At 46.3% G+C, this 70,696-nt stretch overlaps 1 protein-coding gene and 1 long non-coding RNA gene across 2 annotated transcripts; both read left to right on the top strand.

The window, feature by feature from the left end:
• The first annotated feature begins 19,951 nt into the window (after nucleotides 1–19,951).
• On the top strand, nucleotides 19,952–29,668 carry TFAP2C (transcription factor AP-2 gamma). The gene is made up of 7 exons (XM_069034003.1): nucleotides 19,952–20,157; nucleotides 21,396–21,872; nucleotides 22,088–22,139; nucleotides 23,596–23,818; nucleotides 24,469–24,587; nucleotides 25,925–26,066; nucleotides 27,743–29,668. Exons 1-7 carry the CDS (start codon nucleotides 20,110–20,112, stop codon nucleotides 28,026–28,028), a joined length of 1,347 nt encoding a protein of 448 aa, XP_068890104.1. The 5' UTR covers nucleotides 19,952–20,109; the 3' UTR covers nucleotides 28,029–29,668.
• Nucleotides 29,669–34,107: 4,439 nt separating this feature from the next.
• LOC138121083 (uncharacterized) lies at nucleotides 34,108–45,920 on the top strand. The gene is made up of 2 exons (XR_011156076.1): nucleotides 34,108–34,452; nucleotides 42,285–45,920. It is a non-coding gene; the product is annotated as an uncharacterized lncRNA (long non-coding RNA).
• Nucleotides 45,921–70,696: the final 24,776 nt, after the last annotated feature.

The raw sequence follows: 70,696 nt of genomic DNA, 5'->3' as shown, positions 1-70,696 counted from the left end.
AAATTCTCTTTTGAAAATGTTTCCCTGCCAGCTCTTTGTGACACATCCAGCACAACCCAACCTTTGTGGGGTATCTGTGAGAGGTTTTCTCAAAAGCCAAGGGCTCGCTGGTGAAGAGCAACCCCTTCCCCTTGCAGAAGTGTTCAGCTCTGACTGCACTGCTACTTTTTCCACAAAGTCCTTCCCTTGTTTCGTCTCATTTGCCTCTTTCTTTCTGCTGCCTACAGAAATTTCCTCAATGATAGAGGAGGGCAGGGAATGGGGAATGATGAGGGTGATGATGCTCTGGTTTTTCAGCCCCTTTGCTCTTTTGGGGCTGATCTGCATTTGTGCTGCAGCCAAGACAGGGAATTTTCTCCTTCTTCCAGGCCTTAAGTGTGACATCAGTTGGAGTCAGGATAGACTTGGAGTTTGTCACTTCTTGATCAGGAGAAATTCCTTGCTGGAAAGAGTGGCCAGGCCTTGGCAGGAGCTGCCCAGGGAGGTTTGGAGTGCCCATCCCTGGAGGTGTCCAAGGAAGGCCTGGACATGGCACTCAGTGCTCTGGGCTGGGGACAAGGTGGGGATTGAGCACAGCTGGGACTCGATAACCCTGGAGGTGTTTTCCAACCATAATGATTCCATAATTCTATGCAAGGCTGACCTGACTCTAAATTCTATGTTGTTTGCTTAAAATAGAAACAATATGACAGTGTAAGTTTTCCTAACAGTCATGAATATCACATTTGTGCCATGAGTTTCCTCTTCTGTGTTTTTTTTTTTTTTAATTAAAAGCAAATTTTTTTTAATTAAAACTAATTCCAAGGAATGCCTTAGTCTCAGTGATAAGTGAGGTTTGCCCTGCCTTGGAAGGGCTGCTGTGCTGGCTGGGATGGGTGTAGCTTTCTGCAGCTTGCCTACAAAGCTAAAGAAATGCAAAGCAGCTTATTGCTCAATTCTGCTGACTTTAGCAACTAGGGAGGACAAATTAAAAAAAGAAAAAGGGAATATCTAGTCTCAACCTGGGCATTTAATGGGTCCCAAAATGTGCTGAACTCTTTAGTCTAAATGGGCTCTTTAGTGTGGTGTCAAATAAGTTAAAAAGCGAGGGAGCTTTACAAAGCTGCCTTCATTGTTTAAACTTGTTTCACTCATGTTAAGGCTAATGTACATTTATTCAGACTGACAAAGTGCTGAATTTACACAACAGGGATAGTAATAATTAGGTCAGATACTTTTCAAATGGCAGCGGGGGGTGGGAATACTTGGCTCTTTCATGCTTATGAATGGCAATGATTATTAGCGCTGGCCAGGCCAACCACAATACCTGCAAATGCTCCTCTCACCCCATGGATTCCCCTGCCCGGCCAGTGCCACCTCCCAGCTCCCTCCCTGTCTGCTTCAGCTGCCAGCCAGCCTCTGCAGAACGTGGAACTGGTGAGAACGTGGCATTCCTTATGGGAGTACATAGATTTTTAGTGAGCCAAGAGCTGTCCTTTGAAGCTAGGCTCCTCTTCCCTGCTGAGATCTGACTGGGACCAATAAATTATATTAACAAAATTGAAAACTCGGCCATTAAATTGCATTGTCTGCTCAACTGTATGACGTTGAGCTCTAATCTTTCACTTTAGACTACCCAGTTCTTATATATTTATCGTGGTGCCCTTAACCATTCACACCCCTGCGGTGCCGGGGGAGATGCGGTGTCCGTACCTCGCACCTTTCTCAGGTATTTGGTGCTGGTGACTCCCAGGACAGAACGCCGGATTAGTCACTCCCAGGAGCTCATCCAGCACAGCAGGATTTGTTTCTCCAAGAGCTTTTTTTCCTTGTCTTTCCTAATATATGAACAAGCGCTGTTGTTTAATTCAGTGCCACCCAATCTGCTCGCATTTGAATTGCGGTCAGCAGGGCTGTGCTGGGCTGCTCGGATCCACTAAGCTGGAGCCATTTACTCCCCCATTGAGATTTAAGCTACTCCAAGCTCATTTGGTTTGCACGTTCCCATTCCTTAAGGAATCATTAAACAGCTCCCAGCGCTCCGGTCCCACTTGGATGCAGCGAGGAGGCTCCATGGGCACCGCCAGCCCCGCGCTCCGGTGGGCAAAATCCGCAAAATAAGCTGGAATTTCACCGAATGGGCGAAGTTTCAGTGTCACACACACCTTTCCCCCCAACTCCCTGCGAACGAGCATCTGTAAATGAGTGAGGTGCGCTCCTGGGGATTCACCAGGATGCATCCCGGGGAATGCGGGATCCACAGCGGGGAGCGGGCGCGGGGGCGTCTGGAGCATCCCGAAAATGCTGTGAAATGCATCGATCCCGAAGGGAATGGCTGGGCTGGAGCCGCCGCAGGCCGGGGCCTGGGCGGGATTGAGTCTCTTTACGACTTGTTCTTTTTATTTTGCTTTATTTAAGGAATTTGGAGCCAAATGCTCGCGGCCTGAGGCCGGGCTGCGCTTCCGGCGGGCGGCCAGGAGGGGGCGGCAGCCGCCCGGACACGGCCAGCGGGGAGCGCCCCGCGCTGGGGACAGAGAGGGACAAAGGGGGACAGGGGGGACAGAGAGGGACAGAGAGAGACAGAGAGGGGACAGAGAGGGACAGAGAGGGACAGGAGGGGACAAAGGGGGACGGGGGGGACAGAGAGGGACAGGAGGGGACAGAGAGGGGACAGAGAGGGACAGGAGGGGACAGAGAGGGGACAGGATGGGACAGAGAGGGACAGGAGGGGACAGAGAGGGACGGGGGGACAGGAGGGGACAGAGAGGACAGGAGGGGACAGAGAGGGGACAGAGAGGGACGGGGGAGACAGAGAAGGGACAGAGAGGGGACAGAGAGGGACGGGGGAGACAGAGAGGGACAGAGAAGGGACAGAGAGGGGACAGAGAGGGACAGGAGGGGACGGGGGGGAAGGGGGGGACAAGGGGGAAACAGGGAGGGGACAGAGCGAGCACATCCCAGCGGGACCCCCCGGAAACCCAAAGCCCAACTCCGACCCTTCCAAAAGACTCTTTGCTGCCCGAAGTGCCCCAAACTCCCCGAGCGCGCTGTAAATCATCGCCGTTTTCCAGCGTAATGAAAGTGCCGGGCATCCAGAGCGGTGCCAAAGCTGCCCCTCCCGCCGCCTCCGGAGCGTGCCCCGTGCCCCGCGGGTCCCTGCGGTGATGAAGGTGGCGATGAAGCCGCAGCATCCGCGGGGTCCGCAGCGCTGCAGGAGCCGCTGTGTGTCCTCTGCCACAGAGCCTCGCTGGGGCGTCTGCCCTGCGGAATGCGGGATTTCAGGATAAATCTGTCGTCTCTGCCGTCCTTTCCTGCTGTCTCCGTTGTTCTCATGCATATGATGTTGGTATGCACTTAAAACCGAGGAATTCATCGTAATTGTGAGTGGGGGAGCATTAACAGTGGTAAAGAGAAGGGCTGCAAAGAGGGAGAGGCAGTGCCCGACTTTTCATGGATGACTCCCAAGTGAGAACAGCAGGATTTATCTGACGGTTCATACACTGATTTTTCAAAGTGAGTTGGTCAAAAAATAGAGGGTTTGTTACACAGAAAATTCCAGTGTTTTGGGGCTTGTTTCTATCCCAGATCCGAATGAAAAGCACAAACTACTCCCCCAAGAAATGTCCTGTTAGATGTTGATTTGGGAGAGTTGTTCCAGCAATGTACAAATATTTCCTTAATAAAAACAAGCTACTCAGAGAATTAACATTGCATATATCTTAAATTTGAAATGAAATCGAATATTTGGCTCTGTCACCCCATAAAAACAGTGCAAATAGCTGCATACTTGGGATTTAAATCCTATTTTCTGGCATCTGTATTAATATGGAACATTTTCTCCTTGCAGTGTTTAGTGCTCCACGTTTGATTTGGAGAGATCCCAGAGTCAAGTTGGAATTTCAAAAACAAAAGAGGGAAAGAAAAACTTGTCTTCTATTTTAGGGTCCTGCAGTACTGGAAATGCAAAGGCTGCAGAGTGAATATTTAACAAGCACATGAGAATCTAAAAAAGTGTAAAGCAAATGCCAGGCAGCAGTCGCCTTGCCTTGTTCAACTAGAGCAGCATTAAGACATTAAAAATAGATTTACAGATTTCATAATGCGATTGCAACATTCACACAGGTTGGGATTTTTAATTTAACTTTGAACTGGATCATGCAGATTGCAGGGAGACCAGAATGGACTATATTCTAATGGGGGAATTTGCCTTACGCAGGATTAACATATCAAAGGCAGGGCAGGATTTTTGGAGAAGATGGCACAATGATCTGGCTGCTTGTGGGGTTGGCACCTACCAGAGCTGTTGGCACTGGAGGAGGGTTTCAGACCATGAATCAGGGAGGCACTAGCTCTGCTCTTGTCATGTTCCTTGTGTTGCCCACCGGGCTTGGTACAAGCTGCTAAATTTTGCTTCAATCTTCCCTTGGCGTTTGAGGTCTGGTCAAACAGAGGTGGCAGCGTCCTGGTTTAAAAAAATAACTAAAGCACTAAGAAAAGGCACTGCTGGCTGGGTGAGTTAAGAGATGCAATCCCCTCCTGCTTCCTCCCTCCCAGGGGCCATCACACCCTCACTGAGGTGTAGTTGATCATGTCGGCTTCAACACCAGCCTAAATAATATTGCCAGGAAAGGACTTCAAGGCAGGCAGGGATTCCCAGAGTTTGTATCCCTAACAAGGGTGGACCGTTGCAGCATTTTGGAGGTGCAGTGGAAAAGGTGAAGAGCAGAAAGGACACAGGCAGGGCCTGACTCCAGGATGGTAGAGGGCATCCATGCTGCTCTGTTCTCCTTTGCTCTGGATCCTTCCCTTGGGAATACACCTGCAGCTGTGCTGGAGATAACTGCTCCCCTTCAGACAGCCAGAATAATGGAGTCCTTCGCTGTTCCACTCCAGAAGGATCCAACAAACTCTCCCCACCTGCACAGAGAAAGGCAGGACACCCCTCTGAGCCCCCTGCACGTGCCAAGGTGTCATTTTGTGTCTGTCACACTTTGTGTTTGTCACCACTTTGTACCCCAACACGAGAACATCAGATGCCATCACACCACCTGCCACCTCTGAAGGGAGGATATCCATTGGCCCAGTAGCAGCCTGGTGAAATTCCACCTCTTTGGCCAGAGGTTCTCCTCAACAGCTGAATTTCCAGTGGCACATTAGTGAGCTTTTTCCTGGCAGGGTGGAAGAAAACTCTGCTTCCGCTCAGCCCTCGCTGCTGTGGTGAATTCTGTGTGCTCTGCTGGGCTGGTGGCATGTCATGATCACAGGGATTATCCCTGTTTTCCAGTCAGAAAATGGTCCATATGAAAACAACCGAGTGATGGGATGAACAAAAGGAATTATGAAAACTATATAATTTTGTCTGAGAACTCTGGTGCCTTCTGGGAAGCATCACAGAATCTCCAGCACGAAACATCCCCTCAGACAGGGACAGCACAGACACAGAGCGGTGTTGAGCAAGAAGCTTGACCAGAGCAACGATTATTGATTTCAAAACATCCCAGAGCTGTGTGGCCACAACAATCTGGGGCAAAATTGGAGGAGTCAGAGTGAATCAAAGTGGAGCAAACTTGCTGCTCACACGACTGTTGGAGATCACTTCGTGCAGATATGCAACACCTGCAACAAGTTTCGTGCAGGGACTTGCCTTTATATTGAATTGAAGTGTAGGCATGGGTTCTCACAGGGGAAGGAATGCTGGCTGAGAGGAACAGGGAGCCTTCTGCATCTGGAACAAGAATTCCTGCTGGATTTGAGCTCCTGAAGGAGAGGTGCCCAGTTTTGGTGCAGCAGCTTGGGCTGGGGATTGGTTGTAAGCTGGGATATTTCCCTTCCATCATCAGAAATGGAAAATGAAGTTGGTTGTGAGCTTGTAGTGCTGCTGCCTGTGAGAGAGCTGTCCTGAGAATAAGGATGCTGTGTTTTGCCAGAGCACAAATTAAGCTCTTGCTTTAACATTTGTCCTTTTTTGAAATCTCCACTTCCCAGCCAGCTTGGGGCTTCACGGGCCTGTTCCAAACAACCTGTGCATGATAGCAGAGAAAAATAAACTTTTATTCACTGTGTGGTGATCCCTCACATGCACTGGGGAGAGCCTGGGGATCACTGAAGGGGAACATGCTGAGAACTGGCCTCGATTAGCAGTTAGTCAGAAACAGCAAAGCCAGCAGAGCCCTGTGTGTGCGCCTGAAGGGCACAGACACTGCCCCGGCGTGGTCATTTTTTACACCAAAATGTTGGATTTTGATGGTGCAGCAAAACTGCCAAGAAGGAGATCATGCCACACAAGACACCCAAAGTGTCCCTCTGAAAGTCACTGCGCTTTTCTGTGATCTTTTTACACGATCTCTTTGCTTTGTTTCCTCTCAAGCAGAAACCACCTGCCTGAGGAGTCTGGTCTGTCTCAGGGGCTGAGACCCATCCTCAGTGTTGGGTAAAATTCATGGTAGAATTTGCAACTGGATTTGCTGATTTTATAGGTTCTTCTTTTCAGGTTCCTCTGTATTTAATGAGAGGTGTTTTTTTGGTTTTTTTTAATGAAATTTCAGATTTGTCTGAAGCAAAGCAGCAAGTGCTTGTGAAATGGGTTCATTCCTCCCCAACAGAGCTGGGTTCCAGATTTAGAGATTATTGAAACTGTTTTCACTTATTCAGCTTGGAGCATCCCCATAGGATTTTTAACCTCTGAGCATGTTTCCTTTCATCAGCAGGGATTGCAGTAGTCTGCAATGACTTTTTCTCCTTTGGCTCAAAAGTTAAATATGAATTTATAGCGTGATTGCATTGAGATTTCAGAACTGTGTTGCAGATATCGATGTTGCTGTGATCTTACCTGCCTGGAGATTACAGACCAATAACCTTGATAAACATCCCGTACCTTGGATGATATATTGAGCTCCAGAGTGTTTTTATTAAGCTGCTCTGAAATTATTCTCAAAGGATGCAAACCTCGTCTTAGCTACAACTGTTACCCATAGTCTTTAAAGAACATTCTGCAACCTTTTTGCTAAACAATCTGCTCAGCTGTTACCAAGTTTTACCCAATATTCAAATGGCACTTATTCCTTTTCAACCCTTGCCAAACTGAGGTTATTAAGAAAGAGATACAAATTAAAAGGATTAAAAATGCAACTCTAATTAAACACATATGAGCAGTTAAAAGCCGGCTCTGCCCTGGTTATCTGTGCACACAGAAATATCACTCACAAAACAGCCAAAGTCTCCATTAAGAGCTTGCTGAAGGCACCACCAGTGTAATAACACACTGTGCCTTCTCTGGAGCTCCTTCTGCGTAGGTCTTGAAATACTTTTAAAAATGAGATGAGCCAGTGTTCTCCCCACTTGCAAAGAAGAAGCAGCTGAGGCTGAGAGGAAGGAGAGGAGATTCTGCACTTGCATCTTCCATGAACATGAACTACATGACCTCATCCATGGAGAAGAGCTCTGGTTGTCCCCAAAAGCTGTGGCAGTGGCATGGGATGGGGGTGACCTGCCTTTCCAAGCAGACCTGGGGTTTCTTTTCGGAAGAATGTGCAACAAAAACATATCAAGCCACGTTGGCTCTCTGTGACAAAAGTGAGTTGGTATCTCTTAAATAAGTATCCAAACAAGCCCTTGAGGACACATAATCACCCAACAGCATCTGTGATCACAGCTCTGCGTTTTAAAGGATTAGGGGGGGATTAGGACGTTTGTAAATTCCTCACCAACCTTTTGTAGAGGCAGGATGGAATATTTTTTAAAGAATTCACAGACTGTCTGTTAAAAGCCTTTATTCCCCTGATTTGTGCTGGGTGTGGGCTGCTTTGTGATTTTTTTAAAAGGTAGCCTAACATGGCTCATCAATCTAGGCTGCATATAAATCCTGCTTTGTATGATTCCTAATAAGTTTCCAGGGCTTTCTGCTCCTCATGAAGAATGGGAAAACATCCTTGCACTGGAGAATAACAGCTCCTTTCATTCTGCCACTGGTGCTGCTGGTTTAACACCCCCACCCAAGGGAATGATATCACCCGGGGAAAAAACTGAGTGGGGTTTGATCCCCAAGAAGTGTTCCAGAAAAGCCTCTCATGTTCTGGTACTTCTGGGGCCAAACATATCATGATTGGCTTGAACATTCACAGGAAATAATCAGGGTTCACCAGGCAGGATAACAGGTCTTTCCTGCTTTTTCTGGGAACGGGAGATGAAGCTGGACAGGGAAGGAGAGGAGCACCCTGCCTCGTGCCTGCATCCAGGTGAGATGAGCTGACATCATTTGGATACAGGGAGTATTAGACAGGGATGTTCAGAGCATCCCTTGGGCAAAAGGAATAGCAAATACTACTTTAAAAAAAACCAGTTTGATTGAATGGGTTAATTCTTCAATATTCTTTTTGGCTGCTGTCATCTTCTCCCCAAAGCTACTGAGGATGGAATTCCTGTGCTGCCCAGCTCTGCCTGTCAGTCCCAGCAAGGTGCAGCAATCCTGTTTGCAGATATGCCAAGGATAGGGTGACACAAACAGGCTGCAAACTTTGGGCTGAGCTTTTAGCTAATTTTACTTTCCAAAAAAAAGTCTGAATCTTTAAAGCTCTGCACCTGACATTTCCTCTGTAATTTCACCACTGTTTCTTTAGCCGAGGGCTAATCTTGACCATGAAATCTGCTTCTTGTGTATGATCCTTCACTCCTGCTTGTCTGGAGACATCTCAGAGCTGTGATCCTGGAGGTCTTTGGGAATTGGTGAATGTTTCTGGACACCTCCATAGGTGAGACAAAAGCTGCCTTTGACAATTCTACACCTTCTCATCGACTTTTCTGATTTCTCTTATTTTTACTGTTTTTACCAAGGTACAACCGTAAGGAATTGAATAGATAGATAGATAGATAGATAGATAGATAGATAGATAGATAATATATCTAATATATCCCTGGACATGTCCAAAGCCAGCTTGGATGGGCTTGGAGCAACCTGGTCTATGGAAGGCATCCCTGCCCATGGCAGGGGGTGGAATGAGATGAGCTTTAAGGTCCCTTCCAACCAAACCATTCTGTGATTCCATGATTTAGAGGAGTGAGGGAGGGTCCCCTCCGTGTCAGCCTTCTGGCCCTGTGCTGTTGTCTGAGCTGGGGACTCAGGTAAAAATCCAAGCACCTGCGTCCTCCCCGCCAGGAAAAGAGGGGGTCCCACCCCATGTCTGACAGGTTCTTTGCTCCCTTCTGGCTCTCTTTTGCTTGTATTTAGAGCAGTGTGCATTTGCCAGGCTCTGTGTGGGGAATTAGGGCATGGGGATGTTAATTTTTGTTGCTGCTTGTCCCTCAGACTTGGCCTGTGAGTTCTGGCCCAGGGCCAGCCTGAAGAGGTCCAGGAGCTCTGTGTCTCTCTAACCAGAGGTGCTCCTCTGCAGAAACACAACCACGGGGTTTCGTAGGGTCACCCCTGAGGACAGGCAGTAATTCACAGTTTAATTAACCTGCTGAAGCCACTGCAGCCGCCTGTCAGGGAGAGCAGAGCCGGCACTGGGGTGAAATGGGAGAAATGTCCCAATTTGAAACCAGAGGAGTAGGTGTAAATCTTCCCTTTAGAAGTGGGGAGGGATCAATACACACAGGCCCAGCTTAGTGCTAATTGCAGCTTCACCTTTTAGCTATATATTAAAAAAAAGAGCTAATCCTTGAATATTTAATGTCCTGTTTCTTCATGACCACAGAGATTAATTGGGAAATGGGAGTAACTGGAGAAGAGGGGCAGAAACCAGAGCAGCACTGGGCAGCCTGGGCCAGGGTTTGGTGCCTGCCCTCCCTCCCTGCTGGGCAGGGCAATGGAGGAGCGCTTGAAAAAGTGAGGGTTTTGCTCTTTTTGGTCTGCTTCTCTCCTCCTCCATGCTTTAGTAATTCCTGGGTGACTGATAGCAACCTTCCAGGTCAGGAGCTTCCAGTTAACAGCCGGGATATGCCCTTCCCATCGGTCATTATTGCCTAATTAGCAATTTGCAATATTTCACAATCGATGACAATGACACGAGGTGCCATTTGCAGGGGTGGGAGCTGCAGAGAGATTGGCAGCATTTTCCTGGGAAAGCCGGGCAGGAGAACGCAGAGCTGAGGACATGCCTGGGGTCAGGAGAGGTGCCTCCAGTCCCAGTTATGCCAGGAGAAAGGTTTTTCCCAAATCCAGTGCCTGGGAATGGCGCCTCTCTCTCTACCCGGCAAGGAAAGTGGTGGGAGAGGGAAGTGTATTTTAATGTCCTGGGGGGCTGACCTGGAAAAGCAAAGCAGAAGCTGCCAAGGAGGAAGGAGGCTTTGAAGGCTGGAGCTCCCTGCTGGGCATCTGGTCCCCATGGGAGTCCTCTGGAGGCCACTTTAACTCACTAAGGCGGCGGAAAACTCACACAGCAGAAGCAATGCATGGAGTGATCCAATATGTGCCAGGAGCTGGATCCTGCTGCTGAGAGAGCTCAAAAAAAGAAGGAAGAGAAAAAGTCCCCTGCTCCCTTTTTGGCACTGCTGAGCTGTTGGTGCTCCACAAAAGAGCAGCCTGAGGCCACATGCAGTGCCAGTGAATCCGGACACTGCTGCCCCATGCAGCACCCCAGGAGAGCAGGGACACATTTATTTATCCCTGCTGAGATGGGGACACGGTGTGACACCAGCACAATGCTCTGCCCTGCTCTAGCACCAGCCCAGCCAGCTCACCCCTTAAAAACCATCATAACATTGAACCAGTTCTCTTCAATGTGGCCACGGAGTGGCTCATCTGGCCCTGGATGCTTCCAGACTGGATTTGGCATCTCCTGGCAGCACAGTCTGACACAGGGTGTTACTCTGGAGCAGCCAACTCCCTCTGCAGGCCCTGAGTGTTTGGTGGGGCACAGAGGTGCCTATGGAATGAATGCAGAGTGCACAGCTGCTCCTGGGGAAGCTGTACTGGAGGGACCAGAGCAGAGGAGCCTGGCCTGAGAGCTCCTTTCCTGTCAGGATCCTTGCAGGGAAGGATCATGAGGTGTGGAAATGCTCTCCCATGTTAAATCACCAAATTAAATGTGTCAAGCCAAACACAAATACACCTGAAATCGTATTTACTACTATAAATGATGCAGAAAATTAATATGGATGGAATTCTGCTGAACCCTTTTTAAATGCACTTTGCTGGTTGCAGTCGTTCACTGGAGGTCCTTGGGCTGCAGCCAACGTCGCTGTTTACTTTGGAGAACCAGAGCCCTTTTATTTGTGCTAATCATCCACCTGTGATAAGAGAAAAAAATAATAGAGATAAAAATAGCCTGTCACTGCAGCACTGCTGAGGGTGGGAGGAACCCAGCAAAGCAACTGAAGGTTCTCTGTTGGGAATGAGCTTTTAAAGGGTCACAGACGACGATCAGTGAGGAGCACAACTCCTGCTGCATTCATCACAGGGATACCCAAACCCTGGATAAATCCTTGGGTATTCCTGGGGTTGGTTTGCTTTTTCTCAGACCAGTTTCCCAGCTAATGCTTTTCAGAGACAGGTCTGAAATTAAGATTTCCATATTTATGTGCCTATTAACATAGATGCATTAAAAAACTTAATGAGCTCATGTAACAAATTGCTGTATGACATTGTAAACGACTCGGGAGAGGATCTGTACTTAGGGAGATAAGGATGGCATTTGCAATGGCACCAGCTCAGGGAAAATTACAAGGAGCAGCAATTGCATGGTGCAGGTAGACTGCTCTGAGACCGGAGCCTCAAGGAGCTGTCCCGCCAGCGAGGTGTGTGCGTGGGGAGCCTGGCCAGAACCCTCTTGCTCAGCTCACATGGGGCCACACAGCCACAGCCTCCACCCAGGGGTTTTCCATATCCCAGGGACGAAATGAGGCTGAGCTTGGAGTCAGCATCGCCTCTCTGCCATCGCAGCCTTCCTGCGTTGAGCAAGACCCTTTGGGCACGTCTGCAGGGAGCAGAGCTCGCCCTGTGCCTGCTCAGAGCTGGCTGGATGTGTCAGTGGGTTTGGGAGGCCTCCAGCCACTGCTCTGTGCCTGCTCCAGAGGGAATTGGTGTCCCAGGCACAGCAAGGGCTCCCGGAGCTCCCAGGTCACATCTGGCCAGCTCGGGGCAGAGGCAGGGTGAGCTGGAGGTTTTGTAGCTTGTAGATATGCTTTACATGTCCCTGTTTCCTGCTTCCCCACTCTAAACAAGGAAATACTGCATCCCAAAACTTTTGGGGCAGGAAGACGGGGCGCTGCCTACGTGTGTGGGTAGTGCAGAGCTGCTGAAGACAAGCAGAGCTTGGCAGATTTTCAGTCTGGGTCTGCTGAAGATGTAAATTCTCCTCACCTGCTTGTGTGCACCCAGGATCCTCACCACAGACCATGGGCACGGCACAATATCCCGAGAACCTGAGGGAGGTTTTTAGGGAGGGAGGGCTCAGGATTGAAATAGGTGAGTGCTCAGATCCTTCCCTTCCCCAGTTAGAGCAGAGTTTTATACAGAGAAGTCAACAGCGTGGGGCTCTTCCACTCAGTGTCCCAGGGAACCACAACTGGGCAACCGCTGTGGCAGCAGAAGTGTGAACTCATCCCTCCCTCCCATGCACTGGGAAGCCTCCCTTTGACCATCCACACCCCTCTGTTATTAAGCAGAGCCAGGTTTGGACTCCAGAAGGCACTGTGGGCTCAGAGAGGTTTGGCTGGCGGGGCTGGAACGAGCCACAGGTGGCAGCTGGTGCCCCGGGTGTGGACAAGGAGCCCGGGCATTGCTGGAGGACCCTCACACATGGCCCTATTTCCCCAGCCCCTGTGGTGTCTCTGTGTGCTGTCTGCGACAGAGCAGAGATCCCTGTCCCCACCAGGGAGCACCGCAGTGACTCGGGAATTGGGAACAACCTGGATCTGGTGCACAGCTCGGTGCTGTCTGCGGTGATGCTGCTCCCAACCACACCACAACAGATTTACAGCCTGGCTGAAAGGAGCGAGGATTCCCCTGGCAGAGCCCTGCCGGGATAAGCTACGCTGACAGAAGAGCACTTTAGCTGGTCTATTCTGTGTTTACACAAGAGCAGCCCTTTATCGCTCTGGCTCTACTGGCAAAGCTCCCCTCGGGCTACTCCGGCTCGCAGCCTCCCTGCGGAGCCAATGGGCACGGGCTCCAAGGAAAATCGCATCCCACCGAGGGGCCTGGGAGCCTGCAGCCTCTCGGGGCGGTGTGCCAGGCTCCCCCCGGGCAGGCAGTGCCCGAGAGCCCGGCCCGGGCTGGGTTCAGGTCACTCTGCAGCCACCCACACACACCCTGCCCTGGCCACCTCGCCGTGCTCTGGGCTAACCCATCATTTGCATGGGTGCAGCCTGACCTGGTTTGAGCCCGTGTCTGCCACTGCATTTGCATCTGTTGAGCTGAGCTGGTTTTGTTTCGCTGTTGTGATTGTTTTCAATTCTAATGCAGCCCGGCACAAGGAAGTGGTGACCTCGTTCCTCTCCTCTCAGCATCAGGGCTGGCTCTCAAAGGAACCATCCATCTTGCACCAGTCCGGCTGTCACCTGTAAAAACTGCCTTCCTGCCCTCCAAATTCTCTCTCGTTCCTCGACAGACCCTTGTCCCACCGGTCTCCAAAGTAAAACTTCCCTGTGTCCCAGAGGGAGGAGCAGCTCTTCTCACATCCCTCCAAGGCTTCCCTCGGCTGCTGTCCAAGGCCAGGCTCCCAGCGTTGTTAATCCCAGCTCTCTGGACACCCAGCTCACCAAACAGTCCAAATTTGATCTGGATCCGGTGTGGACCGGGGCTGCCTTTCTGCTGAGTCAGTCAAACCACGGGGTTAGGGTCGGCTTTGGAATTGTGAATTTTGTGAATTGGTTTTGGGAACAGGATGATGGACCAGGTCAGGCTGCCATGGTGTGGGCAAAAGACATCTTATGCAGCATGAAACTGCTGCAAGTTAGTGTCAGCTTCATTTTCAATACATTTGCATTGGCAGAGTGAATTTACCCTTAGTGCTTTCCAGTGTTGGATTTTTGTAGGAGGAGGAAGAGATTTAGAGCTGCTTGCACTGTGTTGCCTGCTGGTGTCTGGACTGTGGCTCCTAAATTCCAGGCAGCCCAGAAATGAAGATGCCTGAAATGCTGCCTGAATTTACACTTGAACTGAAGCACCCCGAATTGTATTGCCTCTGTTTTGTTGCTGAAGAGCGAAGAATGTGGGTTTTTAATAGAAGAAAAATCACCTGGACGTCCCAAGTCTGTGTCCCTCTGCAATCCCACCTGCATGCAACTACCTGAACTGGATAAGAGGCTTCAAAGTAGTGTGAATTCTTTCACCTCAGAGTATTTCCTCTGTGCCTCTGCAGCAGTAGTGCTGCAGGAAATTTCACAAATGGATTTGCATGGGAAAAATAAATCTATTTTAAAAAATCACTCAGCCCCTACATGTGTGTGCAAGGGTAACCAAAACCAAATCCTTGAGAGAGCTTTTCCCCCATTTGTGATACAGGTCAGATTTTGTCCAGCTGAGATGGAGAACTCCAGGGGAAACTGGCTACTTAGAGGGATTAGGAGTTTTCAAGAAACTGGACTGTGGAAGTAAGAGAGTAACTGAATATGTTTTCTTTACTTATTTAAATTGCCTACAGGGAAAATCCTCAGCTTCAACTCACATGACCCATTGTCCTGACATCAAGGTCAGTTTACTCATTTCATCACCCCTGAAGAGTGAAAGGTAACTAGAAATAATGCAACTGACTGCTGCTTTGTAAATTCATTCCCTCCTGCTGTCTGCATCTCTGCTTTATATTGTGCCCAAAATAATTTTGGAAGGTGTTTAGATAATTTTCCTATCAGGATTTTAAACTTGGCATGTCTGTGTGTATCTATGGATGTACATGGAGCAGTGAGTGTTTTTAAAAATGCACTTTACACACTTAATTGGTACCCTGAAGGTGCACAGGCTGCAAGACCCCTCAAATTTAGGGATGGAAAAGACCCTTTGTACCTGTGCCCATCTTTGTCTGTGGAGGAACCTTCCCCAAACATCACCATCGTGCCCCAGCAGTTCTCTGCATAAAACATCATCGACAACCTTTATTTTTCATAATATGAATTTTGTCTACTGTGCCACGAGCCTGTTTATCGTTTTACTTTCAGAAAAAAAACCAATATATGAATCCTGACTTTTAGCATTGTGGTGTTTTTACTGTTTGGGGGTTTTTGCTCTTCTTTTATTTTGAGCCTGTTCCCTGCAAGAGGGAGCTGAGTTTGGTGACACACAGTCCAGCAGTGACAGACAGCCTTTGGAGCAGCACTCTGGCTAACAGCTCCTGACGGACATAGAGAGGAGGGAATTTAAAAAGTCAGAGCATCTCTCCAGAACAGAATGATCATTGCACTGCAGGCAAAATGTCAGAGCCCTGAGGAGGCTCCTCGGGGTCGTTGGACAGAGATGGGGACCCGGGACCACAGCTCCCACTCCTGCCTTGGTCCCATCGGATTAGAATCCAGCTCTGGCCACTGCTGGGATTGTTATCCTTGTTTTATGAATGAGCAGACCAAGGCAAATGCAACTGTTGTCGTATTTGTGGTCATCCCCTGCCTCAAGGTCAGGGGCAGGCTGGGAATATGGGTGTTCCTGTGCCCTGTCCCATTCTGTGGCTGCAGGCAGGCTCGTGTGAACTCTCTCTCTCCCAGGTATCCATCTCCTGCCGCAAACCATCCAGCCTGACAGATCTCGTGTACAAAAGCCAGAGAAACTCCTCTGCAGGAGCCCCAGGCAGCTGCACATCACTGCTGAACCTCTGCCACACGCCGTGGAGCATCTCCCAGGGCCCAAAAGCGCTTGGTGCCAAAGCCTGTCACTTCTGCCCAGGAATTGCTAAACATCCTCTGTGCTGCGGGCTCACGGCACACCATGGCCAGGGGACTCTGCTGCTCCATCCTGCTCCAGAGGGAAGGAGCAGGAAGAAAACATAGCTGGGATTGTATTTATTAAGCAAATTAATAGGTTGGGGGAAAAAGAAGAAAGTGTGGGCGCTTTCTTCTCACTTCCTGCAGACGTGAGGGCTGGAGCTGAGGCAGGGAGCTGGGAAGGGAATGCCTGTCACCTTCACTTTTGGGGGGGACCAGCGCACTCACAGCCCTGACGGGTGCTGACTGCACCCCCAATACCAGTGTAGGATCGTAGAATCACAGAATGGTTTGGGTTCGGAGGGACCTTAAAGATTATCCAGTTCCAGCCCCCTGCCCTGGGCAGGGGCACCTCCCGCTAGCCCAGATTGCTCCAAGCCCTGTCCAGGCTGGCCTTGGGCACGTTTAACACCGGGGCAGGTGCTGAGGGAGCCTCGGGGGAGCTGGTGGCAGCCCGGGGCTCTGCGGCTGAGCCAGCGGCTCCCGAGAGGCCGCTGCCCTCCCGGGGGTGCACAACGGAGGGCGAGGAAAGGCTGCCGTCAGTCAGGGATTTCGGGGATGCTCCGGGTGCCGGCAGCCGCGGGGAGACACGCACCGACACACACCGGCCCCCGCGTCCCCCGCGGCGCCGCAAAGGGAGGAGAAACGGCGGAGCAGCGGGAAAAAAAAGACTTAAAATGTGCCGGCTGTGCCGCGGGCGGTGGGACCCGTCCGGCAGCGGGGAACGGCCGGGCAGGGCCGTGTCTCGGTGCCTTCCCGGGGAGGGGGCGGCCCGGTTTGGGGAGGGGAAGGACAGGGGGGAGGGGAATGCGGTGGGGATGCTCCGCGCCCCTCCGCGCCCCTCCGCGCCCCTCCGCGCCCGGGTGTCGGCGCTCGGCCGCGGGGGCGGCTGCCCACGGCCCTGCTGCGGAGCATCGCCGGGCACGGACGTACCGCGGCACCGTGCCGGGGACCCCCTGAGCCCCCCCGGCGGCCGTCCCGCCCCCGCGGCTCTGCCCCCGGCTCTGGGCTGCGTGCGGGGGTCCTGCCCCTCCGGCGGGACGGGATGGGGGGGGGGACACCCCGCTTTCCGCCCCTCCCCGCGGCCGCGCCGTGGAAGTTCCGCGGAGTCTCCCGGGGCCGCGGGGCAGCAGCTGCCTTTGTCGAGCTCTGCAGGAGCCGAGGCGACAACCCGGACAGGTTGCTGCAGCCTCATTAACAATACAGATATGTGTGTGTTTAAATAATTTTTAGAGGAAGAGGGATGTAACTAATTAGCATCCCCACGCTCTCTTTTAATTGCTGCCAAATAGGAAAACTACTGACTGTGACAGAGGCGCAGCAGTGGGCTCTGGCTCCCCTCCCGAAGCTTGTTCGCGCCTGGGGGTGCTTCGTGGTCCCCACGGGAAACTGCATCCTCGTCAAAAAGGATGCCGCCGCCAAGCAAAGCACTTCTTCTGCTTGGAATCAGGGGATATCCCCTAAGTAAGAGCACCAATTTAAAAATACTTTTAAAATTATTATTATTATTTTTTAATAAGTAAATAAAAGCCGCCACCTGTCAGGAGCCATCTCCGCCCCCCCGCCCCCCCTCCTCGGCTGCTGCTCGGACCCTGCCCAGCTCTGCCCCGTGTCTCAAAGGCGTGTGCAGGGAGGCTCGGTGTCCGTGCAGCAGCCCTGGCTGCCTGCGCATTCCCTGTGCCGGGGAGTTTCCTGGAAATGGAGCGTCTCGCCGGGCGCAGCCGCCGCTGAGCTCCGCGGGGACCCCCGGCCCGCCCGCCGCCGCTTCTCCCGGTTAGAGAGAACCGCGGAGGGCTGCGGAAAGCCACGCTGCGGAGAGGGAGGGGCTCAAAAAGCGTTATCCCCCTGCCTGAGCCCTCAGAGAGGACCGGACCAGCTGAGCCCGGCCACACCAAAGCATCCCTCGCCAGCAGCACCCGGGGCGGGGGCCGCATCCATCACCTGCCGGGCGCGGGGCTCTCGGGCCGGGCACCCGGCGGGGGCGGCGGGCAATGCCCGTCCCTGCCCTGCCTTCCCTTCGCTCCCTGCCTGCCCTTCTCTCCCCTTCCCTCGCCTCGCCCTGCCCGTGTGCTCCCCGCGGAGCCCGGACCCTGCGCCGGTCCCCGGCAGCGGCTGCGAGCACAGAGGGAGGAGCAAGTGGATGTACGGGAAAGTTTGTCTCGAACTTTGTCGTGTTTAGCCTCGTCTCTGCTCTCTTGCCTTGTTGTTTAGGAAGCCAAGTGCTTATTTTGGTCGCCTTGTTTAGGTAATTTCTTATACATCCCTCATCCTCTTCCACAGGTCTATTTATAAATATTATTCATAGATACTCAATAAAATAATAAGAACGTGAATTCATCTTCATTTTGGCCACCAAAACGAAGGTGTTCAGGCACTGACAATTCCAAAGAATGATAAAATCGTGTTCGTTTCTCAGTGTGACATTTCCGAGCAGGAAGAAAATCTGGCTTCTGAGGTTATAATAAAAATAACCAACATTGTTACAATTCTCCTTTGGAAGGAAGAAGAGCTGATCTCAAACCAGGGAAACTCGACAGTTCCCCTCCTCGTTTCTTTCTAAATCCATCTTGTCCCTTTAATACAAATGAACTTTAAGCTCCCCCTGTATTTTATTATTTAGATTCCTAGTCTTAATGACGCCAGGAGCAGCGCAAGCACACTCGCTAATAATCGTCGCGAACTGCATTTCAAAGAAACATCCCTGGAAGAAAAACACCGTCGGTAAAAAAAAAAAAATAAATAGAGACTCCACCAAAAATGATAATGTGGAGTCGCTGATGATGATGGGCTTAATGCAACTGCTGCAAATCAGCACCTGCGTGGGAGATAAGGCAGATAACACCTCCAACAGTTACTTCCAGCACCCTCGTCCTCCTCTGGTTTATTTTTAGATCATTCATTTAGTCGGATGGAGGGGTTTATGGTGTTTGGATTTTTTTAAACTTTAATTAGTGTTCGTGGTATTTTTCTTCCCTGATCTTTGGGGGGGGGGGGGGGGGGGGAAGTGAGTGAAGTGTGAACTGGTTTAATCTGGAGACGTGGGTCTATCTCGGGCCTTTAATAGCAGCTCTCAGGCGGCTCGTCCCCGGGCACTGATAGCCAAGATCTCCGCAGCCAGCACTGTCCAGGGTCAGCTTTTGTCTCTGCCACAATAAACAAACACTTGCTCCTCTCATGTAAATGAGCAGTGATCCGGATGCACCTTAAAACACTGGGAGAAGTCGTTGCTTTTGAAAACGATGTTCATTTTGTCTGACACACATAACTGCATAGATCAAATGCCTGCAGAAAGGTAGCAATTTGGCAGGGAAGTATTTTCTAAGCTTAGATGAAAGTGTGCTCACGGCGTCCGAAAATGCCTGTCTCACCTCCCACCTGCTTCCCCAGCCCCGAGTTTGCGCGAAAAGATTTGACAGGCGGGATTTTCGTTGAAAAAAGTAAAAAATTAAACTAAAAAGAAACCGATGCGAGGAACCGGCCGCACAATTCCCAGAGCCCCGGATCGGAGACGGTGAATCAGGGCTGCTTTACCTGCCAGGGGTTCGACACCACTGCAGTAATCTTGTCGGATCATTAAGTAAATTATACCTTAAACACTGGTAGCTTACAAGTTGTAATCAGTAATTCAACTCTTGACAATTATGCAAATGAAGCCCCAGCTGCGCTCGGACTTTCTCGCTTTTGCTACGAGAACTTTTTCCGAGTTTATTTCGCCCAAAACCCGCCGGGTGTGGGGGCAGCGGCCCTGCGCCGCCCTACGCGGGGTTTATCAAAGTCTTTCCACGCGTGGAGGAGCTGGGAACACCCGGCACTGCTCCCACACCCCCCAAAAAGAACGCAGCACGTGGGGGAACGCGGGGAAGCCTCGCTGCAGCGGGGGGATGCCCACGCGTGACCCCTTCCCCGCGGGGCAGCACCGGCGGCGGCGGAGGGGGGGGGGGGGGGTCCGGCTCCGGGCTGCCCGCCCACCCTCCGCGGGCGCGGAAGGAGTGGCTTGGGGCTGCGCGCTCCCTCCTGAGTGGCTGGCGGCCGCGGCGCCCGAGCCATCCCTGGGGAGGAGTTAGGATAATCCTATTGCCATTAAGGGCGTCTGGGCAGGGAAAAAAAACCCGAGTGACCATAAGCGCGGAGGGTTAGTCCGTCAGCTGCCTTCATGCCTGCCAACTGAGCTCCGTCCGGGGGGCCGCTCCTCTTCCCCAGCGCCGACGTGGATTTACCGCCCGTGGGGGGGGGCCGAGCTGTTCTGTTCGCGGCACCGCGCACCTGGTCCGGACGCTGGACGCCATGTTGTGGAAACTAGCAGATAATGTCAAGTACGAAGAGGACTGCGAGGTGAGAGGCTGCGGGGAGGGGTCGCAGCTGGGGAAGGGGGGGGTCCTGCGCGGGGCTCCGCCGCCCCCGGGCCGCGCTGCCCGCCCCGCTCGCTCCCAGCGCAGCCGCGTCCCCGCCGGGAGCGGCAGCTGTCCCTGCCCGAAGACCCTGCTTTGCAATTTTTCATTTTCCTTTGGAGGTGCGAAATTTATTTATATATATATATATATATATATATACATTTACTGAGTCTTTTGAACTCTGGAATAAAACGGGGTGCAAGCCCCAACTGGGAGAACCGAGCTTGCATCCCGCGTGGAGCAGCGCCGTGTGGGAGCGGGGCACTCCGGAGCCCCGGGGCTGTCGGAGCGCACCGCACCGGGGCGGGATGCGGAGAGACCGGCAGGTAGCAGCTGCGGCGCGGTGAGCCGGGCAGGGCGAACGCTTCCTTCCCACGCTTTTCCTCCCCGGGAGCGGCTCCCACCCGCCGCGTGGTGCTCCCGGGTTTTGATCTCCGAATTCGGCTGTGTCCCCCTGTGCACCCCCCCCCCCCCCCCAGCTCCGCTGGTCCGCCTGCTCGGCTCCTACAGATTAGCTGCAGTCCCCGCTTCACGCTCCATTGGGACCCCATTCACCTCTTATTAACTAGCCCTGTTATTTTAATGACCGTGAAGCCAGAAGCTGCTAAATCCCTGGATCAGCTCAATGTAGACATTTCAGCTTTGACTGCTGAGATTGGAAATCGGGGGAGAAGCAGCGATGGCACGGCTGGAGGCAGCACCGCCGTCCCTCCCCGTCGGGCAGAGCCGGGAGCCCCGGCCCGGGCGCCCCGCGGGGGTGGGAGGGATGGGGGTGTCGGGGGTCCCCCATCGCTCCAAGGGCGGCGGCTCCGCAGCCCCCCCGGCCCCGGCGTCTCCTTCCCAGCCGGGGCAGCGCGGCGGAAACGCGGCTGCGTCTCTGATTTGAATTTTTCTGCTCTTAATGATTCTTCTGATGACTTGCACAAGCGGGAGGGGTTGGTCTGGTGTAGTTGCGATGAGGAGAGCAGCGAGAACTGGTTTGTAACTTTTTCCCTGGGAGTGAGGTGATTTCTTCCGCGAAGTGCCTTAAAACCACCCAACTCCCTGGGCAGGAGCAGGGCGGCTCTCGCTCCTCTCTCTCCTTCCCCAGTGCCGCCACCCGCAGCCCCGAGCGGCCGCCGTGTCCCCGGACCCCGCTGACGGCCACCCCGTTGTTCCCCACCCCTGTGTGCTTTCCAGGACCGGCACGATGGGAGCAGCAACGGGAACCCGCGGCTGCCGCACCTCTCCGCCGTCAGCCAGCACCTGTACAGCCCGGCCCCGCCGCTCTCGCACTCGGGCGCTTCCGACTTCCAGCCCCCCTACTTCCCCCCCCCGTACCAGCCGCTGCCTTACTCCCAGTCCAGCGACCCCTACTCGCACCTCGGGGACCCCTTCTCCATCAACCCCCTGCACCAGCCGCCGCCGCCGCCGCCCAGCCAGCAGCAGAGCGCTTGGCCGAACCGGCAGAGCCAGGACCCGGCGGCGCTGGCCCCGCACGGCCGCCCCGGGCTGGTGCCGCACCTCTCGGCGCTGGAGAGCGGCTCTGCCGGCAGCCGCCGGGAGACTTTCCGGCGCTCCGAGCTGCTGCTGCCCCACGGGCACGGGCTGGACGCCTCGGCGCTGGCCGATAACCTGGGCCTGCACGACATGGCCCACCAGATGGAGGAGGTGCAGGTAAGGAGCACCCGGACACCCCCTCGGCGAGGCCGGACAGGCCCCGTCCCTTCCTGCACATCCCATCCCCGTCCATGCAGGCAAATCCTCATTTTCTGCGCTTCGCCGCTTAGGATGCGGGCGCGCGGGGAGGGGGTGGGTTTCCCAAAAGCCCCCGGCTTTTTCCCCTCTCAGCTCTTCCGGGTGCGAAACTTTCTCCCCCTTTCTCTTTCCAGAATGTGGAAGATCAACACTTACTAATGCATGACCAGACAGTCATTAGAAAAGGTCAGTAAGGTGGCACCGCAGTTCTACTTTCCCTTGTCAATAGTTAAAAGTTTAATGACGCACCGGTGAAGTGACGCCCTATTATTTTTATAAAGACCGATCCTTTGGGATCGGGAGGGCGGAGGAGTTTTTATTCCACTCGGTCGCTGGATTTTTCTGACGCTGTCCGAGGGAAGGTGTCGGCGGGGACAAACTCCCAGGGCTGCCCCGGGGCGTGAGACTCCTGCGGGGACGCGAATGTCCCCCCTCGTGTGCTCCTGTGCTGTGGCTTTAATCGAAAGCAGGACCTTGAACCGATTTTAATCTTTTCTGAAATGTGTGTGTAAAGTGACACGGGGCTTTTCTCTTGTTTGTTTGGGGTTTTTTGTTGCTGCTAGCACTCGAAGACAGCTTTTTTTCTTTTTCTTTTCCAACTTTTTTTTTTCAACTTCTTCACAAGACTTGAGAAAGAACTGAGTTCCCCGGCAGAAGACTGTTTGGCTTTATCTTAATCGAAATTGGTTTGTAGCTGAGGTTTTGAGAAAGGAGGAAGACGTATTGACTCAATTTACAGTAATTTAGCTTTTTTTTCCTTGCTTTTGTTTTTAAACAAATTTGTGCTTAAAAAAAAAAAATCAGAACTTTCCTCTGAAGACTTCAAACAAATACCTAACTGAGGAAAAGCAGAAGTGTGTGTCAGAGCGCTGATTGCTGCCTTTAGCTCATGGGAGAATAATTTTGCTGTCAGATGCACCACTGACAAATCTTCCCCCTCCGGGAGCGGGCCGACCTCGGCTCTTTAACCCTTTCGCCAGCAGCACACTGGGTGAACTGGGCGGATTCGTGAGGGGATGGAAAAGCTGGATCTGTGGTTTGCTCCTTCCAAAGCCTTTGTTGTCCCTCCTCACCCAAAGGCTGGAGCTATTAACGAGGAGAAGCTCCTTACTTTCGGTTCTCCCTGGGCTGTGTCCCTCTCTGTTGTGCTGTCTGGCAGGAATTTGTTGGGATTAAATTCCAAAGGCGGTTTCTTAAACCTGCGTGTGCGAGGTGGAAGATGAAGCCCAGCGGGAGCTGGAAGGTTTCTCCCTGCCCTGACTTGGGAGGAGTTTCGGCAGAAGCTGCAGGATGCTAATTCGGAGTCTGTCTTAGTATTGGGTTTTTGTGAGCGCGGCTTTGCTAACTCACAGCCTGCTGCTCCAGAGGTGTGGGGCTTGTGTGCCTTGACAAGCATTCTTGGTCGTGTTTGGCAGCTCCTTGGAATCCAGTGGCAAAATCCAGCTGGTCAGGAATAATTTTGGGGACCTTTCAGTCCCTGTGCTGCAGATGGATGCTGGGGACGGGGGGCCAGTGGTGTGAGCATTTAATACCAAACAAAATCCTCTCTCCTGGGTTGTTTTTCTAGAAAGAAAACTCACTTGCTGCTTCCTATTTACTTTTCCCTCTTATAAAATACCTGTTTCCCCTCCTCCGCCCGTAGGTCCCATCTCCCTAACGAAAAACAGCGCTCTGAGCCTGCCCTGCCAAAAGGATGGATTAATTGGGGTGGTGATCAACCCCAACGAAGTGTTCTGCTCCGTGCCAGGGAGGCTCTCCCTGCTGAGCTCCACGTCCAAGTACAAAGTGACAGTGGCAGAGGTGCAGAGGCGGCTCTCGCCCCCGGAGTGTCTCAATGCCTCTCTGCTAGGAGGAGTCCTGCGAAGGTAGGACGGCTGCACTCCCCTCCCAGCCACCCCTCCGTGCCTGGTGTTTGCATTTCCCCTGTTTTGCTGTGTGTGAGCAGCCGCATCAGCACAACCACAGAGCCTTTTAGCGAGTTCCTGGTTTTTGAGAAGCCCAACGACGCTGAATCCTAATAGGCTTTGGAAATAAAACGTCTTTGCACTTCTGCTGCCTCTGGAGAAGTGCTATTAACAGCTCTGACAGCAATTTTTATTCTCTGTTTAAAGCTGGGGTTTTGTCTCAAAACCAGTTCACGGAGCTGTCTCTGATTCCCAAGACAAACTGTTTCCCTGTGGAATGATTTTTTTATTAAATCTCATGGTCCTGATTAATCATTACAAGGACACTTTTTATGACCTTTTTTGCATACACTTAATTTGGCTTGTGATCACTCTACAGCTGTTGGTTTCAGTGGTGCAGTTTAAAATATTTTGATTTTGACCTGCTGTGTTTCATCCTGGCTGGTTTGAAGTAGAGCATTTAAAAAGTAGGTCACTTGAAAAGAGCCTGTTTTTTATCTTCTCCCCACCCCAGTAGAACCCTATTGAATGTCAGTAACTGGAATTTCTCATCTTAAAAAGAAGTGTTCCCTGAAGATAAATAAGGCCGTTTTTTTTCTCTTTAATTACAGAGCCAAATCTAAAAATGGTGGCAGATCATTAAGGGAAAAACTGGATAAAATTGGCTTGAATCTTCCTGCTGGCAGAAGGAAAGCTGCAAATGTGACACTATTAACATCTTTGGTGGAAGGTCAGTCTCGAGTGTGTCTTAAAAATAAACTTTCTCCCCTTGTGTACAGCTTTTATCCTCCAGGCAAAGCATGGAAAGGTTAGAAAGTCCTTGAAAGTAATACTGGCTTTTTTGTTAATTTTCAAGTGAATGTGGTGGGGATGTTGCAGCACCTAAGGAAGGGCTGTTCTGCCTTTGAGGGGCTCTCCTCTCTCGTGAGCCCTGCTCACACAAACCCAGCCCCTGCTCCTCTTCCTCACGGCTGCATCCCGGGATGCTGGCAGGGATGCAGAATTCCTCCGTGCCAGGATGTGCCAAAGGCACCTTTGTCCAGTCTGTTTCTAGAGGGTTGTTTTGGGTTTCACAAGGGCGAGGCAGGGAAGGCAAAATGGGTGAAACTCATCACATTAGTGGGTTTGGTTCCTTGTTGGGAAACTTTGGAAGTCTGGGACAGCTGACTCCAGTCCTGCCCTACCTCAGCGGTGTCCTCAGAAGCTTTGCTAATAAACAAGCTTATAAAGTGAGATTTATAGCTTTTGACTTCCTGGTAGGAAACTGGAGCCCCTTTAATCTGTGCCATGTTCTGTGGACCCTCTGTCAGTTACGCTGACCTGAAGGGTGTGTATATATGTACGTGTGTGGTTTACATTTGGTGCTCCTGTTTCAAGCAGCTCCTGGTAGTGGGACAATTTAATAGGAATAGAAGCAGCAACTGAAATGAGAAGAGTGAAAAATGATCTAACAATGCCTTCCTGCTGTTTATAATGCAGCAACTTCCATTTAAAAGCTTTCCTTGGAAGTTTCAGGGAGCTGATGTGTGTGCACATGCACACAGGCACACTGCACTGATCATGCCAATATTTTTTATTTTAAGCCTGATCAAATTGTTTTAATGAAAAAAAATGATAAGATTATGGGCCTTGCAGTTTGGTTTTCTGTCTGAAAATTCTTAAGCAAAAATATTTCAAAAGCATACTAAACTGAAAACTGTTGTTATGTAAGTGGGATGTAGTTGCAGATATTTTTAAATATCAGTGGACAATTTGATCTTGACTGAGTTGTATTCTTTGCTGTGCAGTTATTCTGGAGAGAGACAGGAATTTTTCTTTCTAGTGTAAAAGCAAAGAATTCTTTTTTGTTGCAGTCACCATACAAATCTCTTTTTATTTTCTTAATGCAGACTTACAAAGAAACACTGATCCATCAATTAGAAAATGGTAATGAGTGATCGAATGGTGCCCCTTTCTAAAACAGGAATACGCTTCAAAGATCCACAGCATTTTCCCCTTAATTTCCCTGATTTCCTTATAACAAATGATATTTCACCACTTAACAAGCTCTCCCTCTCACCCACCCAGGTGAAGCTGTGCATCTTGCTCGTGACTTTGGCTACGTGTGTGAGACAGAGTTTCCTTCCAAAGCAGTGGCCGAGTATTTAACCAGACCACACATGGGCCGCAACGAAATGGCAAACAGGAAGAACATGCTTCTTGCTGCAAAGTAAGTTTTCAGCTTGGATTTTATTTTTTTCTCTCCTTTTTGAACATGTTTTTGTCTGCTGTGACTGTCTGTGACTGAGGGATAATTTGGTAGATTTTTGTGTGTAATTTTAATTGGGAAGATGAAGCAATTCTTTTTATTTGGTTTTGGTTGGAATTCAGCTATGGCAGCAGTTTTAGTTCAGTCTGAACCAATAATAATACTACAGTCCTGTAGGTAACTAAAGCAGTTTGGGCCAGTTCTGTTCAACTGCAGTAAAAGCTTCAGGAAAAGTCATTTACCAGGACAACTGTAAGGAGAAGGTGTCCCCAGGTGTGACAGGGTCGAGGATGTGGAGAGCAGGTGTGGCCTGGGAATGTGAACCAGTGTCAGGACTGGGAGCAAGGGGAGCTCAGCCTGTCTCCTCACAGCTGCCCTTGGCAACAGCAGCTCCCAGCTTTCCCTTGGGACTCTGGGAGTCAGGAGCTGGAGAGTCCCTTTTTCCCTATTATGGCTGAAGATTTTTATAGTTCACTGGAAGCCATCCTTTGGTAGGTGTGGAAAGTCCCTGTGCTTAAACAAATTCCTGTTACAAACCTCAGTGAAGGGGAAGGAAGGGGAAAGGAGAGAAGCTTTGTTCTGGCTGTTCTGCAGCCACTTTGTACCTGTGAATAAACCCCGTCCTGAGCAGGTCCCTGGGAGGAAATACCTGTATTGAGCTTATCTAAAACTGGTGTTTGGAGTGCTCACTGTCCCCTTTCCCCTGCTGAGTTCCTCTCCCAGGCTCAGGTTTAACAGAGCTTCAGTTCATGATTGGTTCTCTGAGGGGTCGATGTAATTCCCTGCTTTCGACAGCACCCTTGCTCTGCAGAGGAGCTGAGAAAAACCTGCTTAAGCTGCTGAGAAAATTGCCTTGACTTTGTACTCATATCAGGCGTGCAAAACACATTCCTGGTGTTGAATTCATCCAGCCTTTCTTTAAAAGAGGTCTTCTTTTACAAGAATAGATCTCTTGAAAATTTAGAAATCTAGTCTCCCTTTCCTATAGTTTGAACATGATGCTAATTTTTCCTGAGCACTCCTACTGCTCCTGAATATTTTCATTATTGGCATAGTTACTGGCACTAATAACAATCCTCTGGAAGACGTTTGTGATTGAGAAATTCTGATAAAGTGATGATTCTGTTAAGATTGCTCAGCTCCTGTGAAATCCCTTCAAGGGGACAGATTTACAAGCAGCAAACAACATATGCTGGAGCATTATTAAGCACTCATGTTTTGCCAGGCATATGTGTTAGTGTTTGCAGTATCAGGGCCTCGGCCTCCCTATATATACATGGAATATACACAACTAAATTAAATCTCCTCTTCAGCTGCTCCAGTCTTTCTGAACCACTCAGCTGCAGCTGTGAAAGTTCTCATAGAAACCAGCACTGAATTCCCACTCCCCACTTCAAATCTGGAGCAAATGATGCGGGGCCAGCCAGGCACCAGAGGTGGAGAGATTGTTTTGCAGAGTGTTTTTGTGATGGGGATGCAACAAAGGTTCGTCAGGAAGTGGTGCTAGTAAACAGGCTTTAATTTTAGACACTGAATTTCTCGTAATTCCCACATAAATGCCAAATATTTGGTGCAATTTTCTTTGTTATTTTTGTGTATTTGCATGGTGTAAAGCGTGAGCCCTTTGTGTGTTGCAGGCAGATCTGTAAGGAATTCACAGACCTCCTCACTCAGGACAGAACTCCTCTTGGAAACACAAGACCCAGTCCCATCTTGGACCCTGGCATCCAGGCCTGTTTGACTCATTTTAGCCTGATCACACATGGCTTTGGGAGTGCTGCCATCTGTGCTGCCATGACATCCGTCCAGAACTACCTAAATGAAGCGTTAAAAATAGCAGACAAATCCTACATGAACGCTGGCGACCAGAGCCCCGCAGAGACCAACAAAACCATTGACAAAATGGACAAGCACAGGAAGTGAAAGGAAAACCAGACTTTACCCTTCCTCCTAAACACAGACTGAGATCTTCTTGCCAGGGGGAACATAGAGATTTGGGTGTTTGTTTTTGGTTTTTTTTTTTTTTCCTCTTGGTTTTGTCTTTTTTTTTTTTTTTTTAAGAAAGATGGGGAAAAAGGGGAAAAAAAAATCATTCAGGATCTTCACTCCTGCTGGATCCGTGAGGCAAGTCTTGCTAAAAGCTGCAGTATCCCTGTTCTGTGGAAGCAATTACCTGAAGATAAGTACTTGGGACAAGTGTATTGAATCCTTTGCTGTAAAAGTGGTGCTATAAAGGGGGGGTTGATGGAATTACACAGAGAGATTTATTTAGATTTCTTTGCCACATCTCGGTATCTCGTGGGTGACCAGCGTCATGTGTAGTTTTTGAGAGACAGATTTTAGATGGAAGCCTGTTTTGCTCTCTGATACAATTTCAGGGGTTCATTCTCTCGAAATGCAGAAGTAACAATAAAGCAGTATTAAACAATGGTACAGAGATTTATGGACATTACATTTTTTTTATAAACACCTGAAAATAGTAAGATTATTCTGTGGGGTTTTTTTTCTGTTTGTTTTTTTTTTGTTTGTTGTTTTTTTTTGTTCTGTTTTGTTTTGGTTTTGTTGTTTTTGGTTTTTTTTTTCAGATTACCGTAGGAGAGTACTAAAATCCTGCTAGACTTAAGATGGCATTTGACATGCTTATTTTTTACAGAAATATTCAGGCTTTTAAAAACTGCAGCAATGTTGGCTGCAGTTTATATTGTCTTGGTATTTTTTTAATGAGGACTAGTTCAAAATGAAAACACTTTTAGAAAATTCACTTTCTGTGTCTAAGGATATTGCAGCTTTATTCACATATTTATATTGTCTTGTTTTTAAATTTGGGGGGGAAACTTGAAAGAATAGGCACATAACTTTTCTTTTTTACTTTTTTTTGCCTATTAAGGCCAAAAAATACTTCCAGGGAGGCTTTATGTGTGTTAAGGGAAGCAGTGTGTTGAATGTAAATATTTATTTATGTGTAATTTAATCGGATTTGTAAATAATGGTGAACTTTTTAATACTTTTTTTTTATAAATGGGTTTCAAATTTTAATTTTGGTAAGTATTTCAAAGGTAATGGGTAAGCTAAACATATCTTTAGGTTTATGCACAGGTATGTTATACAGGGTATTTAAGACTTTTTTTTTTTTTTTTTAATCTCAATTCTTGCCACTGAAGATTAGATTTAATCTGAGGTGTTTGTTCACAAAGCAATAATTTTGTGCATCATTCACCTGGTAACTGAGTAGACATGCAAAACGAGTGTGTGAGTTAGTGTGTATGTGAATAATGGAGGTTCTGAGCTATCTTCAGATATTTGTAAATGTTCCCACTATAATTCTGATGTATATGATAACCATATAATAAAAGTATTCTGGATAGAAGCATGGAATGTTTTGTTAACTGAGAACAGCTCTGTTTTCTTTCTCTGCTCGGGGAATGTGGGGCGAGTAGCACTAGAGGACATTATGTATTGAGTCATAATTGCAGCACTTTGTTCGGATTAACAGAACAGAAAGATGAAGCTGTTTGCCAGTAAAACTAATGGTTTCAATTAAACACGTTATGTATCTCCAAGAATCTTTTATTTTTTTCCCCTCCTAAGATGTCATGATCCTGCCTTCTGCCTGCTTCAATAGGCAGCTTAAGCACAAACTGCGAGGCAGCCTCTCAATAAAAATCAATCCTACCAGTTTTGTTCTCCTGCTGAATCTGCCTGTCTTGGAATCATCTGTCTCTCACGACAAATATTCACAAAAACCTGGGGTGTGAAATTTGAGAGGTCTCCCATCCGCTTTCAGCCCAGTTTTACTGATTTGAGGAAGTTTACGTTTTGCAGAAAGTCCTCAAAGCGCTTTGTGCCGTAGGGGTGAGGCAGGAGCTGGAATTTTCGATGTCTCAGATGCAAAATAGCCAAACAAACCTTCCTGAAGAGAAATTGGGCTTTTTTTCCCCAGTGCTTTCTGAAAAAGGAATGTAAACCTGGGCTTTAGTGTGTCCTTGGCCCTTCAAGATCTGATCAATCCTTGAGGCAGGTGACACTGGGCTGTCAAGTGAGAATTCAGTTCACATCATGGCAGTGTTTCTTCCAGAGCTGTGTAAAAGAGGCAAAGTGTCCCATTTCTGAACACCTTGCTTATAAATCATTTTTATGTTCTCATTTTCCCTTTAAAGGATAAAGGAAAACCACTGGAGGTGTGCAGGGAGAAGAAAGGAGAGGGAAGCACAAAGAAACGAATGCCTGTATCAGTGGTGAACTGGGAGAAAAAGCTGTTTTTGAGTTGCAATGCAGTCCCCTTCTCTCCTAAAGAGGTGTGAAATTCCAGCCTTTGCATTTGTTAGACTCATTGTAGCATTTCAGAAATGAGCATTTTGGACCATCTGTAGGCACAGGCACAGCCAGGACACATGATGACTAACAGAACTTCGAAAATACACAAACAAGTTGCCCTTCTGAAGTGTATTTTTTATGGATTTTGTATATTTATACACAGAAATATGCTGGGTACGGTGGGAGCTTGTTTAGAGAAGGCAATGCTACAGCTCTGTTCCTTTTTTCCTCTTTCTGCTGCTGGACTGCTTATCCAGCATCTATAGGAAGATATTTTAGCTACCAGACAATGGAATCTTGCTTTTTTTTTTTTTTATTAATGCACAAAACCAGGCAGTGAAATAATTGCCCCTTGGGATAGGAAATAAGGATGTTTCCATTTATTCCTGCGTGCATTCAAGCAAAGCCAGTCAATTGTCTAATGTACTGACTCGGGTTCTATTCATATGTGTGGAACATCAGAAATGTGGAGTTTCCATTACCTTAACGCTTTGCTTTACTGTATATTTGAGCTAGGACATTCTTTTTGAAGCTCAACCACCTTCTAAGCTGTGCCAGAACCATGAAACAGCAACAACGTCTTCTGTTCCATCCCCTGGAAAGGACAGTTAAACTTGTCTCACCCAAAATTATTACTCTTAAAGGAATGTGTTAATTCTTGGGGAATGTAGAAAGCAGAGTGATCTGAACATTCAAGAAGGCACTTGCTTCTTCCTGATCCTCAAAATTTCATGATTTCTACTGCTTTTACACAGATTATTCCTGAGTTGGCTAAAAGAAAAGTTTCTAGTACAAATCTCTTCAGAAATTCCGTTTTTCGTTTCCTTTGAAAATGAATTATTCAAATCACTCTGTTAAATCTTTTCCCTTGCCATTCTCGCATCAAAAGAAGGGGTTGGGTCATAATGTGAAGGAAAAAGGTTTTAAACTATTTGGGTTTAAAAGTAAAAATTATTGAAGCACTGCCCTCCTGCAAAAATCGGATACATACCTGTAGAATTGTTGAATTCATGTAACTCAGTAAAAAATTGCCTCGTGGAAAAAGAAAATATTTCAACCATGTCTTGCCTGGTTGGCAGCAGCAGTTGGGCATCAGGATGTTGGGCTCTTCCCAGATGGATCCATGGCAGGCAGGGAGCTGCTTCCTTCCCCCTGTGGCAACTGAGGGCATGGCCTTGGCAACCCCATCACCTGAGAGAGGCCTGATTGCCACACATCATTAATTGCAAACCTGAGGCTTAGTCAAGAGTCCACCTCATGAAACTGTGTGACTTCATGGCACTGTTGCTTTCAGTTTAAAAAGAATTTTTTTCCTGATGTTCACAGCTTCAGAAAGAAATAATGATACAAAACTAGTAAAATATTAAATAAAACTAGAACTTTTGTCTTAATTTAGTAACTGATTTCAGTTAACTTTTATTTTTGACTCTCAGTTCTGATTTGCCCTCCACTTATTTCACTGTTATTTGTTTCTCCCTGACTCTTGGCTGCAACCTGCTGCCTGTTCCTTCAGAATTTTGCAATAAACCCAGAAATGCATCCTGAAATGGGTCTGCCTTGCTGTGCTGATTTCTTATGGCCCTTTCTTCTCTGTTTTTTTTTTCCTGCATGCAGTGTTTATGTACATCCTTGTAGATATTTTGGCCTAATTGTGGTGTGGAGCCTCCCTCCTGACAGGGCTTTGGCTGCCTTTGGGACTTGTTCTGCAACAACAGCTGGATTATTTCATTTTATTAAGAAAAAGATGGGGTGCTGTTGACGCTTTGTCCCCAAACTAAGAGAACACAAGGTTAGGGACAAAGGTGCTTCCCCGTCACTAAAAGAAATCTCTGAATTTCATGTTTCTGTTCATTGAGATTGCAGGTTTTGTGTGGGGAACCTGGAGCCAGATTTGTCAAACCCTAGAGGGTCCATTTGGGATGCTGACCCCAGGAGCTGAGCCACAGGAAACACACTTGGGAATTTGTTCCCAAACCCTGGCCACAGCCAGGCACCGTGTCTTTGTGAAATCTGGGTGTAATCCAAACCAGTTGTGGCTGTCAGGATATTTCTGTGGTGCCCGGCCATTCCCTTTGCCTCATGTCCCACGATCCATGGAACTTCATGGGTCACCATCTCTGCCAAAATTCCTCAGGGGCTATCCTGGAACCATCTTTTAACAGATTATTAGATTCTGTCCTGTATCATTTGCTGCCTTCTCCCTCTCCCATTTCCACTTTCACAGGGTTATATAAATAAGTTTATTCCCAGTTTCAGATGCCACTTTGCATTCATTGGATGTTCCTGTCTGTCTTACAGGGATGTTCCAGCTGGTTTCCATGTACCATTGTTGTGTAAGGGCTGGCCACAAATATTCCCTTTTTCCCCTCTTTTAGCTAAACAGCCCTTTTTAACTGGTTCTTGGGAAGGCCTTTCTCACAGGCTACTACTATGCCATGACACATTCCCTAAATATCCATATGGAGTATTTTTTACCCATAATTTGAAATTAAAAGCATGTAATAATACAGACACTTGCTCTGTGCCACAAAACTCAAATACTTGTTCATGAGTGCAGCACAAAGTCCAGAGATTGACAATGAACCAAATAACAGAGGGAATCTTTTAGGTGAGCTTTAGAGTTAATATTTCCAGGTCAATCAGCATACAAACTGAGAGGGAAGAGAAAGGTTAAACCAAGGGTTGGAAAGATAATGTTCTTCAGCTGATTGCTGCAATAAAACAATTATCTGTAATTAATTGAAATAGTTCAGTGACAAAATGTGGTCTAAAATTCTGCCAGCTCCCTTGCTGAAGAGAGAGAAGGGAAAAGATTTGATTTCAGCTCTCTGGCGAGATGGTTCTTGTCTGGAAGCAGAAACCACTTCTGCCAGGTCTTCATCCTGTCCTTTCCTCTTTGCATCACATCAACTCCATAGAGAGAGGAAAAAACCAACCCAAATCCATGAATAGCTGAAGGTGTGGGGTCTGCTGGAGGACTGAGAGCACAAATCTGGCAGCTGGATGTGCTGGAGCTGAGCTGGATGCTGGGCTGTGAGCTGGAGCAGCTGGGGTGGAGGCACACGTATTTTTGGCTGTGCTGAAGAAACAGCAATTAACCTCCAGCAGAGAGGTAGGGCAGCTACCTGGGACCAGCAATTTTCTCCAGCTCTTGCAGCAAAATTTGCCCGAGCTCATTTGTCAAGCTTTGAATCCTTAAATCCATAACTCTAATTAATTAAGAATCTCTAATTACCCCAAAATGGTGCTCTATACTTAAGGTTAAGGTGTGGTGAAATCCAGAGAAAACATGAGAGAAGCTGGAGGATGTTCAGAGCAGGAGATGCCAGGAAAATGCATGTTTTCAGAGGTGTGGGGGAAGCCAAATGGTTAAAGTGTCCGTGACCTCTAGGGCAGGTCCGAAACTGCCAGAAGGCACTGCCCAGTGCTTGGGCATTGATCCATGTGTTCCTAAAAGAGCAGTGACCACCAAACTTGTCACCAGAGACTCTGATATTGGAGACTCAAAGCCGGGTAACCCTTGGCATTTAAACAAACAAACAAAAAAGTGTTATTTTCTAAACCAGAAGCACATTGGATGATGCTCTGGTTCTTTACAACCTTAACAAGAAACACCGGTGGGGACAGCACTGAAAACATCAGTGCAGGTGGGTTCTGGCCCTGCCCTCTTTAGAGGAAAAAACCTGTTCATACCTGAGGTCTTATTGCTTATTATGTTAAAAATGTATAGCTTTTAACTGGTCTGTAACCAGTCGATGTGACTCAGGTGCAATGTGGACAGAGGCATCACTTGGAGCTAAAGTTTGGCCTTTCTGCAGAGGATCCTGTTTTCCAGACTTCACACACGAGTTCCTAGAAGCCCAGGCTAAAGCGTTTAGGAATCCATCTGTGAGGTTACCTGAGTGGGATCAGCTGGATTTGGGGCTGATTAGCCTCAGCAGAGCAGCAGACGTAAGCCTGAAACACTTTTCTGTAAGCAGGGTTGGGTTGCTGCTCCTTCCTGAGGATTTGTCAGCACCATCCTTCAGCAAAGGTAAGCTCTGATAACAGAGTGGAGACAGGGCGCATCTGCATGTGTATGCGGTCGTTGTGAGCACGTTAAAGGAGGAAAACTATGCATGTTTCTGTGTGAGTGGCAGGGTGTCCCCTTCAGAGCCTCAAGTACCGTTTCCCGGCTCCAATAACGGGGAGTCTTTGTGTTGTATGGCAAACAAACGCCTGTACTTAGTGGCTTTGTCTGGTGGAAGATAAAAGTTGATAAGATCCTGGTAAGGTTGTTGTGAGGTGCTCCTGTGGACTTTCCTGCAGAGAGCGTTTCCAGGGATTCGCTCCAGAAAAACTGCTAGACTGGGGGCAGGATTCAGAGTGAATTTTGTTGATGTTTGAAGTAAAAAGTGTTTCTGCCTGGTTTTCTTTGGGACTTGTGTGATTGTGCTGTTAAAAAGCAACATGAGCGTAGCTAAAATTAATCCTTTTATTTCGCATTTGCTGGCAAGGTAGGGTAGTGACTTGCATCAGCGAGGTAAAGATGAGAACGACTCTTTGTGTGTGAACTAACAAGGTGAGAGAAAGGTGTTAAGACCATGACGGGATTTCTTTTGTATTCATTTTTCTCAGATAAGTCACGATAAAAAAAAAACCAAAAAAACAAAAACAAAAACACAAACAAAAAAAACCCCAAACAAACAAAAAAAAAAAACCCGTGCTAAACTGTTTGGCTCGCTTCAAACAGCCCCGTTTGCCGGTTAGGCTGCAGGAAATGTTCTCTTTTGCCACTCTCTTGAAAACCTCCAGGCTTCCCCCTTGGCAGCGCTGTGTGCTCCGAGCGGGGATGCGGGGATGCTCCGGAGGGTCCGAGCCGGGTCCCGGCTGTTCCTCGGTGCCGGTTCTCCCCGGGGCCCGGTGGGTGCTGGCTCAGGGCAGGGGGCACTGCCCGAGTCCCCGCCCGGCTCCGGCGGCTCCTGGCTCACTGCGAGGTCCCGCAGCCAGCGCAGCAGGTCCCGGCCTGCTGGGGCTGGGAGATGGAAGGAGATCACAGCCAGGACCAGAGGTGATGTGGCCCCAGGCCATCATCTTATATAAACCCCACGCATTTGCATAATGTGTTGTACAAGATGAAAACTGAGGAAACATTCCCCCCCCCCCCCGCTTTTTATTAAAAGGGAAGAAAAGAGGTGAAAGAGCTTTTAGAAAAGATATCCTTTAAAAAAAAAAAAAAAAAAAAAAAGATGTCAGAAATGTATTTTCCAGAATGGCAGTGTCAGTAATTGGTCAGAGAAGGTTTCAAGGGTGACTGTCTGATTTGGAAATCTGTCATAGTGTTCTTGGGGGGAAAAAAACCAGCCCAGAGGTAGGACCATAAACAGAAAGGGAATATTGGGCTGGTGATGGGGAACTCATCCCTTTTGAAGGAGCTGTTTCTTGCCCCTGTTGTAGGCAAATCCCTCCTTCCACAGCAGGGCTGTGGCAGGAAGAGACAGAGCTTGTGGAGTCACCAAGCCAAGGCATCCTTAATGACAGGGGGTGACTCAGATATTAATGCAGAGGTCAATAAACGGCCTGGGATCTCCAGAAACGCACCTTAATCTTAGACTTGGCCAGTGCTGGCTTGGTGGGAGCAGTGGATTCTGTACAAGGACCACCAGGTGGATCAGTGCTGATGCCTCATTGCTCAGCTGCATGTTCCTCCTGTGCTGGGCTCACTGCTTCCCACAGAGGCTAATCCTGTGCAAGCTCTTTAGTGGAAAAATGTGTGGAGGTGAGGCAAAAAATTCCAGGAAATTGCAAAGCTTGGATGTTGTCTCTGCTGTGATGCATTAGGAAGTGCTGGCTGGTATTTGTGGAAGCCTGATAAATATCCCAGGGTGTACCTGTGGCCATGGAGCTCATTAACTACAGTTGCTGCATTAAAAAAAATTAAAACTTGCTATTTTAGGAAGGACAGAAGGCCAAAAATGTCCCTGCTGGCTGGATGTGAAAGTGGGCTTGGAAACTGAGTGCTCTGCTCCCCTGAAAGTGAAACCTGGGGGCATGTGAAGCTGCAGTAGGGCAGGTGTCCAGCTCCCTCTCTGGGAATGGGGTGTCCAAGCTGGGCAGCAGACATGGCTGGAAGTTACTTTCAGCTGTTGCTTAAGGAACTGGTTATGATTTAATAGCTGGTTGAACTGAACCAACCAAACTGCTTCCAGCACAGCCCTGCACTTGTAGGTGATGAAGAGACTTGAATGAGAGGCAGCATTGGGTTTCCTGAGAGGCTTTGTTTTAGCAGGGTTTGGTTTGCTAATCTCCAGCTCCACCAGTCCCTGCAGGACTCCCAAAGTTGTGGTCTTCAGCTTTTCCCCAGGCCTTGGCAGTGGTGTCCATGGCTGTGTCCATGTCTTTATTCATCTTGTGTGTGCAGGGAAAGGCAGTGGCAGCTGCCTGCTCTGAACTGGGGGATGAAATTCATTTCTGGTCACAGTGAGCTGCTTCTGAAGTATTTATGGTCAGACCAGGCACATGTTTAGGGCCCCTAATCGTTACTGCAATAAGTCACAGTGAAATACCTGAACACTTTGCATGTCTAAAAAGGGAAATAGCTGCTTGTCACAGGACTGTGAGGGGTGTGAAATCTGCACTGTCAGTGTGGCCTTGAAAAATGGTTCTATGAGGAATTGGACTTGTCTAGTGAAAAATTTTACATTTAAAAATTTTTTTTATGTCTCTTCCTCCTCGTGCCTCCCCTTTCATGTTCCTTATGAATTTGCTGCTTGGGGAGGGGGAAATCTCCTGCCTTGTACCAGGGTGTAAACTTAAATATAGGATAAAAGGAAATAAGCATGTTGAAATAGAGGACTGTGTATCTATGCTAATAGGCCTCATTTAACTGCAGCAGTTTGTATCTCTGGATGTTTTTCTGCTTCTTTCCTCCAATTCTTTCCTTGGGTTTACATCCCTGCCTTTTCAAGTGTGTCCCTGCACAGATCCACTGTGAAGTTATACTGCATTTATGAGGATGATACAAGGAAAGCTGACTCTCTCTGTGCTTCCTATGTGCCCTTCCCTGAACTCTAAATACAGCCTGGATCCCTGTGTGTTCAGGGATCTCATCACATCTGCCAGTTGGACAGGTGGCCCCTTGCATCTCTCTGTCCCTTTCTAAGCCACTCTCAGTCATCTTTGAAAGGTTATTTTTCACAGTCAGGCTCTTCTTGGTAGTGACAGGATCGAAGCAATGGGCAGAAACTGATGCACAGGGAATTCCACCTGAACATGGGATAGAACTTTATTGTGAGGGTGAACTGAGCACTGCAACAGGTTGCCCTGAGAGGTGAGGAGTCTCATTCCTTGTGGATATTTAAAAGCCATCTGGACACAGTCCTGAGGGAGGTGCTCAAGGGGACCCTGCTTGAGCAGGGAGGCTGGGCTGGATGACCTCCAGTGATCCCTTCTGACCTGAACCACTCTGTGAGAGTCTGTGAAAGGTGGAAATGGTTATTACAGGATGCACTGCAGCTGGGATGTTGTGGAATAGCCTCTCCTGGGACTTTAATGAGCTTCATTACAATAACGAGTCAAGCAAACCTGTCCGTGTTGCTGCTGCTGGGTGTGAGAGCTGATTCCTGGAGCTGGTGACTTGATGTCTGGCTGCTGGAAGTCTCTTTAGTTGGTGCTTGTGCCTTGTACTTATTTCTGAGGTTTGAAACACCATCATGTGCAGGCAGTATCAGGACTGAGTCCCAAGTACTTTGTCAGCAATAAAAGTTGTTGTTCCCAGCTTACCCAAATGAGCAGTTTGAAGGGAAGAAGGTTCTTGTGTCTGAGGAAGAAACATGAAAAGTTACAAAGCCTCAAGTGGGCAAATAATGAAAGAACTAAACTTTTCCTCTCTAATTTTTTTTGGTTTTTAATAGCTGTGAGAGCATTCCCTCTGGCATGTATTAGCTGACCTTTACAATACAAGGCAAAGGTGTCAAAGAACACCTTCTCAAAAATATGTACCTAGAAATCCCTGAGGCCCAGACTCTTTTTTTTCCACCGGGGGTAAAACCCAGAGCCACCAGGCAGGTTGGAAATTGCATCCTTGGGGAGGGAAGAGGCTGAGGGTAAAATGCACAACTGCTCTTTGGGGCTGGGCACAGCGGGGTAGCTGCAGGACTGGCTGAGGGGAGCCTTCCACGGCCTTTTGCAGACAAGGAGCACTGTGAGCGTTTCTGGTGAGTCACTGCTGGGCTAAAGCACTGCCCAGCAATGCTGCTGGGCTGAACCATTTTGTAATGTAGAGGTTATCCTTCCTGTTACTTCTCCTGGCAGCACTAAGTTGTTGTGACAGTGATGTTGCTGGCTGCTGCTATTAATCCAGCCTTCCTGGAGATGCAAAAGTCAGGCTGTATCTGGGGCAAGATGCGCAGTCAGATTCATCCCTGCTCTGTACTTAGTTGTTCTGAGTTCTGTCAAAATAGCACAGCCATTGTGTGCAAGGGTTACAAACTGGGGAGGGATGTGACTGGGAGCTCCTTTTCCATTGCATCCTGGTGCTGGACCACATCACCTTATTATCCAAAGGGTCTCTTGTCTGGGTACACCTCCAATTTTTCCATGCAGTCATGCATTTCTGCTCCATGCTTCAACTTCCTGCCTCATCAATGCAGCCCTTATCCAGCCCTCAGCATCTCTGTGGATTTATCCAAGCACAGCTCATCCCTGGGGATGTGTGCTGGGGAAAAGACTGGCTGGGGTGCTTTGTGTTGAGGGCTGGAAGGAACCATCCAGAAGTGCCTTGTTCTTGCCCACCCAGGGATGCCTGGACCAGGCCACTGTGCTCCCTGAGCCACTGCACTCCCAGTCCTCAGCTGGATTTCATTCCCTGCCTCTGCTGGGAGAAGGAGGCCAGATGTGCAGCAGGCAGGTGTCCTGCCTGCCCCCTTGGAAGCACCGGTGGAGTTTCCCATGTGCCATGACAGGGAGCTCATTAAGGCTGGCCCCCGGCACAGATTGCTCTGCACAGGGTTATTTCCACACATTGCCCACCAAAACAGCCTCTCTTTCTGCATGAACTCCTCTTCCAGCCCAGTCCTTGGAGCAGGGAGTGAATTTTGGTGGGTTTTGACCATAATTTCCCTTCTAGTTTGAGAGATTCCCTCACTGGAGAGGTCCAGGCATCCTCTCCTATATTTCCTGGCTGTGTAGGGTGTCTGTGCCCACAGCCAGGTCTGTCAGCAATGCTGAGGGCCTTACATGAAAAAAGGTGCAAGAAAGGACAAAATGCTGCCCAGGAGTGCTGGGAAAAAGGGTGAGGAACATCTCTGCCATCCCTGTGGATGTGCTCAAGGCACTGGAGGGATCTCCTGCAGCCACAGGACTTGGGCTGGAGAAGGGCAGAAGTGTGAGGGGGTGTGCAAGATGGTGTTTTAATTTTGTCTTTGTTTCTCACCATCCAAACTTATTTATATTGACAATGCATTAAATTATTTTTCCCCAAATCAAGTCTGTTTTACTTATGGCAGCAACTGCTCAGGGATCTCTGTGGTTTTTATCTTGAGCCATGAGTTTTTTAATCTTCTTTCCTCTCCTGTTGAGGAGAGGCTGGGGTTGTGGGTGGCTCTAGTCCAAGGTCAACCCACCACGCTTGTGCAGCTCTGTGTTCACCCAGTGATTGAGCTGTATCCTTGATTTTATCACAAACTTTTCCTTCTCTGTTGTTAACCTGGTGTCCACAGGCCTCTAATTCAGCAGGAACCCTCCAGATAAATTCCTTAGTCAGTGTGTGGGGAGTACCACAGCAGAAATGGGCCAGGTTTCAGGCTCTGGATTCCCTGGGCTATGAGGGTTACAAAGGCTTTGTGTAATCTCCTTCAGTCTAACCAGATTTTCCTCAAAATTGTGAGCAACACCCTTAGAAATTTCGGCCATAGCTAAAATTCTATGCTTAAAAATATTAACGTTAGCTAGGGCTTGTGTGTGTGCTTATGAAGGAAACTGTGTGCAAGGAATGCACGAGGAAAGCTGCACTCCCAGCTCTGCATGCACAGGCCCAAACACTTGGATTCATTCTTAAGATGTGCATAAAACTCCTTCCCCTTCACTTGGTTTTACTGTAGCTGACAAAGCTGCCTGACTCGAGCATTTCAGAAATCTAATGCTTAAGATTTCACTGTGGATTTTTTGGCTTCAAAGTGATTTTGTTATGTCCCCAGAGCCTGGTTAAATCCTTAGTTATAATGATTGCACACTGAAGGGTGCTGTTACATAGAAATGCTGTCCCATAATGGCTTCGTTGCTGTGGAAAATCCGATGTTATTTGGTCATTCGCTACGAGTTCCCTAAGCCATCAAGACATTTGCCTCAAGGCTACAAACACAAAGCTACAGGCAAAACCCTCTGGACATAATGAGTGGGCATTTATGCAGAACTAAAAACTGGAACAGCTGAGCAGTAGCTCTATGAATAGCAAGCATGCCTCTAAGCACAAAAGACATCATTCTGCGATAAAGGGGTCTATAATGGTTCTGACATCTTGTATGTCAAGATCATGCTACGTTGTTGTAACTTTTTTTTTTTCCCTGTTTGTTTGTTTGAGCCGTGTTCCTTCAGTAAGGTGTGAGTAATTAAAGGGTGTGAAGGAAACCCTATAGCTCAGTAAGAACAAAATTGGGTAACTGACACTTTTGGCAAGATCCATCATTTTGATCATGTTTGCTAGGGAACAAGCTTATTGCTCCCGTGCTGTATTCCCAGTTCCACCCTTCAGGATTTCTTAGGGGTTCCTCTTGTATCAGCAGCTCTAATAGGCTCAAATCTAATGTTAGCTGAGAAGTGTCTTCTGATGGAAACGCAAAGATTGGACTAACCATAAACTACAGGGTCAGGGAGTCAGGCAATACAAAGAAGGGTAATAAAATTCAGAGTGATTTGGATCAACAGGGAGCTGGAGGAGCTTAATGTTGAGAAATGTACCCCAGCGAGGTCTCAGGCCTTTGCAAATCATCTATAGGCACTTCCAAATAAATGGCAAGAACAAGATGGGAAGGGATGTGTGGCTCTTACACCAGGAGCATAATGAAAACCCAGAGTAGAAATTGGAGTTGGAATATAGAAACAGCCTGGAGGAAAAACGGGAGGGGAGAGGGAATGTAGGAATACACAAGATGATAAATCATTGTCTAGGTGTTTGCATCCACATGTATCTGATCAGTTCTTGAGACACTGTTGATTTCCAAGTTAGTGTGGAGTTTTAGTGGGTTTTTTTTTGTTTTATTTCCATATTTTCCTTTTGCTAAAGGTGCTGTGGGACTGGTGAAGGGACTTGCCAACCCTTTATGACTAGAAAAACAAATTCAAATGTGTTTTGCAATCCTTGCAAAGTAGTTTGGGCCTCTCAAAACCATCTATTGTAGAGGTGAGCAAAGCCCCAGTACTGTGAAGTTCCTACAGGAAAATATGATGCAGGGATTAGGTGCTGCCTCTGACCTGAGAAGTGATGGAAGTCTCCCCTGTAAAGCAGCAGAGATACCTGAGCTGGCTGTGACTGTGGCACAATAACCCAGCCCTGCTCTTGGGGAAGCAAATTTCCTTCCACCAGCACAGCAAGTGCAGAGATCAGGGCTGGAGAGCTCAGAAAACTGTCAGGAAACTGGAGCCTACAATACAGCTGTGCACTCATCTCCTCATGTCCAAATGCCTTGCACAGCCACAAGCAAATTGTTTCTCCCCTTGGCATGTAGCTTTCTTATCGCTGAAAACCAGGTATCATCTCTCTTTTGCATCTCACCCTGGAGAGAGGCAGAGCCTAAACTGCAAGATTGTCAGATGTGGAAGGATGATACTTAAGTTGCTTAGGAAGGCAATGGGATTAATTTCATTATCCCTCTGTCTTCTTCCTTGCAGCTGCTAGTGACGGCTTTTCCTGCCAGGAAAGAGACTCCTGAGGCCCTGTTGGGAGAATGACAGCTCTGGCCTGCTGGTAAGTGATGGCTCTGTACTTCTGAGAAGACAATTGATAGAACAGCATGGAAGAACAGGGACTGAACTGTTCCCTTCACAAAATGCAATTTAAACCCAAGGATTTCTACCTGGTCAGAGTGACATTGGCTGCAGCTGTATGAAGGCAAGGCTGTGCTGGAAACCTGTCCCTGCTGTGTGTTGTAGAGAATACTCCTGCCTCACCAAACAGGGCAGTCTGGTCATGAAGTCGGATTTTGTTCTGCTCTGTTTGTACCAGTTATATTTCAGACAAAGATTTTAATCTCTGGAAAGCATCTTCTACTGTTGCATATTTTAGTATCATCTCTGTCTGTGACTGGCAGAGAAGAGGTGTTTTGGTAAAGAGGGATTTTGACTGAAACCTTCTTCAGTTATTTGGATGTTCAGACTATTGTTTGACTGGAGGCGTGTATTTTTGGCTGTTAAACAAAATATCCAGTTATAAAATGAAAATAGGGCATAAAAATACCTGTATTTTTGTATACCAGCAAGTGAATGCTAAAAGAGATGCATAGTGACAGCAAAACTACAAAGACTGAGAGCTCCAGACTGTGCCTGGAGGTGGTTCTTCTTCCACCAAGGGTCTTCTGGCACAAAGAGAGACAGAGGCTGGTACTCATCTCCTGCTGTGGGTGTGTGCAGTCCACGACTAGAAACCCCTGAGCACCTGCAGGAAATGCACAAGCAGGAGTAAATCCCCCCAGGTCTGTGCACTGAGGGGAGTCCATAGCCTGGTCTCTGATCCCACATCCCCACCAGGTTCTCTTGACTGTGAGACCTGAACCTGTTTTTTTACCCCTTTATTGTCCAAGTGCCCCTGGAAGCTGCAACCTGCATTGCTTGGAAGGATGGGAGTGTTACTCCTTTGTCATGTAATGAAACCCTTCCAAGTAGTCCAAGAATTCTGTTCACAACACACCTCCCTTATCAACCCTTCTGTGTACAAACTGCACAATCACCATGTAGCCTGAACAGCACTGCAAGCTTGTTTGCTTTGTGATTTGTGGTCGGATCATTGCATTTCAGCGTTTACCAATGAAAGGAAATTACTAACAAGACACTGCTATTTACATTAATTGTGGCTTTGGGGAGATAGTCCAAAGAAAATTATGCCAAAGCCAGTTATTATGTGTCTCCCTAACAATTAGAATGAAACCCAAAGTTTATAAAACAAAAGTTGATCTCAAACAGATTTTAGCTGCTACTTGATATTTTCCCTAGAAATGGCTGAGGGGAAAAAAGAGGCTTTATATTTTTTCTTTTTCTTCCTCCTTTCTTTCATCCACCTTCTAAAAACTGTGTAATGCACATGACTGGAAAAGGTAGCACGTCTACAATTGCAAGAGAAACTCCTAATTTGCAGTGAGCAGGACCTCAGCTTCCCGGGAGGTCTCGTGCAGTGGGTCAGTTGTCACACATGCCACACACACTAAATGTCAGGGTTTCCTTGGTTGAAGCAGTTGATTTTCATTGATTTTGTTTCACCTCAAAGCAGTTTTGTGCAACTCTGTAGGTTAAGCAGAGGTTTTGCTCCAAACCCTTCAAGGTACTCCCAGCTCCTTTCATGTATATCCCACGAGATCATGGTGTGAGTGTGCTGAGACTTCTCCATGCTCCCACTGCAATTTGAACTATTTCTGGACACTAATTCAATGCTTTTTATGATGTTAGATGTATGATGAAAAGCAATTTAAGGTTTCTTGGGATGACTCACTTGCCAGCATAGTAGATCCAAGAAACAAACACAGATGTGAGATTTAAATTCTCCTTTGGCATAAAACACTGCCTCATGCTATAAACCACAAACTATGCCCAGTGGAGACTGGGAACACTCTTCTTTTTTTAGCTTCAACTAGTCAGGTAACTTCTGGCTTCAGAGGTGAGCAGGAATTCATGCACCTTGTTCTCTCACTAAACATCAGTGCTGTTCGTACATCCTCACTAATGGTGGGATTTGTCTCCTCTGACTCCGGATGTCTGACCTGAGCTTCTTGTGGAGGCTCTGTAGTGAGGAAGTGCAGGCATTTCTGAAGGATGAATCATCTGCCTTGCTGTCAATGTCTATTTTAGGGACATGCCTGAAGTGAGGTGAAATTAAATCCTTCCCCAAAAATTCTTCTGTAAGAAGGGGGATTTTGGATGCTTTGGGGAGGTAGTCTGGGCTTCCTTTCCTCGGATGACCCTGTGAGCAGACTTTACCCTTACGTCACTCCACAAGTCCTGAGCAGATCCAGGCACAGGAATGTGTGTTCTGGCACGGGGCAGGCACACAGACATGTTCCTGCTGACCTGGCTTTGGGGTTATTCTGCTTCTCCTCTTCTCTCAGAGCCAAAATGGACTACACTGATATGTGGCTGGCCACCAAGAGGCTGCAGACTAAAAGTGTAACTGGGCTTAATTATTAAGGTATAATTTAGGTCTTTGTGTTTATAGGATAATTGTTTCTTTTTTAATATAACTTAAACTTCGCAATACGAGAAACAGGCCTGAACCTGTGGATGGAGTGCTGGAAACCGTCTAAGAAGATTAAGGTCTCATAATTGATTTCACATAAACAGGTGTGACTGAATTCATCAGAAGAAGGTTAAGACTAAATGTATTCTGCTAATTATGTGAAAATTGCCAGAGTGTGCTGGGTTGAGCAATTGCCTTCCCTCTGCAAGTGGGATCATTCCTCAACTGTTCATCAAATGGGGAAAATGACATTTCCTAAGCAATTGAGCCAACCTGTCACACGCTGGGCTTTATTTTGAAATTTCTTTGCTTGTAGACACGTTGGCAGTGGTGGATTTGGCAATGGGACATGGGAATGTCCCTCGTGTGCTGTACCTGACTGGCAGTGTGGGAGGACAGGTGTCAAAGCAGGGCTGTGTCATTCTCTAAACTTCAGGAATCTGCATAATTGGAAATTCCTGTTCTGGAGAACTGAAGGAGCAACTCTGTTTAAAACACTTGCTACTGGCTGTCAGTGTTTATGTGACCCCTTAAGTCAATTTCTTTCCTCTTTAGTTACCTATAGCATTGGAGATGCAGAGCATGGACATTTCAGCTGTACATGGAGCACCCTTTGTCTTGGGTTTCAAAACAGCCACTGGAGTATAAAACTCCTCACCCAGCTGACAAACAAACTGATTTATTCTGTTTACTCTGCACTCTGCCATCTGTCCTCCTAATCTTGCATCTTGAGGGAACAAGATAGAACTGACAATGTTGAATGTATTGTAGAAAGGATGAAAGTCCTGCTTTTGAGCTGTCCACCTCAGACTGTGCAGGTGTGACAATAAATTGTGTGGCAAGGTAAAAGTATCCCAGCACAGCACCACCAGGGCCCTGCAATTACTCTGTGGTGCTCTGAACAAAACCATTTGCTGATGAAATCGTCCTTTGAGTCTCCAAACTGAAGGGTGACTTGTATTTAAGGTGAGATTTCAGAAATACATTTGCATAGAGATGCTCTAAAATTAGTTCAGTTGCCTAAATTGCTGTTTTGTAATAGCAAAGATATTGTTTGTAACATTAAAAATTAATATAGAAAATAATATCCCTTGTGTATTATTCTCTTTTTCTATTTTAATTTTGAGATCCAAATGCAGACTTACACTGATGAGCAGTGAGTGATGATTTAGTAGCACTTTGATTATGTGTTTTACTCAAGTTAAAGTGAGCAACTACCAGGTAATAAGGAGCAAAATCTTAATTTAAATCAGTATTTAAAAAAAGCTCATTTAATTGCAGCTCTGCAGAATGCTGGGAAACCATCTTCTAAGTGCAGATGCACAGTTTTATGTATATTATTTAAGATATTCACCATCCATTCAGATTTTCAGCTTATTTCTTTGGAGAGAGGGCTTTCTGAAGTGCAAATCTTATTATTCTTAGGGGATCCCAGCAGGAAAAGCTGTCTGCATCTGCATTTTGAAAAAGGGATGCAGTGGTTGTACCTGCACCTGCTGAATGTGAACTAAAGTTATGCTGTTTCCAAAAGAAAGAGAAAAAGCATTATAGATGAACTAAACTTTGCAGAAGACATCAGACATAATCTTCCACCTTTCTTGGTTTTGGTAGAGCATTAGGAGGAAGATTATTTCCAGATTTAGGCATCATAATTTGGGAAAGAGATGGACCAGGTGGAGATTCTAAAAAGGAAGGGAAAAAGTTTATGAAAAAAGATTCAACTTGGGTTGCTTTTCATGTAGAAAAGACCAGGATGGTGTAACAAGCTTTCAAAAAGAGGGAAGAGAATTTATTCTGTGTCCATTTATCCATAAAAATAAATTTCTTGATTACAAAGCTAGACATCAGAAAACCATTTTTAGCCGTAAGAAGATATTTGTAATAGATTGTGAATTTCAGCTGAGGAAAAAATTAGACAAACATCAGTTTGGAGCGGGGAAGGGAATAGCTGGAAGATTGCTTGAGATCCCTTCCAGCCCTGTTGTTCTAATTTTATGATTTATTTTTTTAATAACTGCTGTAAGCACTCTCGTACAGTAAGTTAGAAGAAGTAATTTTAAAAAGTTATAACTTCAGTTACTAAAAAATCATTGCTTATTCCAAGTAAACATGTCAGCTTCATTTTCCTGTCCTGGATCACAGAGTTTTCTTCTACAGAAGCATCTTCCTTTAAATGGAACACGGTGAAGAAGCTCTTTGGCAGTCTCCTGCCAGCTTTTCCAGAAATATATCTACAGGTGAAAGCAAAAACTCTTATCAGAACATATTGTCTGCAGGAGAGAAAAAAAATTAAGTCTTGGGTCATGTTGATGTGGAAAAAGATCAGTGTCTGACACAGTCGCTCTCATTCAAGTTTAAATTTATTTTGCAAATAGAAGCCCTGCTTCTTGCCATCTGCTTCAAACATCTCCTTCAGGCTGACTTTTGGCTGTTCTTCATAGAAACTCTTTTTATTCTGTACATCCAAAGTTTTATTTGATTTCTGAAGGGGATGAATGCCCTGATTCCTTTGCTCCTTTGAAAACTCAAGCTGTTTTTTTTAATCAAGACCGTCAAGAGCTGGCTGAGAGGGCTTTGGAATTGATAGGATTTAAGCATATGCCTTAAAATATTAAGATAAATTGGGTACTTCCTCATTTATTTGCTGCCTAACACAAAACTCATTTTATCAAAACAAGCTCGTTCAGGCTCCCACCTCGCTGCTTTTGTGCTGACAGTAAACCAGACTCTAAAATCCGAAGTTGCTCCATGAATTTGGAGCAGGGAAGGAGTTTGAGAGGCACTTTGGAGGGGCAGGAGCCTCAGTCAGACCAAGGTGCTGCTGCATGGCAGGGGATGCAAAAGGCAGACGTGCTTAACTCCTCTGGATGCAAACCAGTGCTTGGCAAAACATCTTCAGGGCATGGCTAGAAAGGGGGAAATGATTGATTGAAATAGATTTCCAAGTGATTTATCTAATCCAAAGTTATTTGCCACATCCTTTCCAACCGATGAAAAAACAACACAATGCACTGAAAGGATTTTGCTCTCCAAGGTGTGAGGTTATACAGGAATTACTGGTATTTTTTTTAGTGATTGGAAGCACTTAATTCTTGGCCCCCTGCCTCATAATACAGCCCAGGCTGGTACAAGCAGTTCTGCAAAACATATAATTTTACTTCACTTGTTTTAATGATCAGGAAACATATACTTTTAAACTGATCTCTGCTGTGCAATTACAAATGTTTTGATGGAAACACTTTTTTAAAATTAGTTTCATTCCCATAATGACTCTAGTTAGACTGTTCCATTAGTAAGCAAAAGAATTGCAGTCTCTCATCAGGTTGTTTAGCTTTCAAAATCCAAATTTGTTTCTATTAAGAAACTGGATCAGAGTTGATTCTTTTAAAAAGGTTTTAAAAAATCCTCAACTTTGGAGAAATTAGATCTAAAAGCTCTCTTTTTCAGGCCAGTTATTATTTAATTGATAAACATATTCAAATGTTTCTGTTTAAAACAAGAAAATCGTGATGTCTGAATCTTGAAGTGTGGTTTTTTTATTTCTTTCCTTGTGCTGGTGTGGAAATGGTGATTGGAACAAAAACCTCTTTCTCTGTGTGGCGGATAAGTCTGGAAATAAGCTAAAATTGTAGGGGAGAAGGATACTCATGCTACCTTAATAAAGCTTGATTTATTTCCACTAACTAGTGAAAGAATAGGATAAATCAGGCTGGATTTTGAAGATTAAGGGTCATAAATACTGTCATATACTCTTCTGGCCTTTTTTGGAAAACTGTTGAGGTTTTGGGGGAAGTGGCTGTGAAATTGCAGGAATTCAGAGGTGGGATGTGTGTTAGCCCTTCCGTGGGAATGTCGCTGGCTGTCTCTGGCACTGCAGATTGGGATATTATTGTGTAAATGAAACATTGGGTATTCATTTTCCACAGAGGAGATTCAGTAATTACTGTGCTCACCCAGTAGATGACAGCTGTTATCATTCTGATGAAAGGAGCCCTAAATTAAAACCCTGTTGCTTTGCATAGATCCCTGTCAGAAACAAATGTTAATTTTCTTGGTTGGTCAACCTCCTTCATCGAGTCCTCTGGCAGGTATAAATAAGGTCCAGATCTTTATTTTTGTTTAGTTTGGTGTTTCCTGGTGTACTGATAGTTTTGCAGCTGAGAGGATGAATCCACAATTAAATTTTGGTGGGTTTGTGTGTGTGTTTCTGGCAGCGATACTTCAGCCAATACCGGGACATTTTGTACATGTGCACAGGCTAAAAACCACCCATCTCTTTTTTGGTTTGCCTTGTAAAATGTGGTGCAGTTGGAGAGAAAAAGGTTCAATGATCAGGATACATTCCTAGCACAGATCTCTGCACACTCAGAGCAGGAGCTGCTGGAAAAGCAGGAAATTTCCTCCCTCTTTCCAGCTGCTGAATGAGGGCTCAGGGATTAAACTTGGTGGCATCTGCACAGTCAGGATGGGGAGGTGCTCCTTGTACACCTCTTTGGAAACCTTTCCCAGTTATAGGAACTAAACCCTTCAATGTGTCATCATTTCAGGCCGGGTGTCAGCTGCCAAGCAGCGCTGCTCTGTGCAGATAATGAGGGGAAAAAGGCAGGTTTGATAAACAGAACAGCTCCTTGTGCAGGGGGGGTTAGGGTATATAGGAAAGCTCTGATGTGTGAGGGGGCATTGGGGCTGAGTGAGGGCAAAGCTGAGGGCTTCTCTGTGCTGGCTTAACCCCCAGTACTAACATCCCACTGCTGTTATCCCTCAAAATTCCACAGATGTGTGATGTTACCTAGCAGTCACTGCTGATTTCTGCTGCAACTACAACCTATCACCGTTAGCTTCACTTGGAACGACCTCTGTTTCACAAGAACATAATTCAGACCACCAAGAACACAGTTCCATGCCTTTCTTTTTATTTAAAACCTCCCCAGTTTATTGTAGTTGCTGTTGGTTTCCCTCTAAAGGTGCTGAATAAAAAGAACTCGGATGGAGAAGGATGGATGTGGGGAGAAACCTTGCATTGCATGTGGGGTTTGAGGGCCCTTATTCTGTGCAACTTAAGTAAAATACAGCTTGAAGGGCAGCAGAGACTTGAACCACTCAAAGATCCTGGGGAAAATTTGGATCTGCTTTGGGTTCCTAAGTTTGTTTCCATACTGGGAGTTGTTCATAAAGCAAATAAGAATCACTGGATTGTCCCCCAGAAACAAAGCAATCTGATCAATTTAATTCAATCTTTGTTCTTTGAAGGCAATGATAAATCTTCTCTTCAGAAAAATGCAGTGCATGTCCCAAAGCAGAAGAACAACAATAAAAACTCTCTTGAGCAAATATTACTAAAGAATCTTTAAAAATAATCAAGCCCTCTATCTGACTTTGCTGCAAACTGTATCTTTTCTGCAATATTAGTTGTCCAGGAGTAATTAAACCAGACTTCTGCAGAGAAATGCCTCCCTGGGATTTTACAGAGGAGAATATTTTGGCACTTAACAGAATTAGTTTTGTTTTGGGCTTTTTTTTTTCCCTTTTGCCTAAAGCTGCCAGGATAGTGGGAATGTTGCCTGTGGATGTCATTACTTCAGTGCCTGTACCATTTGCATGCACAAAGTCTTTGGAGTTTCCATGTTGCACAGATTCTCCCTGGCTACCTGGCTGAGAGGAAATGTGAGTTTAATGGGTTTTGTGCTTTTCAAAGCTGGCTGGGCTGGAGAGAAATGTCGTAGCTCCAAGGACTTGCAGCTTGTGAGAATCTCACACATCCCTCTGGAGAGGGAGACACGATGGCGCGTTGGTGCCTTTTAACTCGGCTACAGGTCTGAAGTTAACTTGGGTTTCTAACACTGAAAATTGCCAGGAGCCTTTTGTAAAATTTTTTTTTTTTTTTTCTTTTCCTTCATTGTTCTCCTTTGTATGGATGAAACAAGTTAGGGCTCTCTCCAAACAGACTTGTGTGCAGCTTTTCCTAAGCAGGCAGCTGTCTTTATTTTATTTAGCTTCTCTTCATGGCTGAGTAGTTTGCAGGCTCTTTGAGAGGGCTGCTGGGGAGAGAGGAGGTCTGTGCTCGCTCTAGGAATTGTCCCTTCTTGTCCTGGCCTGGCTGTGATGGGGTGATTTCATGGAAAAGCAGGACAGGCTTCTCATGGCTGGGCTGTGCCTCAGGCCCCGGTGCGAGCGGTTGCAATTTTGGTTTTTGTGAACACTCTAACTTCACAATTTCCTGAGTACTTGTGCCATTTATTTATGCCTGCCTTTTATTTATATTCATAGAAGTGCATGCAGACACAGAACTGAGGCTTACGAAAAGTTCAAGCCAATACTTGCCATTTTTTTGGAGATATTTTCACAGCTCTAATATTCAAATGCTGCTTTTACTAATTAAGTTTTCTTAATTATATGATTTGCAAGATTAAAAGGCCACTGCCAATATAAACCACATATTGCCCCTGAACTGTTAGATTATTAAATTGAATTTTTAAATTAATTTTTACTTGCCATGATTTGTATTCTGTTTGTTCTGTGCTATTTTAAGCTTGGATAATAAATATCATGTCAGTCTCATATTCATTTGTGGACAATTCCAAGTTTTCAGTGCTACAGGGTAAGGGTTTGAAAGGCAGCAACAGAATTTTTTGTTTTGTTTCAAAGAATTGTTTTTTTAATTTTGTTTATCTTTCGCTTTACAGAAGGCTTTTATTTTTAAACTAAATAAAAAAACTAGGCTAAATATAAGTTGACAGCATCTCTTGAAATGATGTTCTTGTTTATGACAGTGTAGAGGAGAGGCACAAAAAGTCAGAGGTCATTTTTTATATGCAGTAAACTCTCATATGCAAGAATGTCTGGATGTGTAAAGTGTCTGTACGAGACTTGAGTCATCTCTTCCCCTCTGATGGGATTTCTCAGGGCTATGGCTGTAAAAACTGCTTGTGATAAGAACATCTCCCTGCTAATGTGTTTTGCAACCCTGGCACATCCTGTTTGAAGCCCCTTCCTGCTCCCTGGCCATGGCCACAGCTCGTCACCGATGCCAGTGGGTGGCTGGGCACTGTCAATTAAATCGTGGGGCAACAGCAGGAGCTGAGCCCCCCCAGCTGCCAGGGGAGCTGAGTGCAGGCCAAGCTCAGGGACTCGTGAGGTGGAGATGGCAGAGCTGTGCCAGGGCAGGAGCTGCTGGGCAGGGCTGGGGCTGGAGGGAGGGCAGGAGCGGATGGAATTGGTGGGAGCAGTGCAGTCACAGCCACAGCACGGGAGTCAGAGGGAGCAGGAGGCACTCTTGGTAGTGCTGGCTCATCAGCTGTGCCCATTCCCACTGGAAATAAACCCTTTGTTCCAGCGAGCTCGGATCCACAGTTGTGCTTAGGGATCTGCTCTGAGGGGTGATGAGCTCTGTGGGTATGTGCCAGTGAGGTTTGAGAGCTGCTGGGATTTGCCCTGAGCGCCCTGATGCCATCCCAGTGCCACTGTGGGCAGGTGTGTGCGGGGCCAGGGCAGGGCAGAGCCTGCTGGAGGTGTCCTGGCTGTCACCACTCCCTGCTCAGCTGGTGTGATGTGCAAGTGAAAGCTCCAGAGAGATGCAGGGATCATGTGAAGTGTTACCTCCTGACGCGCAGCAGTTTCACAGATGATCCCAAATCCTTGTTGAAAGCTGAGGAGATCAGCACAGGGAGCTCTGCCTTTAGGTCAAGAGCACGATGTATTAATCTAATTTCAGTTTTGGCTCCTCCAAGCTGGCTACCATCAGCAGGCTCACCTTCATGGTGAGCAGAAACTTGTGTAACAGCTAATTGTTAGTTTGTTGTGTAATGGAGGAAAAGTGAAGCTCCTTAGCAAAATTGCCTTTTTCTTTCCTAAATTTCAAATACTGAAGGCCAACAATGAGAGGTGCTATACAGAGCTCTACCAGATTATCAAGTGGTTAAATTGGTATAATAAACTCTGCTGCTCTTACACTACAGAATTCTCTTTCTGCCAGGAAGAGCAATAAGAAAATGTTGGTTAGGCATGGAAGTGCCTTGAATTCTGAATTCGTGTGGGAAAGCTAGGATTCTGAAAATTTATTGTTGCAAATGAATCTTTAAGAAAATACAAAGTTCTTGATTATTTGTCTCGTATTGAAACTCGGTGTTTCAAATAAAATATGTTGGGCATGTGCACAGTCTTAGATATTGTGAAAGGAAGGGTTTTCATTGAAAGAAAACCGACAGTATTTTTGGCATCTGACAGAATGTATTTAACAGAGCTTGAAATGGTGAGGATGGGGAACCACGGAGAGAAGCTTTTTTCAGTCAATGACTTCCTGAAAAATCTCATTGGAAAAACCCCCACCATGTGTGAGCACATGCAGAGGCTGATGGTGCAGAAATGCCATTGGCTTTAGACACTGTCTTGATAAGGACCTTTCTCAGAGCCATGAGTCCCTCTCAGAATGCTGCCTCTGTTATGCTGCTGTCCCAGTTTGCGACTTTTTTTTTCCCACTGCAAAAGATCTTGGATTGAGGGATTGTCCTGATGGTCTGTTCAGTGTTCCAAGGGGGCTGATTAATCTGAAAAACCCAACAAGACAGCTGAAACCACTGCCAAAAACTGTCATCCGTTCTGGTCTCTCAACTGCCAGCTTTCTGTGCTCTTGCTGCAGAGACAGGTCTACTCTTAAAGATGCAGCCTGACATTTCCTAATGCAGCAGCAACAGGGTAAATGATGGGGGAGTGATTTAGGGGGCTGAGTTTTCCCTTTATTCTGTCACTTCTGAGTGATTGTAGCACCTGAGTGAGGTAGCACCGAGCCCACTGCTGTTAATTCCATCTGCTGAATGCAATTAATCCAGTGACAGAGAGGATGGAAACCTTCTTGGAGGGGAAAGTGGCTCTTGGAGGCTGACATGAAGTTTGTGTGGCTTGTTTTTGTGCATCTCACAGCACCATGGCAGCAAGAAAGGTGAATTACTCCTGAGCTGCATTTCCTATACTTAACATAAAGCAATAATAATAATAATAATAATGATAATAATAATAATAATAATAATAATAATAATAATGCTTTATTCCTGCTGTGTGTGAATGCTGGTGCTGAGCATGAGAAAAGGAGGCTCCTTGGTCTTTGAAAGGAGGGATTTTGGAGCTCTGGAAGGAGGAAGGTGGCCAAACTCTCCCTTGCCTGATCCACATCCTGTGTCTACACGGGCCGGGGAGGGAAGGCAGGAGAGTCCATGGCAAGAGCCTCTAGTCCCAAAATGGAATTGTTACGCTTCTACACCAAGGTCCTGGGCTTAGAATTTTTCAGAAGCCATCCCTGGGTGCCCTGCTGGGACTCCCTAACAAAACTCTTCAGCTATGAAGGCATAAGTCAAAAGGAAAAAAAATATTTTGAAAGTAAACTGAATAACTGCAACTGAAAGCTTGAGGGAATGTTTAATGGGGCCATTAATAAATGACTCAGGCAGCCAATGGGACATAGCCTTTGGTCTCATGCCTTGCACTGCTCCAGAGGCTCCCTGTAATGAACACACAGAACGTGCCCCATCAAGCCTTGGTGCTTTAGCACAAAACACTTCTGAATTTAATGTGTGCTGGATGGCAAAGTGGTGCCTCCAGTAAACATCTCAGACAACCAGTGCTCAGAAAACCTTATTAGAGGACAGAGGTTTTTTTTTAATAGGGAATTCTTTAACTCTTTTCAGAATTTTTAAGTATATCCAAATGTTCTGGGTGAAGGAGAGGAACAGCCTTCTGAGCTTTAACTTGTGGGCACGTTAATCCCTGTGTTAACCCCCACCACGTATGCAAGTGGTGAGAGGTGTGAGTGTCTCCAGCACTGTTCTGCTGTGTTAGCAACATGTTTTGATCCTGGCTAGAGCTGCAGAAAACAGTTCATTGAAATAGCAATCATCACTGTTCTAGATGCTCAGGATAGTGCGGGGTGCTACAGAAGCCCCTAACTAAAGATTAAATTTGATTAAATACACTAGCAGCAAACTGGCTTGGTTGTGCCAATTAACTTGGAAATGCAGCAGTGTTTTATTGCTTTAGGAATGAATGGTACTTATTGGCTTCTTATATAACAGTTTGACTTCCTCATCCAGTCAGAAAATTGAGCATCTGTCAGACCATCAACCCATAAATGTCTTCATTAGATCTGATAAACAGACCATGGCAAGCCAGAAAGTTGGAAGGTCCCACCCTTCTGCCTGGGGGGCTGGACTCACTTAACAGGCTTAAAAGGAGGGATCTATGTAAAACAGAGAGAAGAAACGCTCTGGGTGAGCCAGAGAGGAGAGAGGAGCTGCTCTGAGACGTGCCCAGGTGCAGCACTGAAATAACCTCTCTCAGGGCCATTGGGACTCTTCCCCATCCCTGTTACCAAACAAACAGAACCTTGGCAAGTACCCGGTTCAGGAAGCTGTCCCCAGACAAATTGCTGGGTGTGATCCCAATAACGCTGGGCTCGAGCCTGCTGCCAGCTGAGATCCCTCTGGAAAGCACCAGGGTTGTCACTGATTTGAAGGAGCTCTGTGCCCCACAGACTGTGTTTTGTACCAGACCAGTGGTGTTTTCTGGAGCTCCTGCTGAGCTCTCCCGATGCTTTGACTCCAAATATTCTCCTCCTGCTTTTGTAGTGCTGCACAAAGAATCTGCATCACAAGCCAGGGGCATCACCCACAAAATGTTGCTTCTCCTGGCTAAGTTTTGGGACTATTGGAGCAGCCTCACCCTGCGTGGTTGTGCAGCCTTTCTGCCTGACCTTGGTGCAATAAGGCCTGTGGCACTGGCAGCAGAGATGTTGTCAACATTACAGCAGAAGGTGGAAGTCCTTAATCACACGGTGCTGCATGGATGTTTTGTTATTTCTGCTCATAAGAATGGAGAAGGCACAGGCAGATGAGCCTTTAGATGCTGTTCCTCTGAGTCTTCCTTCAAAGCCAGAAATTCTTTATCTCCCACAAGCTCCCACCTCGCTCTGCGCGCTCACAAATCTGTCCCCTTAAATAAAGCTGCTGCTCTTGCACAACCTTTGGTCTTGCAAAATGCAAAGCCATCTGTTACAACCTCAATTACAGGTTAGAGGAGACAGAAACTCATTTGATGGACTGCAAGAGTAGGATTTACCTTCTCTGTGTGTCTGAGGGAAAAGACCAACCTTTATGACAGAGGCCAGGTCAAGAATGAGGAGTTTTGTCAATTAAAGTAAATTGAAGAGGGGGGGAAAACTCTAAAAGGCAGATTGAGTTCATATTTAACTTTGAAATGAAATCTAAATGTCTCTGTGTGTATAGTGGTATGTACAAGCCTTTTTAAAATTTTCCCCTAAATTTTGTAAATATTCCTGGATTGCTGTTCTGAGTTTTAAGAATGCATACACTCATGAAGAAAACTCAGAGCACTAATACAAGTAGAAATTCAAGTGAGTATGTTGTTATTGAGCCCAATTAATTTAGTTTCTGTTGAATTTATTCACTGGAAGCTCAACCTAAGCAAAAAAAAAAATATTAGTGCATATGAGATAAAGTTGACAGGCTCTTGATTTTTATTTTTACTGGGAGATCAATATTTTAGAGACTTTAGTCTTTGTAAAGCTGTAATCACCTGATTTTCCAAATTTTTTTATTCAAAAGTTTAGAAATATAATAGCAGGAAAAAGTCAAACCAAGTATATGGGGAAAGTCTCTAGGAAACTTCAAAATGCAGCTTTAAAATAGATCCTCTTTGTTTTCATTTCCCTGTGGGTAATTCATGGATTCCCAGAATGTACAATCAAGCTTTATTTTTGATGCTCGGGGTTGTCATTAATGAAGCAGTCACTCCACCAATTAAACCACAGCTGTTTAGCAGCAGATATAGATATTTTATATATTTTTTTCTTACTCTGTTGTGATTCCCTTGGGAATAGGAAGCCCAGGTGCCCATCCTGGCTGTTCCCTGGATGAACACTTGGCTCCAAGACTTTTTGCTCACATTGGCTGGGCTCTGTCTCAGTCTGTCCTAACCCTGGGATTCTCCTCCCCTTCAAGGGGAGACAAAACCAAAGCTCAGATCACAGGTGAAGTCTCCCTTCCCCCTCCTGCCCAGCAGCCTGGGCCAGCTTTGATTTATCTCTGGCCCAGTCTGGTGATTGCTGTGCACGGGGAAAGAATCTGAGACAAACCTGAATGTGCTGAGTTTAAAAAAAATGAAGTAGGTGAAAGCAGTAAATATGGCAACTATGCCTGTCCTTCCTACTCTGCCTTTCTGCTACATTCTTGCTATACAATGGTGAGAGCAGGGTTGAAAGATGGGGGATTTAAGAGAGCTGTGATGACTCTGTTGGATGGCTGCCTATATTTGGACTGTATTTATTATTCTCCTTCTATTAAGGTGCTTAAGTATTCAGAGTTGGGTTTAGACAAGAAATAAATATCTGAGCAGCTGTGACTACATGTCTCTTGGTGATTAGTCATCACTACAACTCTTCAGAGCTGGATTTACCAGTAAATTGTTAAAATTCCCCCAAATGGAGGGCAGAATAGTGGAGAAAATTGAGGTTTATTTTGTTGTGTTTGGGCTGGAAGTTTAACCTGAAGCAATCCAACAGGCCGGGAGAGGAGAGATCCTGACCTGGCAGAGGAGAGAGAGCTATTTAGGATTTTCCTTCCTTGCAGGTGCTGTTTTCTGTAGCTCACCTGCCAGGATCTGGGGAGAATGCAGAGATCAGGAAGAGATTTATCAGTGCTGGTTAAACTCTTGGGCAGGGGGAGCCTGATTCCACCTGCACTGCACTGATGGAGTCTCCAGGTGCTCAGCATCCCATGGCTTTGGCTCTGCTGGGACTGGCAAGGAAGGGACTGAACACTGATTTCAGCCTCAGGGAGGATTCTGCCTATTCTGATTTATTTTTCTGAAAATACTAAGAGAAAGGACCTCTGTTCTATGTTTCTGAGTGATGTAGTACATCACAGTGCAACTGCAACTTCTGTGATCTGCCTTGGGTTTGATTTGTTTTTAGAAAGAATGAAACATCACCATTTTCTCCCTCTTCTAAAAAGGAAGGAAGGATGATTACAGTTAAAGTAGAAAAACTGCCTCATTTTGGTCCCAAAAAAGGAGTTTTGATAGAGAGCAAAAGAACTTGCAGCATCTCTCCTGACCTTGTTGAAGGAGAGAAGAGGATTATTTTTCTCCTCTAACAAATCCTGCGGAAAGTTTGTGTTTTAGCTCAGGATAATGTTGCTCATTGGGTGGGGACTGAGGGAATAAAACTGCAGTTTTGGGAGCCATCCCTGCTCAGCAAACATTCCCTGCAAACAGCTCAGTGAGGCAAGGCCCATCCACCTTGGGAAATGCTAACTGGGAGCGTGGGGAGCTTGGGATTGTGTTTCCTGCCCTGCCTCACACAAGCAGGAGCATTTTACTTGCAGGTGGGGCTATTTCTGTCCTGTAAGTGACCCTAATTTTATCCTGAAATGGATAAACTCAGTCATCTCTTGAAAGGGTCCTGTGGAGAAGTTCATGTAACAGTTGTTGATGTCTTTGTAATTTTTCGCTGGGGTGGTGGTGGTACCGAATAATTTAGGCTATTTAATGTTGAGAGTTGAAGTCAAAATCATTCCTGTCTCCCATCAGAACTTGCTAAATGGATGTAGTGGGAAAGGTTACTGCTAAAGCCCCACAATTTCTGGTGTCAGATGAGTGCAAAGGATAAATCACATCTTTTATCAATAGCTGAATGTGTGACACCTGGTTTATCTATTGGGGAGATCAATCTGTAAGACATACATTTCTTGGTCCAGTTAATCTAGTTTCTGATGACACTGTGAAAGTTAGGGAACAATTTCTGGCCAGATGTTCCATGGTTCATAATTTTGGTAGGATTAGGATGAATTTCCCGTACTGCTTATCTCCCCTTCTTGTTCAATCCAGAAAAATTTGCTTCTGTCTGCCTTACTTGAGGTCTTGGCTTCTCATTTGGGAATTATTGTGTAACCATGGCTCTGAATGAAGCCTAGGGACTTACACACTGGATATATTACATGCCATAAAAATACTGAATGCACGTTTGAGTCAAGTGGGGTTTGGGTGCTTCCAGCAGAAGTAGCTAATCCTTGAAAATTTTAGGTTTTTTCTTTGTATTTCAACTACTATAGGAAAAAACCCCAAAGACCCCAGAATAACAACAGGAAAAAGAAACCCAAATCCCAGAAGATCCAAAACCAGCTCATCTTGTCAAGGTGTAGTAAAGATAAATCCTGAAGTCTGTTTTGCCAGGGTTTTATTTGCCACATTCCCAGGTATGGGGAGGATTCCTGTTCCACAAGCGCTGTCTGCTCTGAGCAGTGAGGTCCCATGGGGACAAAATAACAGTCCTCAAGTGGTGGTGGGCTGAATTTCCTCACCCAAGCTTTTTAAAATTCAAGAATGTGTTAATTCAAGCATCTCCAAGCTTCAGGAGTACTGATTATGCAAGCAGAGAACATATTTTTTCCCCTCTTTCAACAAATAGCTGAATATTTGCACTGTGGTGAAGCTGAGGAGGCACAAGCTGCGTTCCAAAGGCAAAGCAAGGTGCAGTTCCTGCCCTGACTTGTAGGTGTTTTTCTAATTAAATCCTTTGCTAATGATAAGACTTTTGCATTCACTTTGTTATTTTTGGTTTTCTGATCCCTTTTAATAGAATTAATACAATTTTTTTTAAAAAGTGGATCTTTTTAACAATGGCTCAGGGAAAGGGAACCCACAGTTCTGGCTGTACCCTGAGTGGTACCAGGCAGAGATGCAGGTGATTTAACTGGTCCCAGCAGAATTCCAGCCTGGCCTTCCTGCAAGGAGAACCATGGACTGCATTTGAACTGTTTGTGCCCCCTCAGCTGGTTTGTCAGTGTGCAGTTCTGTGCTGAGATGTCTCAAGGGATTGACTTCTCAAAAGGCAGAGAATGCTGCTCAAGTTTGAAACATTTTCTGTTAAATACCCTGTGATTCTGCAGGAATGGCTCCATCAGTCCAAACACACTCCTCCAACCCCTGAACTGTGGTGTCCCAGGTTGGTTTGTTTTCCTCTGCTGCCCTGGGTGGTTGTAAGAGGGGTGTGGGGAAAGCCACCAGCCTGTGGTATCACTCCATCACACTCTGGCAGATCCTGGCAAGGCAGCACCACACACAGCTCATCCTGCATCTCAATGAGTTCTCCCAGGCTGAGCAACACAGCACCTTAACCTTGTGCTAATCCATGCATGGAGAAATCTGTGGGCTTTGCACAGCATTTACTGAGCAGCAGGCACAGAACAGGCACGGGGCCCTTCATGCTGCCACCCTGGAGTCACCCTGGAGTGCCAGCCTGCTGGGCACGCCGTGGAGAGACCTTCATCCATGATTTCCACTGTTTGTTACCTTCCCAAGGCTCTGTTCTCCATCTCCTACCTCAGCCTAAACCAAATTTCATAGGAAAAGAATATGAGCAAATGGCATGTGGGGTATGAAATGTTTCTTTGACCTTTGCAGACCTGAGAACAAATTGGGGATTCAGCTGATTCTTCCTAATTTGTAATCTTTCCACTGACCCTTGCAAGGAGCTGAAATAAGGTCTCACCGTTATGTTGCCTTGATTTTTTTTTTTCCTCCTTTTGGTCAAAATTCACAGTATTTGTAAATTCCTATGAAGGGAGTAAAAGTGGTGGCAGAAGTCTAAAGGGGATGGATTTTCTTGAAGTGAAATTTTCAGGATCTAATAGAAAATTACACAAAAGAGAAGGGGAGTTGGAGTCTTGGATTTATTTTCTCTTTATATAAAATGAATCCTAACAAATATTAAGAGTTACAATCAAACTGTTTGGGCTACCATGGGTCTAAATAGGTGTAGAGCACTGAGCTTTCAAGTGCCCAGCATTCAAGGCCTTTTTATGAGTTGTTCAGCATTTTAATGCCTGAACAAATTCTCAGATCTGAAAGAAGAGCCACATCCCATATTTTCATTGATTTATAAAAATCTCTGAATGTTTAAAAGCTCTCTGGCTTGAAACAATTGAAATTAGTTTCTTGATGCCATGGTACGAAACGGAATGAACAGGGAAGTGCTTTTTGACAAGATGTTCCAACACAGCTGTGTCATTTCTGCCTTTGTTGGTTTTTTGTTTGTATCACTTTATGACAATCTGGGATAAAAAAAATTAGCACATTTTTCAGTGCTTTAGGTACATGGCAGTACTGTGAGGTGTCTTTCTGTGTGTAGCCAGGGCTGGATTGTGTGGGTGGAGGGATCCAGGACTGTTTCCATCAGCAGCTGAACTGGTCTGGCAGTTCCTGTAGAGATTCAGCTTTGAGGTGCATTTGCTGAATGCTGCAAAAGGAGGATTTAAAATCAGATTTGAGTGTTATTTATTTTCCCCCCAGTCCTGCCCATTAAATGCAGAGTTTGGTAGTGCATGAGCAAGTTTTGCCTTAGATTGTTTTTTTTTAATTGATTTTAAAAAGCCCTCAGTTTAAGAGAGCTTCCTCTCCTATAAGTCCAGCAAGCAAAAATATTTTTTTGCAGAATCCTCTGTGAAGGAAATGAACTTTCTGAAGCCTGCATGACTGTAGGCTATGCAGAAAGGTATGTGTACAACCCTGAGAAAGGAATTTGTGAATGTTGTGGGCAGCTGAAAAGCCTGGTAGACATTGGGCATCACGAAGGATTGTGGCAAAGCAATGGCAGGGTGGTTGGGTTTGACAACTAACAACATTGTGAGGCTTTGACAGAATAAGAACTTACATGTGGTGTCAATCATTCTCCACATGCCACTTCCAATTTGTCTTGCTGGGAGAGGACATCCGTCCCCAGTGGCATCTGAAATGCAGCTGCCAATGTCACAGCACCAAGGACACCGAGCAGAGCGTGGGGTGCTGCACTCGGGCCTTGGTGCTGCCGGTGGGAAGTGGGGACAGGTGGCTCTGAGATGTCCTCTCCTCTGAAGGACAATCTCCACAAAGTGAACTAAAAGGGGAGAGCTGTAGGTGGGAGACAGGCCAAGCCATGGCTTCAGACGTTCTTTCAAGTCAGTGAAGAACAGGAGTGAGTTTGCAGCACTAAGGACACTTGGATTTGACTTGAGTTCATGTTAGTGTTGCTGATTGGGCTCTTCTACCCTTCTTCTAGCTTAGCTCTAAGGGGATGAATATTTCCTCCTTCTAAGCTTAATTGAATTTTCACTGTCTTAAGATGAAGATAAATATATTTTACTTTGGTATTTTCAAGCTGCAGAGGGTGCAGCATGAAAGTGTCAGTATTATCCTGCTTCCATTTTCTATAAATCAGTAGTGGAGCCAGATAAAAGCTTTATTTTCCTTTTTAAAAACAGGTATCTCCATGCTACTTATGGAGCTTGGCTTTTACAGGGGGCCTGTGGCTGATGGGCTCTAGTGTTGGACAAAGGTCTCTCACTGAGAGAACTGATGCTCTCTTATGACTGAATATGTATCAGATGTCCCTGTCCATTTTCTGATGCCTTTTAAAGTGTGAGATTGCACTTTGATCGTCCCTCTGAGTTAGTTTAACTTGGTCATGAGATTGAAATGATGTTGATGCAGCAAGGGGAGCTCACATGTGCACCCCAGGTATTCCCCAGCCTGGCTTTTATGTGAAATCAGATGGAAAGAAAGCCAGGCACACCGCTCACAGGTGGGCTGGCTGATCTACTCTCCTCCTGTCCTGCCCTCATCTACACAGATAGGGGGAAAGAAGGGTGTGGATGAGCCTGGAACATCCTGCACAGAGGCTGGGAGGGAGCTTTGTGCTCTGCTCAGAAACCCTCGGTGCCACTGAGGGAGGGAGCAGAGCTGTGCTGCCAAACCTGCTCGAGACACCAGAAGAAGGGCAGAGCTGAACTCCTCAGTCGGAGGCTGCTGTGACTGTGTCCCCCCAGCTGCAGTGAGCTGGTTCCTTCATTTGTTTGCACAATTGTCTTCAGTGCCCAAAGTCCCATCCAGAGTGAGCTCCATGCAGGAGCTGCAGTACTGGAGTTTGAGTTGTGTCTGCACAGATATGCCTTGTTTTGATTAAAACAAAGCACGTGGTAGGGAAGGAGGGCTGTTTTTGCAAGTCTGCTATGCTATGGTTGTATTTCATCTCCGTTTTAATCTTCTGAGAAGCACACACACCAATATCCAAATGCCAGTGCAGTCCAGACGAGTTCTTCATCCTCTTGCTCCTCCCACTGCTGTGGGTGTTGTGTGTATCATATTTGTATTGGGGGGTACACAAGTTGTTCTGTGCCTGCTCTGGCTGCCTCTGTTAGAAGTAAAATAGTTCCACCATGTCCCAGGGCATGAGTGTCTGAGTGTGTGGTGGTGACAGCTCTTGGTGGCAAGAGGGGCTGGCACAGCAGGACCGTGAGGGAGGCTCTGCTTCCACATGACTCTCAAACAGAGCAAGTGACCAGAGAAATGAGGGAGGAATTCATAGTTCAGAACTGTAACTAAATTCCACATGGATTTTGAGTGCTGCAAGAAAGAAGCCTTTGCATTGACTGATGCTCTGGTGCCTCTTTTAAAATGTTCTGTTACAGATTTATGACCCTGTTCTGGGGAGAGAAATAAATAAGAGCAGTAGGGTGGCCAGCACCTATAAAACTGTGACATTATTTGATAAAACTTTAATGTTCTAGAGAAAAGTGGGTGTAACAGTGTAAGGCTACTCCAAACTGCAAATCTCCAGTGCGTCCTCAGAGTTTCCCTCTTGTTACTTTACCCTCAGCTGTGTGAACAGCAGTAGTAAAACACGTGTGCAAGCTGTGTCATCTTTGTGTGGGGATGAGCACAAGTGCACAGCTGTGAAAATCTGCTATTTTGATTCTTTCTGCTTTATTTTGAATGCTTAGTGATGTGCCCAGAACCCTACTGCTGTACAGGCAAAGCTCCAAAGAATGAAGGGCTTGCCTCCTGGTTTTATTTGGAGTTTTACAAACTCTCATAAAAAAACACCCAGACAATGCTCTGGGCACTGCAGATGATCTTATTTAAAAAATACACTTGTAAACAAATGGCTTCATCAACCACCTCAGATCAGATCAAATAAAACTTGCTGTATTTATTCTGTTGCTGAGTTTAGAGCCATCTGTTGCTCTCTATTAACAGATTATTTACATACATGCAGATCCCAAATGCTCTGGTAACAGGAATTGTCTTTTCTCTAGGAATCCCACAGTGTTTAGTGGTGCTTTCCACCTGCTGGGTTCTTATGAGGAAAGAGACTCCGTGGTGAGTTAGGAGGACTAAACCCCTGCTTTGCACTGACTGGTGGGCAGATATTCCAGAGGCTGGGAGCTCTAAGGAAGTTTGTTTGGAAATGGGGTTACCATACAGAGAAGGATGTTCTGGGCTGGAATAGGTTGTATTAAATTTCTGAATCTAATAATCAGATTTTTGTCTCATTTATAGAACAGTAGAGTGCAAACATCCAGGAATTCTAGTAAGAGCAGGCATATAAGAGTACAAAAGAGGTACGAATTAAAAGCAAGAACCAAAAGCTGTATCTGTGAAATGAGCACAACCAAGATTTTTCTCCAGGTGTGGTAAATCTGGGGGTAAGGGTGAGCTGCCTTTTGATTTGATCCCTTCTTTTATATCATTGGCTTCTAAATAGCTACTTTTTTCAAGTGATGAGATATTGTTAAATCAGAGCTTCAGTGTCAAAAATGATAGTCTATTTTAAAGGAAAAAAAAATAATAAGTAGGTTCTTATTCTGAGCCCTGGAAATGAGTAGGGAAGCTTCCAAGGAATATGCCTGTCTACCTTTGGCTCAGGATTTCTCTCCAGTTGGGTGATTGGGGAACAGTAACTTCTCAAGGAGTTGCTGGAGAGCCCTTGGGGCTGTTTGGCCAGGAAGAGCAGTGCAGCCTTTTGCTCTCACTGGAAGAGCTGCTGATTGGAGCAGAGTTTGGGAATGGAAACCATGGAGTCACCTTTGCTCATGTTTCCATAAAGGTGGCTCCATCCTGGAGTCAAAATAGATGAAATTGCTTTTAGTTTTGGGTGGCCAAGGCAGTCACATCTCTGTGAATCCCTGTCTCCAGCAGAAGGGGACAATGGGTGAAGCTTTTTAGGGTGGACAGAGACAATCACACAGAGGTGCCTGGAGCTCCTGGAGCTGCCCAGCAGCCCAAGGGTTTCAACAGCTTGCTTTTGCTTTGCTTTTTCTTTTTTTTTCTTCTAAAGTGTTTGCAAAATGTAGAAAAATGCAGCAGGTCCAGAAAAACTGGAACTCTTTGGTGCAATTATTCAGAGCAACCGCTTAGCACAGACAAACTGTAGCAAACCCCTGTCCGGGAAGTGCTGCAAATGCAGCAGCTGAGTGGTAAGGGGGAAAAAAATACTTTTAATAACTGCAATCCTCCTTCAGGAGAAACCAGAGCTCAAATATAAGCCTGATTTATGGTAAGCATGGTATGAAGTTTCTTTATGAAATCTGCAGAGACTCACAGAGAACAGTTCCATGGAAAGCAGGGAAAGCAGAGGAGGTGAGCACAAGGGATGCTCCTCCTGGATCATGTCTGGCATCTGGAAAATTTATAATTGTGCATAATCTATGGCAGAGTGAAGTGTTTGTGTTGTTACAGCACGTCACGTGGCAATGTGGAAGTGTGTTGAAACAGCTACAGGAACACCAACAGTGCAACACCACTACTCTGAAATGGCCTAAAATTCTGGAATAATACAATTTCCAGCTTTCCCGTCACTTTAGGATTGGTGACTTCCCTGGATGTTTTTATCCCAAAAGCATCATGCCTTATATTTGAAAAACTGGTCATACACAAGAAAAATGCATGAAGTTTTTATTGCTTTTGTGCAAGAGCCCTTAGACCACATGAAAATCTGGTCCTTGCATCTGTATGTGATCAGTCAGTGCCTCCTGCACTGGAGGGACGTTGGCAGCTCGGGGACACTTGGGAGACTCTGATGTCCTGCAAACTCAAGATTTCTTGTCTCCTCCACAGCAGGGCACAAACTGCCTCTTGTATCCTCCTCTTCCCATGTGCAGTATTGGGGGAACTAATTATAACCCAGGATTTATTGCAGAAAAATGTGTGCATGTGTGTGTACACTCTATTAACAACCCTCACAACGTCTTTCAAGGTTCTCCTTAGCAAGGGCAACTGCTGCTGGCATTTTGGCTCTCCTTCAAACCAGTCTTGTCAGCAAGAAAAACCATATGAACTTGGAGATTGAAATCAGTTGCCCCAGGGCACCAGGTCCGGTTTCATTTTAACAATAAAAGAATCTGATGCCTTTTAGCAGGCAGGTAGTTATTGCCTAGATGAAGGAAGAGTTGTAATAGTAAATCTAGAATTGCATTCAGATGTGACATCAGCTGATATATAAGTGCTGCATGTCTTGCCATATCCACCCACTCTTTCTATATGCAGGGAAATCCGAACTGAGGGAAAAGTCAAATGTTGGGCTGGCTCCCCCAACTCCACAATTATGTGCCAATGATCCTGAACTTCCTCTCCCTTTGCAGAGAGGTTAGCTAGAGGGGCCTGAATCCTAATGCCATGCTCAATTCCATGCACTGTTTACATTAACCTGCAAAAGCTTGAGCGTGTCTGTGTCTCCAGACACAGAAGACTCAGGGACGCAATAAATGAAAGTTCCTGGAAAATTACTGTTATGGGAAGGCTCTCCTTTGTAGACTGAGTTGTTTTGCACTGATCTTCCATGTCTGAGGTGTTCATTGGAGCCAAACATTCAGTTGGCTGATTGCTACTAAAATTGGGGATGGGAGGCGTTCATCGGTGGGGTGCACAAGTCTTACTATGGCAGAATAAACCAGTTTTGCCCCAGAAAAGGGAGGAATCATGGATTAGTTACTGCCTGAACCTCTTGTTATGTCAGGTATCCCACAACAGGTGTAATGACTTGGAGTATTATCCAGAGAGTTCCTTAATGTTCCTTAATGTCACCACCACAAAACTTTTGCCAGCTCCCTGCAGGGATAAGCAAAGGCGAAGGTGGTATTGTTCTTGAAGAGAGATTCCCAATTAATTTTTTACCAAGTACGCTATTTTTTTACTGCATCTTATCTCTGAGACTGTGAAAATGAACCTTTCTGAGTGGCTCCTAGCTGGTTGCTCTGGCAGGGCTGTTGGTGGTGTGTTAATTGCAATCCCAGAGCCGGTTCCGTGCCCAGCAGGACGGTGGCTCTCAATGGCACTGAGCAGCTGTTGATGGTGGCTATAATTGCTGCCCTGGTCTATTGATCAAGTGGAGTAGGGGGGAAAAGCCCTGCTGGGCTTCAGCCTAACAGCTCCCCTTGTGAATAACCTTCCCAAAGGTGCCACTCATTCTTCTACTCAAATACGGTGGAATTAATCTCACCCATGTGGCTTAATCAGCAAGAAATGCATTTGGCACATTGTGGGGATGGAAAATGCTCTCTGCCATCGAGCCCAGGCTGGGCTGTAGCTGCCCAGATAAACAGGGTTGTAGATGAAGACATTTTGAGTTTCTGTCAGTATCCAGAGTTTAGTGTCAGAAAGAAATGGAAGCTTTGCTTGTTGGTTGTCTCCCACCTCCAAAATGTGGCGTGTCTCAGTTTGCAACCAAGCTGAAACTCAGGGCACAGATTCCTGCAGTGGCTGCCTGTGGGAAAGTTTCCTGCTCCCCTGTTAGGTTCTTTACAGGTGTGTGGTTCTCTTCCATGGGTACAAAGGTCAACCAGCAGAGCTTGTGCCTGCCTGCAAAGTCCATGCACCACCAGAATGGGGAAAGCTGGGCAGGACAATTAAATTAGGTGCTGTCTCTGGGTTTGGTTGGGGGGAAGAGGGGTAAATGTGAATTGCTATAAGTTAAAAACAAAACCCCTGAAAGTAGTTATTTTGATGTAGTTAAAATGCTTTATGGTGTTGTTTCAACTTCAACTGTTTAAAACTCCAACTTCAGAAAGATGATCTGTTACCTAAAGAAAAAGCCATAAAAACTTAAGCCTGGAATTTACAAATGGTACCATTTAATGTGGAAGTGTTTTCACTGGGGGGAAAAGAAAGCTGTCCAAATTTACTAAGAGACTTCATTTTACAGGCAATGTACCACTTTGATGAAGTAGACTTATCAACACATCTCAAAGCAGTTTCACCATCTATCTCTTATCTATGTGGGTTAATTTTTCTTGATGGAATTGCTTTGTCTTTCTTGTGTCTTCAAATTGATAGCAAGCTGATCCTTTACTCAGCCTCCTCCCTTTTGATCTGATGCTACATTTGTCTCAGTCATAGAAAATGTTGCTCAACAGGATATCAGTGCCTTTGACCTTTTCCTGGGATACACAGTCCCATGCAATGCCCCACCACACGTGCCTTAAAGAAAGAGTTTGCAATCTCTGCAGATTGAGCAAGGTAGAGCTGGGCTGCTTTAATCTTTGTACAGCTTTAAGCAATCCAGAGTTGACGTTATTTCAGTTGCATGTGTTTGCCTCACTGTGGTTGGTAGGATCCACTAAAACAATGTCAGGTATGTTCAGTGGAAAACCTTCAAATGGAAAAATAAATTTAAAAATACCCAGCAGTGTTGTTTTCTCCAGTGACAGAAGAAAACTCATTTTGCATGCAAATCAATCAATCAATCAATCAATCAATCACCTGGCACTTGTCAACTGAAAAATGAGGTAGCAGGAAGAGAGGGGAAATGCCATAATTTTGTTTATTCTTCTAGTAGCTAATTTTCTTTGCCTTTGGGGGGTCTCTTATAAAGAGCACATAAAAGATTTGTTCTGTTTGGGGATTGGGGAAGATGGAGCCACCAGATCTTCCTGATCTTTGTGCCAGGCTCATGGAAAGAAAAGAAACTAGCAGGAGGTTTTGTCCTCCTCTAAGTTTATCAGTAATTTCATGTGATCAAAACTTCTAAATTTCTCTGAGCATAGTAACGAATATTATAATATTCCCATCTTTATCATGTTTTTTAGGGGAAACTATTGTTTCCTCAATTGGCATTAAACTGCTTTGATGCAGAGGATCTTCCACTGTGACCCACCATGCACAGGACTCTGGACTCAAATGTCTGATATCCAATCAGCCTTGGAAATTTTGGAGGAATTTTTTCAGAAGTACTTCAAACTTTCCCTCTTGGTACAGTTTCAGCTGGCTTCAGGAAATAATTTAGTCTGGGATAGGTAAAAGTGCAGGCTGATAGCACCATGTAATCTACCTGACAGCTTTTTTTCACTTGCTCATTTATCAACCTAAAAGCTAAAGCAAATAGGGATGCAACCTGTAAAGCTGTTGAATAATTTTAGTGAGCTTAACCACATGTTTAGCCTGAGGAAGAAAAAGTAGTTAATTTTATATCTAAATTTTTATTTTTTTTTTATCCAAAGCAAAGGACCCTCCTTTTTCCTGAAGGCAATTTCAAGCTGTTATTCAAGAATGAAAATTGATAATTGTTATATCTGTACTCAGTTGATCTTAATTTTAGTGGAGCTTCAGGCTAGCAAATATGAAAATATCATCTTGCTGGCTGATAAGCTGGTTAAATGCATTGGTGCAGGATTTTGATGAAGTAGCAATAGTTAATACTTGTTGCTTAGCAAAGAGCAGTTATAATCCTGGCTTTGGAGTACACCCAAATAGGGAGGGAGAAAGAAGTCATTCAGCAGCATCATGAAGTGGTTTTTTTATCTCTGCAGACACACACAAACATTGTTAGACAGCATAAAGTGCTCTCGTAGCAAACTGTTTGCTCTCCCTGCTGCTGAGATGAACCTCCCTGAGCACAAGGATGTTCCAATGCCTGTGCCCAGACCTTGTCCAACTCAAACACTGGATCACAGAGCTTCCCAGTGTGAATAGACTTTTCACCCCATGTCAGTGTAATAATTACAGAAAGGTGTGCAGCAGATGCCTTTCTCTCACCTGCATGAGGGGCAGGAGGCTCTTTGGGAAAGCCCTTAAAGGTGGGCGAGCTGCCCTACAAACAGGACCTTGAACCAATGCAGTCATGAAAAAATGCCCCATCTCTAAAACCAGGGTGGTGGCACCTGCCTGCAGGGTTTTACCTGCTCACACTGGTAAAAAACAGTGTATTCTTTTCACTGGATGGAGTTACAGAAATGCAGGGTTGTGGTACCAGTTTGGACAGTGAGAGTCCTTTCAGTCCAGGTATTAATTAATTCTTAATTATTAATGTCTTGTCTTGAGAAATATCTTTCTCTTGCTTTCTCCCTTCCATAGTTTCTATGGCCAGAACTGTGTTCCCTGGGATGCCTCCACTACTGGGTTTAGATTGATTAAAGGCAGTGTTGATTTCAGCTTTAGGCATCAAAACCACACTTTCCTGCTTTTCATTAATTGTCAAGTCTGACACTTCATTGCGTCCAGTCCTCTGATCTTAAAAGGTACAGCACCACATGGATTTTCCCTAGAAAATGTTACTTTAAAATTAATTAGCACTTTTGTCTTTTTTTTCCTCCAAATGATCTTTCAGTACTTCCATCAGAATCACTGCAAAGAGGAGAGACATTTTGCTTCATCACAGGATTAGGAGAATTGGCCAAATGGATGCTGAGGACTTAGAGTTATAGCTCCTAAAATTGAGTCAATCAGACTCAATATTTTGCAGGAGTATTTAACCATAAACATTACTTCTGCACTGCAACTGCCCAGGAGGCAGCACAGCTTTCCAGCTCTGGGTGCTGCACTGATTCAGCGATAACTTCTTCTGTTAGAATGGAAATTTTTGCAATGTCACTTGCACTGGGATTTTAGACCAGCTAAAAGTAGGCTGGTTGAAGTCTACAGTCTTCTTCCACTCCACAGACAATTGGGTTTTTTGGGTGTATACAGGTCTTTGTGGTTTAATAAGATGGGAGAAAAACGTCGGCAGCTGAGACTATTTCAGCAACTTGAATACTGCTGTGATGAAAGAAAC

Source organism: Aphelocoma coerulescens, chromosome 20 (genome assembly GCF_041296385.1).
Source record: "Aphelocoma coerulescens isolate FSJ_1873_10779 chromosome 20, UR_Acoe_1.0, whole genome shotgun sequence".
NCBI classification, from domain to species: Eukaryota; Metazoa; Chordata; class Aves; order Passeriformes; family Corvidae; genus Aphelocoma; species Aphelocoma coerulescens.
Note: the sequence above shows the minus strand (reverse complement) of the source record. Positions and strands in the feature narration are given on the sequence as shown.

What these genes read in the sequence shown, in the direction of transcription:
- TFAP2C (XM_069034003.1), top strand. Translation starts at nt 20,110, where the DNA reads ATGTTGTGGAAACTAGCAGATAATGTCAAGTACGAAGAGGACTGCGAG. An exon ending in ACCAGATGGAGGAGGTGCAG is followed by an intron (nt 21,873 to 22,087) that starts GTAAGGAGCACC and finishes TTCTCTTTCCAG; the next exon opens with AATGTGGAAGATCAACACTT. An exon ending in CTAGGAGGAGTCCTGCGAAG is followed by an intron (nt 23,819 to 24,468) that starts GTAGGACGGCTG and finishes CTTTAATTACAG; the next exon opens with AGCCAAATCTAAAAATGGTG.